A 72089-nucleotide genomic window follows, 5' to 3' on the forward strand; every position below is an offset into this window, starting at 1 on the left:
ATAATTCACTGTATGGAAACCACTTTAGCGGTGAAAGGACTGTTGCAAGATCCTTCAAGTAGGTTTGTTTTAGCCTTCACTCTTTAAGATGCCTTTGATCATTGTAGAAAATGTGACAAGTGCCAAAGGACTAGAAACATATCCAGGAGGCGCAAAATGCCTCTACAGAACATTATAAAGGTTGAATTATTTGATTGTTTGGGGATGGAATTCATTGGACCATTGCCAAAGTCTCATTCACACGAATATATATTAGTGGTTGTAGATTATGTATCTAAATGGGTGTAAGCATTTGTAGTGCAGAGTGCAAATGCAAGGATAGTGATCAAATTCCTCAAAAAGAACATATTTAGCATATTCAGTACTTGTAAAGTGTTGATCAATGAAGAAGGAAGCAACTTTTGCATCCTATAGCTTAAACGTGTATTAGAACACTATCATGTTAAGCACAAAGTTGCCACAACTTATCACCCTTAAACAAATGGCCAAATAAAGTATCCCACATAGAGATAAAAAGATTATGGAGAAAATAAGCTTTAACTTTAGAAGAGATTGGTCTTTAAAGTTGGATGATACCTTATGGGCTTATAGAACCACTTTTAAGACTTCCATAGGGCTAACTCCTTTCCAATTACTCTATGGAAAGGCCTATCATCTACGTATTAAATTAAAGCATAAGACCTAGTGGGCTCTCAAGACACTTGATTTAGACTCAAATGTTGTCAGAGAAAAGAGAAAGTTGCAATTACAAGAGCTTGAGGAGTTGAGAACACAAGCCTATGACTCCACCTGAATCTATAAGTCCAAAGTGAAGGCCTATCATGTTAAAAAGATCATGAAAAGGGAATTTAGGCCGAATAAACTTGTCCTACTTTACAAATCTAGGTTGAGATTATTCCTAGTCAAATTGAAGTCTAAATAGTCTGGACCATTTATAATCAAGATTGAGGCCATATTAAGCAATTGAAATTGAAGATCCAAAGACAAAGAGAATTTGGATGGTGAATGGATAAAGGTTGAAGGAATATCAAATACTTAGGATATACGAAACCTAAAATAACTTAGTTAAAATATCCAGATGCAACGCTATATGACTCCTAAGTCAAAGCGTCTATGAGAGTTATGCTAAACCCATAAGCTATACTACCCAAAAGTATTCAGTTGAACTCTAAAAGTGAAAAGGTGTCAAGACAATGTCTTTGGCTAAACCCTTTGAAAGCCTTAAATAAAGATCCAAAAACATGTAGAAGTTGAAACTTGCTAAGCGCTCTTGCTCTAAAAATTCAATATCCCAAAAAGTGTTTACAACATACTAGACGATACCATGATTTAAACCCCTTACTTTGTCCAATGATGATGTTCTTATCCAATGCTTGGTATCTTAGAGAAAAGCTTAAATGATGAACGCTACCTCAACAGTAGAAAATGAAAAAAACACTTTGTTTTTCTGAACAGGTATTAAATGTAATTAAATGTTCAACATTCAAAAACAACAAAAGTGATAAGAGATAAAACATATCTACTACATGCACAATTTTCTCTATTTTATGCAGATAAACTACTACACACATCCACCTACTTTATTTGAAATATTTCGGATGTAGATGTTAGAGCCAAAGAAAACATTCACGGAATGTTCTCTTCATGTGAAGTCGTGCCTTAAAGACAGTACAACCTACTTCTAACAAAGTACAAAAAAAGCAAGTCTGCTTTGACAAGTTCACTTTAACTAATGCCTACTTCACATGACAAGACAAAGAAGACACAAGATTCAAAGCTAAGAGGTCGGTCTAATAGATATCTTTTGAAGAGCCTTTAAATAGAATATGATTCAAAGAAAGAATCAAGAGGATAACTTACAACAAAAATATCACCCTTCGAAAAACGTTTAGAAATATATCAAAAGTGAACGTTAGAGACAAAGAAGACATTCAAGGAATGTTCTCTTCATCAAAAGTCGTTCCAGAAAAATAGTACCACCTACTTTAATCAAAGTACTGAAAAAGCAAGTTTGTTCTGACATTTTGATCTTAACCAACCGCTACTTCTGACAACAAGACAGAGAAGACACAACATTCAAGGTAAAAAAGCTAAGTCTAACAAATATCTTCTGAGAAGCCTTTAAATAGAAGATGATTCCAAGAAAGAATCAAGAGGATAGCTTACGAAAATAATATTATCCTAAGAAGAGAAGAAAAAAATCATTTAGAGAAAAGCACAAAGAAGCTCAAGCTCAAAGAGAATATCAGAGAAAAAACAAGTCAAGAAACACTTTCAAGCGTCATTGTATTATTTGCTTACGATTTATAAGTAGAGAGAAAAGAGAAAAGGGAAAAAACATTCATCGAGTCTGTAGAAGGTATTGTATTGAAAACATATCCTCTCTGTGGGAGTAATTGTCTAACGACTTGTAAGCAATTAATTTATTGCAAATTATGAAGAGAATTAAAACACTTGTTGTTTAAATTAGGCGAGTTAAGGATAACTAGACAGTGTATCGAGGGATACTAGGATTGTATAGTAGAAACCCGAAGTGGGTGAAACTCAACTAGTCTAGGATAGTAGGAGTTATTCGCTAACTCGAGATACCAAGAGTGGTAAAGAATATTGCACAACTAGGACTGAGTGAAAATCAGCTAAGCAGTGTAGCAGGAGATACCAAGAGTGCCTAGGGATACTAGGAATGATGAGAATACTTAGTTGTAATCTTGTTGAAGATTATAGTGGAAGCCTTTAAGGTTAGAGGAGACTAGACGTAGCTCAGTTGGAGTGAACCAGTAAAAAAAATATTTATGTATTTACAATGCTTCTCTTATAAAACTTGCAGTTGCATTTTAGTTTTAAATATAAAAGCTGCAGTTGCATTTTAGTTTTAAATATAAGAGCTTCCTATATTAAATGATTTTCATTAAAATGCAGTCTTTACAAATACTACAACGTATATTTTGAACAACACTTGAAAGAAATTTATTATTTGAAACTAATCGCAAGGTTGAGCGTTTATCAACTTACTTGAAAAAAATTGTACTCGATGAAAGTTCTATATCAGAAAGGTTGTGAAAGAGTTTTCCATTAACATTATTCAACCTCCCCCCCCCCCCCCCCCCTTTTAGTGTTTTTAGGTATTTTAGTTGGTATCAAAGCTAATCTCACAAGTATAGCTCTTAGCAAGACTCGAGGAAATGATCCTAAGGATTAGAAGGATATGTTGTCAACCATTCTCCTGAACAACATGACAGTAGGGACCATCAAACACTCCTCATGCAGAGCCAACTATTGATGCAAGAAGACATTCCATTTCATCATTCTTTGATTTAGACATGCCAACCATGTTTGGAGCTTATGCCCCTACTCCACCTTCGGCCCACGATGTTGGGGGACCTTATGATAACTCGTTTTATTTTGTCAAAAGCCACAACGAAATAGGTACTTCTTGCGGTGCATATGGAGGAGATGAAGGTGAAGACCATTATAGGGAATGATTAGTTAATTACTAGTTTTAACGTTCGATGTAGTCATATTGAGTAACTGCTTTTGGACTTTGTTATACAAGGTAGTTATGTTAAAATTAATAAAAATGGTTCATTCACTAATGTCAAGGAGTTCGTTCTTTATTAAAGTTAATTATTGTATCTTTATTTTTCAAACACTTAAATAATGATGTCGGTGTTGTTTTTGACTAACTTTTCAAACACCTAACATACTTTTAACCTTGCCCTAATCGATTCCACTGTGTTAAGAGCAAAAATTATATCAAATTACAAGAGTTATCATATCTTAATAACACTCTGAAGACCTAAATTAGCAACGCAAAATTGACAATCAATCTTAATTGAGACTCTTAAATAATGATGTCGGTGTTGTTTTTGACTAACTTTTTTAACACCTAACATACTTTTAACATTGTCCTAACTCATTCAATCGCACTAAAGGCAAAAATTACATCCAATTACAAGAGTTATTATATTCCAATTACAAGAGTTATTATATCTTAATAACACTCTAAAAACCTAAATTAACCGTGCAAAAGTGACAACCAACATTAATTGAGATACTTGAATAGTGATGTCGATATTGTTTTTAACTAACTTTCCCAACATTAATAATGCAAAAGTAACATGAAGAAAAGAACAAAAATGGAAAAGATAAGAAGAAGAACAAATGGGAAGGGGCACGACTAGTAAGACAAAGAAAAAAAGGAAAAAAAATGATGAGGACTTTTAAAGTAAAAAGTAAAAAAAAAAAATTTACCTACGTTAAAAGCCAATTTTATCCTTTGTAGAATTCGTGTCTCTATCAAACGAATTTCAACTTCTACTTTTATTAAAAACTTCTCAAATGAAATTTAGAATTCGATTTCCAAAAAAATCGAATTTCTATGTAAATATAACACAGTGCGTCATATATTAAATTAAAAACGCTTTGCGTCATGAAAAATTCCACACACCACTGCACCAATTTTCTGATTTTGGTTTGATATGTGATTTCGCAATTATGATGTTATAATTCAGTTCTTAGTACATGTTTGGGTTAGTTTTAACATTTAAAAGTTGTTCATTGTTTGCTTTGCATTTTCACCATTTGCATTTCATTGAGACATTTCGTCGAGTACATTCTACATTAGTATACATTCAGCTTTAATTGATCATCGGGTAGAGAACCAACACCCTAATATAGAAGGATCGACCTTGTTTCATATACATAACTACTATAGTGTAAGTTTAACTTCAAATGCAATCTCAGCTAGGCATTATCTCAATCCAAATAGGCCCAATATCAAACAACAATGAAATTGAACTCTCAGGCAATATGAGCCACTGAAAGGTATTATCTCAGTCTGATGTCTGCAACCAGGATTGCATTTCAAAACCCCTCAAGTGTTTAATCAACATTTACTTGTCAGCGGACTTGCTACTTTCTGTCTCCCATTTCCTTCCTCTTCCTTTTTCCTTTCTCCATTCTGGGTATAATTCAAATCAAGAGCATAAACATGACATGCATTTCAGCCGCTCAATCAACTTACATGAACGGCATGAGACCAATCTCAGGTTCGTGCTAAACCTTCTGATGACTTTCTAATGTTTGCGAACAATGAAGCTGGGATAACATCATAGCACAAAAATTGGTGACAACGTGGAAAACTCAAAAGCATCAGCTCATCTAGACTCTTGCATCCGTTCAGGTAACCTTATTAGTTGCACCCCTGTAAAAGAATGCCTGACAAGCTAGCATCATCTCCGCAGTGTATTTGGAGCGCCATCCTTTCAGGCTCATTTTTTGCCTTTTCGAGCAAGAAATCGTTCTCTAGCAGCTTGGATTCTGCTTTCACGATCATCAGCAGTACTGGGAACTTCAACATCCTTCTTAGGTAAATCTGGAAGATTTTTCACAGGTTCCTCCTCAACATGATGAATACCACCACTGCTTCAAATAAAGGAATTAGAGCCATCAATTATCACACGGTGCTCCCCTCCCCCAATAAAAAACATAAGAATGTTCCAAAAGTTTTACTACGGTGATAGTTTACCTTAATTTGTACACATCTAGGGTCTTGAGCTTGTTAATAATGGGTATAACCCATCTCATCTCAACAGCACATACATTTCTCATGTATGGACGTGGCGTTGCAATTAGTTCATGGTACACCACATAGTCTGGGAACTTTCCGTGGTCATCAAGACTCAACACAGATGATGGATGCACCTAGAAAAAGATTCAGGTAATTAATGTATCTATCAACCAGAATTCAGTTGCAGTTGAATACTAGCTAGTGTCTACAAAATTCACATTACATAAGACTTCGTTTTTCACTGCGACATTCTGTAAGTTCCATCATAAAAAAAATAGACTTCAAAAGTATAATATGAATTTAAGGAAAAACTCTATACTAAAAGAAAGTGAAGTAAAAGTGCTGCAAACGGTGGCATGCAATGGTGAATAAACTTGTCTTACCTGCACTACTTGACCTTGGAAACCCAGAGTTCGATAACCATTGTGATGCATCTTTCTTTCAGCCAGCTGATTTGCATAGCCCACACATAAAGCCTTCCTTAAATTTCGATAATCTTGTCTGAACTCTTCCCTTTTCCCATTAGCCTTTACATCCGGTGGTCCTATTGTGAGAATGAAAAAAAGCTATACGTAAAGTGGGGAGGAAACAACATACACAACATGATATATATTGTGGAATAGTTTTTCCCAACAAGAATAATGATATGGGAAATTGCTAACTATGCAACCATGTTTTACCGTGCAAGAACTTCCATGCATATGGCAATTCCTTTAGGTCTGCTCAATAAGTACAAGCTAAAACTCAATATATGACCAAAAAGAGCTTTAAATTCAGGGGACAATGTAAAAAAGCTATCTTGTCACCCAATTACAAAATGTCATATAACAATATAAATTTTATATTCATTATTTTAAGATTACGTTTCAACTGGTTACTACTAATAAATTAACATGTAATATATCAAAATTAAAATTAAAATAAATTGTAATAAAATGATTTAATGATATTACTACTATTTTTCTTGTATCACAAATAAGCGTCATCTGTTTAACTTCCACAAGTCTTAGTTTTTCAAATTGCTTGAGCCAAATAAGTTAACAAGAAGCAAAAGTCATTGTTTTGTACTTGCTCATGCACCAAGTCTTGCCACTACATTTTGCATCTTTGTTTTTTAATAAGATCAAGCTGTTATCCATAAGGACACAGTTTCCAAAGATAGATCTCCTGCCAATAGGTGAGTCTATCCAATTTGCATGAGTATCACATAACTTGAGCATGATTATTGTATCAATATAACAAATCGTTTTTTAGGGCCCCTTTAATGTATTTTAGAATGTAAATGACTACATTCTAATGTATTACACATGGAGGATTGAGGAATTGATTAACACATTGACTACAAAAGAAACATCAGAATGAGTAACAATGAGGTAGCTTGGTTTTCCAACCAAGCTCTTGTATCTCTCAGGATTTGAAAGTGACTTCCCCTTACTCAATAAAATTTTAGGAATGGGATCCATAGGTATGCAATGGGTTTGGAAATAACCAAAGCATACTTTGTCACCCTCCCTTTGTCATTATTTGATTTTCGTTGGCTGCACCTTCTTTGATTTTTCTCCCTACTTTGTGTCAATTCCCTTCCCTTCTAAGACTTCTTTAGCTTCCATTACCTCCCTTGTTGTCTTTGATCATATAGACATATCCTATGTAATGCTAGACCCACCACCTCAACCTCCTCTTCTGATGTATCATAGCAGGTAATATCCATTGTTTCTTGTTGGAACTATTACTGGCTGTACTCCAATGCCACTTCCTTCACCCACTATGGTTTTGCCTCTTGAGCAGGATCTTCCTATTGTACTTCGCAAAGGTACACACTTCACTCATAATCCTTCTTCTCATTATTTTACTTTTTGAGTTATCATACACTGCCCCACCCGTTAAACTTGTCTCACTTCCGTTTTTTTTTTGTCTATTCCTAAAACTACAAGTATGCCTTAGCTCACTGTGGTTGGAGAAAAGCCATGCTCGATAAATTATGTGCTCTTCAGAACAATGGTACTTGGGATGTTGTTATTGTTTGCTGGCAATTTAATTGTTGGTTGTCAGCAGGTCATCGCCGTCAAAGTTAGCCCTAATGGCACCATTGATCAGCTCAAAGCTCGTATGTTGGCCAAAGGTTATACTCGAATATTTGGTTATAGTGAAATGTTCTCTTCGATTTCCAAGATGGTCTCTATCAAATTATTCTTAGACACAGCTCTCTTCGACATTGATCCCTCTACCAATTGGATGAAAAAATGCCTTCCTATATGGTGATTTACTAGAAGAAATATATATGAAGCAACCAACTAGGTTTGTTGCTCAAGTGAAGTTTTCTGGCTAAGTATGTTGTCTCTAGAAATTTGTATATGGTCTTAAACAATCAAAGTGGATGGTTTGGTAAATTCAATATAGTAGTCCAATAGTTTGGTGATTTGAAGCAAAGCTAACCATTTTATGTTTTATCATTATTCAATTGTTGGGTGTAACTATCTAATAGTATATGTTGATGACATTATTCTAACAAGTAGCGACCACCATGGCATATGTTGATAACTATTATAACTATCTAATAGTATATGTTGATCACAAATAAAACAACCCCTTAATCATCATTTTCAAACAAAAGATCTTTGCAAACTCATGTACTTCTTGGGGACTAATGTACAAGAATCCAGCAATAGAATTATTATTTCTTAGAGGAAGTATGCACTAGATATTTTAGAGAAAATTGGGCTAATGCATTCCAAACCCATTGACACACCTATCGATCCCAATGCTATGCTTATACCTAATAAGAGGAAGACACTTTAAGATTTTTAGAGATACAAAAGACTGGATGGAAAAGTAAACTTATAATGATTCCCTCTAGAAATATATTTATCTGGTTTAATCTCAAGTTGGTATCAGAGCGGGTGATCGACCTGCTCTGGTTTGTCTCGTCTCATCCGCGAGCACTAGTCATTGTTGTCTAGTTCATCGTTGTTTGTTGTTGTCCGCCATTGTCTAACAGTGTTTTGTTGTAGTCCACCTCTATATGCAACTGTCCACTGCATTTTGAAACTATCCAACACTGCCAACCACTGTTCTCTGCCATTTCATCGCCGTTCACTGCCGTCCACTATCGTCCATCGCCTTTCGTCAACCATTTTTTTTCCAAACAAGCATGTGGTGATTACTTTAGGCCATAAAGATCGATACAATTTTCATAACATACCAGACTCCCACTAAGCAACAAACCCAAAAGGTTGCTCCATATAAACTTCTTCCTCAAGATCACTGGACAAAAAGACAGTTGGTTGTTGATGGGTGTATGCAATTAAAGTTTCCCCTAATGGTGAAATTGATTGGCTCAAAGCCCGGTTAGTTGCAAAAGGGTACACTCAGGTGTATGGCCTTGATTATTGTGACACTTTCTCTCCCATGGCCAAGATAACTACTATTTGTCTCTTCTTTGCAATGACAACAATTCGTCACTAGCCACTTCATCAATTGGATATCAAAAATGTCTTCCTGCATGGTGATCTTGTGGAAGAAGTTTATATGGAGCAACCTCTTGGGTTTGTTGCTTAGGGAGAGTCTGGCATGGTATGAAAATTGCATCAATCTCTATATGGCATTAAGCAATTACCACATGCTTGGTTTGGAAAATTCAACTCCATTATTAAAAAATTTGGGCTAAAACGTATTGAAGCAGATCATTCGGTTTTTTACTATCATACATCTCAGAGGAAATGTGTTTACTTAATAGTATATGTTGATGATATAGTGATAGGTTATGGAGAGTGTTAGGATCCTGAGTTGGAGACCTAACTAAGACAACCAAATCACACACACAAACAAGAATTAACACTGTAAAAGGAATGTGTTTCTGTATTGATATTGAAAGAAGGTACACAGGTAGCGCTAATGGAGACCTAATCCCCCTCTTAGCCCTAGCGGAGGCCTAATCCCCCTCAACAAGGTCCAAGACCTGTTTACAAATAGTAAAAATGATTCCCCCCTTACAGAATTACCCAAAAGGTTTATTTATACTCTCTCTCTCCCTCTAACAAACTTTCCCGCTCTTTTTTACTCCTCTACCTTCTATCCTAAACCCATTACCCATGATGGTTGCTTTGCTTTCTTGATGTCCTGAAGATGTTCCTCGGTTACTGCTGATCGACTTGGGCTACAACACTTGGCCTCAGATTGCTCGGCAACTCTCGATCGGTCTGGGTTATAGCTATTGGTCTCAGATCGTGTCACCTCACCTCTCGTTTGTCCCCCAGATGACTCATCTTTTCTATCCTGCTCCCTTTCCTTACCTTTTCGCCTCCCTGTACATACTCTTCCACCGTCCCCATCTGTTTTGATGCTGCCGAACGCTCAACAATGGTTCCAAACCTTATCACTAGGGCTTCCTTCAAGCCATCCCAGGAACTATTCTTGGCTTTCTCCTTCCATGCTCTGAACCAGTAGCTAGCGCTCCCCTCCATATTGATATCGGCTAGGCACACCTTTTCCTCCTCCAATACCCTTAGTAACTCGAACAATTTCTCTGCGCGATTGATCCAATTCAACGGATCGATCCCCTCGAAGACTAGTAGCGCCACCCATTTCCGCCAGCTGTTTTGCCCCTCAGTATGTTCGCCTTCCCTTCCTCCTTCGTCTTTCCGCCTCACCCTCCGATTCTCGTTGATGGACACTTGGACCCCATCTGCGTGTCCATCCTAGTTCCTGTTTCGTCCACCCAACCTTTGCATGATTTCTTGTAAGTCTTGACGCATCGAGGCCGTTTCTTGCCGTATTTCTTCCATATTTCTTATGTATTTTGCCATGCTCCTTTCATTGGTCCTCCTCTCCCAGGTATTGTCTCTTCCTTCCATCATGCTTATCCTCCCTTCGATTCTATTCTCCCAAGCGGTAGCTTGCCCACCATCTTGCTCCGCCTTTAATTGGATCTAGCAGGTCAAACCAATTTGTTAGGTTCCTGAGTTGGAGACCTAACTAAGACAACCCAATCACACACACAAACAAGAATTAACACTGTAAAAGGAATGGGTTTCTGTATTGATATTGAAAGAAGGTACAGAGGTAGCGCTAATGGAGGCCTAATCCCCCTCTTAGCCCTAGCGGATGCCTAATCCCCCTCAACAAGGTCCAAGACCTGTTTACAAATAGTAAATATGATTCCCCCCTTAGAGAATTACCCAAAAGGTTTATTTATACTCTCTCTCCCTCTAACAGCCTAACAAACTTTTCCGCTCTTTTTTACTCCTCTGCCTTCTGTCCTAAACCCATTACCCATAATGTCCTATCACCCTGTATCCTAACAGAGAGTCTATGAGAGAAAGTGAAGAGGGAATGAGGAGGTTAGAAGTGTTAATGAGGCATAACTATAATAATAGTTAGTGGGCGGGAAAAGAGCTCTTATAAAGAGCTGGTGTATTTTTGTATTGGTCAGTTTTTAGAAATTGATTCTTTGTATAGATAGGACATATTTATCCTGTGGAGGGGGAACTTGGCTCCCTTGGAGGTTTTGGGTTGTACATATTGAAGAGATTAATACAGAATTACTCTGTTTTGCTATCTTTCTTCTTGTTTGGTGTGTGTTAGTGTGGAGTTTAGATAGGTTTCCTACTCAGAAACCTATCATATAGTCATTACAAGAAATGATATTGTTGGAATATCTCAACTGAAGAAGTACTTGTGTAGACATTTTCAAACCAAGGATCTTAGAAGTCTTAAATACTTCTTAGGCATTGAAATAGCTTAGTCAAAAGATGAAGTTGTAATCTCTTAAAGGAAGTATGCTCTTGATATATTATGACAAATGGACATGATTGATTGTAGACTAGTAGACAGTCCTATGGACCCAAATCAGAAATTAACAGAAGATGAATTATCCTCCGATCCAGAAAGATAGGAGGCTGGTTGGAAAACTTATTTATGTCACTATTTCTAGATCAGATCTATCTTTTGTAGTTGGAGTGGTTAGTTAGTTCATGCAAGTTCCATTTGTTGGCCACTGGAATGCTATCATTCGCATTCTAAGGTACGTCAAAAAGGCTCTCAGGCAAGGGTTGTTATATGAAGATAAAGGAAGCATTCAAGTATCTGGGTACTGTGATGCAGATTGGGCAGGTTCACTTATTGATAGACGGTCTACTACTGGATACTGTGTTTACCTTGGAGGAAACATTATCTCATGAAAAAGTAAGAAACAAAATGTGGTGGCTCGATCAACAACTGAAGCTGATTAAGGGCAATGACATCACTAACATGTGAACTTATAAGGGTGAAACAGTTCTTTCAAGAGCTTAACTTTTGTGACATCCAGACTATGAAGATCTATTGCGAGAATCAAGCTACTCTCCACATTGCAGCAAATCTAATGTTTCACGAGAGAACTAAACATATAGAAATTGATTGTCATTTTGTTCGTGAAAAATTGTTGACAAAAGAAATATGTTGAGTTTGTTGGGTCAAATGACCAACTTGCAGATGTGTTGACCAAGTCATTAAGGGAACCTCGGATTGACTTTATTTGTTCAAAGCTTGGTACATACAATCTATATGCTCCAGCTTGATGGGAAGTGTTAAAATAATTATATCTATGTATCATCATTAAGCCTAAGTAGGGTGTAGTGTGCTAGATAAGTTATTAGTTGTACCTATTGTCGAACCTAGTTCTGCACCTAAGTATCTCGTGCAGTCCCTTAATCTTCCATGTACTCTTGTATCAGTTTTTCATCATAAATAGAAGATTGTGAAAGGGGTCTCTTAAGCCCTCTAGAAATATACTTATATGTTTTAATCTCATAATTAAAAGGGTTCATACTCTAGGTTTTTGAATATATCAAACATGTTAAAACTTTGTAATACATCTCGGTTAATAACAATTTAGTATTTCGTTTTCTTTTGTCTCTTTTCTTCCCTGAATATTTAAGGCTATTTTTTCAGCATTCTAAGAGTAACAATTATTGTTATACAAATTAGAAAGAAGCTCAAATAGACACAATAAGGATGAAGGGGAGGCAAAAGGAAAGGAGCAATTAAAAGAAGTAAAGAGGATATGAATGTGATAAATTTCAAATGTTGTTCATTTGCGAGTGACATTATCACTGTATTTGAAAGTATATTATTATTCACTTCAACAGGTAAATTCCTAAAAAATGTGCAACACTAACCCTTTGATAATTTCTGCATTATCTGGGATAACTGCTTACGGACATCTCTGACAAACAACATCCCTCGCACCTTCAATCAGTTAATTCCAGAATAATCACATATACTATGCATTAAAACAATAAAAAAGATCCGCATGTAGATATCACTTAATATTTTAGAATGGCTCTATTTTGAAGACTAGAAATTTTACATAACTATCAGAGAAAGAAAATTGCAAAGATGCAATATCATCAAGAAATAAGTTAATTCCAGAATCATTACATATATTAAGCATTTAACAAATACAAAAGATCACATGTAGCTGTCACTTTATATTTTAGAATGGCTCTCCAATTATGAATGGAAACTTTAGATAACTGTTACAGAAATAAATAAAAAGCATACCAGTATTATGCTCAAGAAAAAGCAGAAGATTCTATCTCAATGACTCATAAGCATGTTTTCTTTAAAGGATACAATATCTAAATCAAATTTGTGAAGAGTGAAGACAATTCCACAAGGATATTATTAGGCTTCTAACTAAACATTTTGACAACTAAAATGCAAAAGCCCAGTTTATGTTATTCTTGACATTACTAGAACGCATAAAGGTACCTGCAAGCCGTTATCTTTGCACCATCCAATGTCAAAATCACTTTGATCCCAGCATTGGTATATTTGTAGCAAATGAATGTGATCACCCAATCCAGAACCCTCGGCAAGGTTAGATATTGAGTGTTTTCTCTTTTTCTCAGTCTTTCTGCACATTAAAGGAATGTTATTACTGCTCAGCTACAATCCTTTTGATGTTTAAATGTATAAGTCTCGAGAAAACCAAGATAGAAATCATCCTATGTCCCTGATTTGTTTTCACTTGTTTTATAGACTGGTAGTAGTAGTATTGAAAAGTATGAAAATTTTAAAATATTTTGTAAGAATGTAGCTAATTGAAAAACTTTGTCCTTTTCGGTATGATTGAAAACGTCAGGATGCTAGGATCTTCCTCTATCTCTGCATGTGTGTGTGTATACACAAACACATATATAAACTTCAGAGTTCAGACTATTCCACCTCTGCACAGGTAGCAATGTAGTCTCAGCTGATAACATGGCAGCAACAGTCAAAGCCTCAGATAAGCAACCATGATCGCTTGCCTCCATTAAAGTTCTTGCTAAGGATGGTTCTAATGGAAGCTCTGCAAAGAATCAACAAACAACTCAGCAAATCAAGAGAAGTACTCTTCCATATACATCTGACTTGGAAAATAAATGGGTAAGAAGAATAAATTTTATGCTCAACACTATGCACAACTTTCATTGTCAAATCTAGCAGAAAGAATCTTCTATGAAAAAAAATAGACAAAAAATATGGAAAAGTAGTGAAGACCTTTAACAAAATCTTGATCAAGAAAACAATATAACATGCGTTATTTCTGCATATAGATTTAAAATTCAACAATAAAATGTTGAGAAAAAATCATGTACCAGCCATTTTCTGTCCAAAACTTGTAATTGCACCATTTTCATGTATAGCATCAATCAGAAATAACTGCTTCAAGGCATCTTGTAAGGACTCAACTGCAGAAAACCCAGTTACCCAATCACTAAGTAAACTTGAGTAAAACTCATTTACTTAATAGTTGCTAGCTAGTCAAGGATAAAAATATTTAAAGCTACAAGAAACTAATATAAGGACTGACCCCTGATCCCCGAATATATAAAGAAAAATGGAATTAATGTTTGGGATGACAAAAAAGGATTTCCAGGAGCATTATCAATGAGAACCAAGTTTAGTTACTCAATGCTGCAAGGAGACAAAGTGTGAGTAGATAGATAGTACGTTACATGATGGAGGATCCAGAAAGTCAAATTTTAGAATGTCAATATCTGGGAGGTCCAATGACTTCAAGTAAAGAACACTGCCAGCAAGGGAAGATCTCTGAATTTCTGGAACTGTAACATCCAAAAACTCATCATTGTAAACACGGGAGGGATATAGTCGATAGCATTTCCCAGGACATGTTCGTCCAGCTCGGCCAGCACGCTGGTTAGCTTGCACTCTGCATAGTCAAGAATTATTTGAAATCACGTTACAGCTTATAAATAGGATATTTAAGATTTATGAAGCCACAAAAAAGACACCAAACTACTAACTGCATACTTGCTAATTTGAACAACATCAAGAGAATACATGCCACTGGATGGATTGTATTGCCTTTGCTTTACATACCCAGAGTCAATAACATACCTAAAATTCATAAAATTTAAAATGGTGAGAAAGCAAGTTTATGTGCTTGATATAAAGGAGAAAATGACTGAAAAACACTCCAAATCACAGTAGGGGTGAATTCAAATGGCAAGGTTTGTTGCCTGATTTATCTCAATAGTTGCACCTCATAAAGTCTAAAGCAAATCATGTCATTGTCACCCCTGTCCCCCATTGGCTCTTTAGTCTATAAAATTTCTTGTGAAAACAGTTGCAATCAAAACAATATTATTTTTCAGAAATAGAATGCATCGCCAGCTGTGGCATACACTATATACTGAGCATTAAATATTGTTTTGCCATGAATGTTTTCATACTTTCTTGGGTGGAATATTATGCAATACTGACGACACTTTTACAGAAATAGTTTAATCATGAACTTCAGAACTTGTCAATAAACAGATTACAGGGAGTGTTGGTTTTCCAAAAACTTGTGATATCTTATCTGGTTAAGATTGAAATAAGTAGGTTACAGAATGAAAAGAAAAATTGTATTATAATATTAAGTAATAAAAACAATTAGCAACGACAAGGACAATACACAATAATTCATCTTTGTGATGATGCATAACTAGACACCCGGTATGCTAGAGTGAAGTTGCAATCCCAAAATAACAATATTTTATCAAGTACATTGTCCTTACACTACACCATCAACAGTCAAGGAAGTTTCAGCAATATTTGTTGCAACAATAATTCGTCTACAATTTGGAGGGGGAGGACTAAATACACGCACCTGTACAATCATAAAACACATGCATGAGTTTCAACAACAATAATAAAAATAGTCTTACACTAATAGGTGAAGTTGGCTATATGCATGATTGTCAAATGCACCAAAAAGAATTGCAATGCCTCAAACTTTATTTTTTGGGACAAAATATATTAAACACCAATTGTTGTATATTTAAGGTTTTCTGCAAAAAGAAAAGAAACAATTATGAGTGTTAATTGTAAGGGAAGAAATATAATTTGGCATTTCTTAAGAAGCAAACAAGGTAAGTAACAAGTTAAAAGAGGAAAAAACCAAGATAAATCTTACAATTTGTGTTAGAGGCTAACACAATCCCACAAAACTAGTAAGATGTGGGTTGTCCCCCATACATATACTATATTCTGGTCAGATCTCTCCAATCAATGTGGATCTCCAAAATAAATACTCTCAAGGAAGTTTCACACTTAAGCCAGCAGCATTTTTCAAATGCAAATCAGTCAAGTTGGAAATGAACAAAACTAAAATGATACCGTCAACTATGTATAGGAATGAAATTGTAATTCCTTTCCAAATATTCTCACAATTACTGCAGCTTTTATCTATAGTATCAGTCATGCCTCGTCTCAACCATTTATAGAAATTTGATTGAATTTGGAATTTAGACTGAGTAACTCATGCCCAGCAGATTTTACAAACAAAAATTACTTACCTGCAATTCAGGGGGCAAAGAACCATGTAGGGGAAGGATTATAGCATCCATGCAGGAACCTTCCTCAAGAGCACGAACCTTATCTTCTAACTTAGATACCAACTTCTCTATGTCATCCTACATGAAAATCATTGAAATATTTTCAATTATTGCATCATACCAGAAACTATGGGGTCTAGGATATTGGTTAATTCCAGAAAACAAATGCTTAAACACACACACAGATGCAATCTCCCAGAAAATTTTAAAAAAGAAAAAAGGGATTATTTCCCCTAAATAAGTTAAAAAAAAAAATTATCCAAAATATACACTACGATTTACATTCTGGAAAAAGAAAAGTATAGAGTAAATATCACATAACAAAAATGTTTACCTGTCCAGTCATGAATATTAAAATATCCCCTTCAGGTTGGCGAATATGTATATCTGCAAAACCAGAATTACAAAATTTCCTGAATTTCTACTTGCAAATTACAAGTCATTCAATCATAAAGGAACAGAAGAAAGTGCTTGTGATTATTATTTACATCAACATGAACAAAAATTTCACAATTGAGGTTTAAAATGCATCCCACTCTCCTTATCAGCTTATGTTCTTGCATGCAACGACCTTAACCAAGACCATTCTCTTTTAATAGCAAATAAAAGTTTCAAGAAATGTTACCTTAACGATGGCAAATATGCATGCTTCATACAAGGTTCTATCAATATACAATGAGCAAGGCAAACATGTAACACTTTGACAGAATTTTTTACTAACTACATGTGTTATGGCAAATTAATTCAAACGCACAAGCACACATTTGACTTGATATGCAGTCAATGTTAGAATTTCATGTCGCACCAAGAGCTGTCTTCAGCGAAGACTCGAGATAGCTGGAGGGACGCTCACTGCTATAAAGAACCTCAACTGGATACAACTTTCCCGGGATGTTCAATACCGGACAATCAGCAAAGAATTTGGATACTTTATCGCCATCAAGAGTCGCAGACGTAATCAAAACTTTGAGATCAGATGAACGAACTTTAACCAGGCGTTTCATCAGACCCATCAATATATCCCTGACAACAAGCACACCAATCACCAAATATTTCATACACAATAATTATAAACCTAACAAGGGAGAACAGCACACAGTATCCAATCTTACGTGTTTAAACTCCGTTCATGCGCCTCATCCAATATGATAACAGAATACTCACGCAACTCAGGATTTGCCAGACTTTCACGAAGCAGGACTCCATCAGTAAGATACCTTAATTATATCAAATCAATGGCAATCAGAAGCCAATTGAAAAAACAAAACCAAGTCTAGTCAATAGTGTAACACAAAACGAGAAAGCAGTTACTTTATGCGCGTGTTGTGAGAAGTCCTATCCTCGAATCGAATGGCGTAACCTACTTCCTCGCCGAGCTGAACGCCGAGCTCTTGTGCGACTCGTCTGCGCGGAAGTTAAACGACTACGATTTGGTGAGAAACGGAAACGCGGTGGAGAAGAGTCGATGCAATTAGTTGAAAATTGAAGTCGTGTTACCTGGCGACGGAGACGGCGGCAACTCGACGTGGCTGAGTGACGGCGATTTTGCCATAGCCGCGGCGGTGAAGCATCTGAGAGAGTTGAGTGCTCTTGCCTGACCCCGTCTCCCCGATGACAACCACAACGGGGTTCCGCTCAACGGTTTCGATAATTTTTTCTTCATATTGGACTATGGGAAGAGAAACCATCCTGTTCCTCGCGTGAAAGCTAGTAGAGCGCTTTGTTCACCCCTACAAGTTGAAGGCGCGTTCAAACGAAAAAGCCTCTTTGTCTAAATTTAAGTAATAATTCAATTCCACCCTTAAAATTTTACATTTTGTTATTATTTTTAATTATAAATCTATTTTTTTTATACCCTAATATTTTAGGATAAATAGTGCTTAAAATAATTCAAAATATATTATTATTGTCCGGTTCAAAATTGATCTAATAAGTATGAGATTTATATATGAAATATTAATATTTTTAAAATAAGGAGAAAGTTTACTTACGGTCTCTACGAACTCTTTAGTATATAACAAAATGAGGACATACAAAGTATGTTTAATATATTTTAGACCATATCAAATGAGCTTGGGTCTTTTAATAGATATTATGATATCTATGATCACATTGATAAGATCTAATGAATTTTGACAAGTATATAGAGATTGCAAGTACCAAGAAGATATCCAAGAGTCTAAACAACGTGTGCATTGAAGAATGCTAGATCAAAATTAAATAGACCCTTTGGTTTTAACTATGTTCTCAACAATAAAGTATGAAAAACGATTTTATAAGTATCATGTCTTGATTGACGCAAGCACTTGGTTTGGCTTAAGAAACACAAGCATTTTTACTCTATGCTTCCTTTAATGAGTTTTTTCTTGGAAAGATGCTAAGTATATATTGTCTAATAAGCTTTTGATTGGACAAATGCAAATGTGCTTACTTTGTCTAATAAGTTTTTTCTTGAATCCTGGGCGTGCTTAATTTGTTTGATAACCTTCTACTTGTACAAATTATAAGTACACATGGTTTGAAGCATTTCAGGATACACAACAAATGCTTATTTTATGCTTATGAAGAATGTTTGTCTCTTCATTTCTTTCAAGAGGATCTCATATTGAAATGTCTACCTCAAAATCTTTTAAAACGTGTGCATGTGTTGGAGCTATAGTGCATCTGATGAATCCAACACCTCTCACAAAGAACTTGAAAGTTGGAATTGATCATGAAAATCTAAAAGTGTTTCTAGATGTACTATGTTGATTAAGATTTGTTGTAACTTTCTCTTTCATGATTTGATTATAGAATTGCAATTAGAAATCTTGTCAAAATTAATTAGAGATTGTCTTGGTGACAAACAGATTTTTAATGGATTAAAAAATGTTTTTAATCTATTAGAATGTTCTTAGCTAGTTTATAATGATTAAAAAAAACATTTTAATTGATTATAGTCAACTAGAACTATGAGCATGAGATTTATGTTTTAATTTGTCTATATGATTTTTTATATAGAAATCACGTAAAATATATGAAGGCTTTAGATACTAGTGCAGAAAGAGCTTTAAACGTTCGTTCTTTTGGCTTTTTGACGTCCGACCTTCCCCCGACGTCTTTGTGAGTGACGTTACTCAGACGTCGGGGGGTCCACAACGGACGTGTGTATAAACGTCCGATGTGTCAGGCCCGACGCCTATGCAGACGTCCGGTATACACCCTCGGACGTCCATATAGACGTCCAATGTGCCCCGTCAGACGTCTATACAAACGTCCGTCGTCTCCTCCCTCGACGTCTATCCACACGTCCGAGGTGTGTCACCCGACGACCACATGCCTGAATTGTCTTGTGCTAGGGGTGGGGGTTGGACGTCAGTTTGTGCACTGCCAGACGTCTATAGACGTTCGACAGTGCACTAACCGACGTCTACTGGGCGTTGTTTTTAAAAAAATTAATTTATTTTTGCAATAAAACCACACCTGAAAAGCAGAAAATTGTCCTATAACAATTTTGCAATAATATGCATATGTGTTTCATATAAACAAAGTTCTACTTAATGTAAAATATAATCCACTACCAAAACTATCAATTTAAAACTAAAACTAAAACTAAGCAATGTTCAACAACAAATAAAACTATTCCTAACTCCATCTTTGCAGAAGATAAGCGGTCCACTCTTGCCTTATCTGTCTAATTGTGTCCTCAGGTATAGGCGATGTACTCTTGAAGCGCTGCAAAATTCAAGAAAGATTCATTATGGTTTCATATATGTTTGAAGATAAATTTGATTTGTAATGTATTCAAGGTATACGTCATTACCTCATTCCAGTCATCAACGTATTGCAAGAAATCCGAAACACCCTTATCATATTCTTCACTAATGCGACGTTCATTCATCCAGCTTCGATCCATACTATGTTCGTAAAATCATCAATATAAGTTTTTTAACTCTCACAAGGTTAGGCCCTACCCATTCAAAAAAATTAATTTTCATAATTTGCTAAGACAAGTGCAAAGAAGTCTACATAATTAATTTTCATAATTAACTCTCACAACGGACGTCTACAGTTTCACTTATTTACAGATATGCCACCGGTCAATTATTTACGTTAGGACTTTTGTGGACTAACGTCTATGTGGTAACGTTAAAGGTCAATTTTGCACTAGTGAGACTTTATTATTTTAATATATTAAATGATGAGTTAATTGATTACTTTCACAAGTAAGTGAAATTAACATATTATCTAATAAATTATAGAGATAAATCTTTATAACTCTCTCATTTAAAAATCATTTGACATAATATCAGAATCAAAGTTTCTAAAACAATTTCTACTACTAAGAAAGAGTGCAAACTATTTTAAAATTGTTCTTAAAGCTTTCTGTGTGAAAAAATTGAAATTAATATTGTGTTTAAGAAGAAATAAATTAACCTAGTTTATTCTTTTATGTTTTGTTGATCTTGTTTCATATGGTATTGTTTTCATTTTATATATTCACTTTTGGGTTTCTGTCTCGGATATGGTTTTCAAATACAACGTAGTAATGGAGTGTTACTAAGTGGGTAAACTAATATTTATGGAGTTCCAACATATGTTAATTGATTACTAGAGCCACATGATACCAACAAAGCATTTATGGAGTTCCAAATTTGTAGAAAGTGTTTCCTTTTAAGAACTTAATCATTGTCCTTGAATCAACTTTTTGGATTGCACTTTCTTCAACCCACTTTAAGACATAGTCTACTACTACTAAGCTATATCCATTTAAGTAGGACAATGGCAGAGGGCCAACCACGTGAATGACCCAATAGTCAAATACCTCTAATTCTATAACATTTTACAAGGAAACTCATTCATTCTTAAAATTCCTCCAATTGTTTGACATTTGTCACATCTTTAGCAATGCTCATAAGCATCTTTAGAAATAGAAACCAAATTGTAGGATCTTTACTACTATTCTTTCTCCATTGAAATCACCTATATAAGGTGAATTGTGATAATGTCATAACATATTCTTAATTTCCTCGCCTACAATGCACCTTTTTAGCAAGTTATCTACTCCTACTTTTAATAGAAGAGGATCATCTCAGATGGACTAATTTGCATCATAAATATATTATTTTTCTAGTTCTAATTGTATTTTTCCATAATGCATCCAACGACCTCGAAATTTGCCATATTGCATCATTAAATTCTTCAAGAATTTCCTCTTCTTTATTGGTTACCTTTATATTTGACAACCTTTATAGGTGGTTTGCCGCGTGATTTTCACAACAAATATTAATCTTGGTTTAGAATTAGATTTGGTCAAGAGGTAATTGATTGCAACATAGTTTGTATAAACTATGATTTGAGATCCAGTTAGATAAGAACAAAACTTTTCTAGGCATATACTATTGCAAGAAGCTTTTTCTAAGTGGTAGCATAATTCACTTGAGTTTCATTCAAAGCCTTGCTTGCATAATGTATGACATGAAAATTTTTGTTCTTTCTCTATCCCAAAATAGCTCCTACAATATAATCAGTTGCATCACACATTAATTCAAAATTATATTTCCAATCATGTGTAATGATTATAGGTTTTGAGCTCAATTTTTTCTTTAGAAGTGAAAAAGCATCAAGACAATCATCATTAAATGAGAATTTATAATCTTTATATGAGGTTTAACAGTTATAGAAAAGTCATGTATGAAGCCTCTATAGAATTTAGCATGTCCTAAGAAACTTCTAATGTCTTTGAATTTTGTTGGAGGATGAATTTTTGCTATGATGTCCACTTTTATTGGATCAACTTCAATGTCTTTTTTAGAGATTTGTGTCTAAGCATGATTTTTTCTTTCAACATGAAAATAAATTTTTTCCAATTAAGAATCAAAATTTTCTACACACCTTTTCAAAATTGTGTTGTGATTTTCTAGACATGAATCATATGATGATCAAAAAATAAAGAAGTTATACATGAAAATCTCAATGTTCTTCTAAACTAAATCTAAAAAAATTACTAGCTGATAACGGTTGTAAAACCGTTATTTTTATACTTAATTTTGACATCAAAAACACCCTTTATGACTTAGAAACTAGCTTGAATCATGTTTTTTCTTAAGTTGTGGAAATAAGAGAGTTGGATGGGTTTTATGCTTGTTTTTCCTTGTTTTGACAGGAATTAAGATGAATTGGATGAAGAAGTTGAAGGAGTAAGGAGTTGGACTCAGGAAAGGAAGGAAAATTGCACAACAGAAGAATCGCATCCACCGCTCAATGCCATTTCACCGCTGAGCGCCATGCTTGCTGTTGAAGTTCTCTGTCTGATGCTTAAGCGCCATCGCTGAGGGCTAATCCAAGTATCGTAGTCACCGCTGAGCGGCATTTCTACCGTTGAGCGCCAAAGTCTACTGTTAAGTGCACTGTTTCACGCCTATGCGCCATCGCTGAGCGTCACTCTGAGTGTCGCACTTACCGTTGAGCGCAATTCCTACCGCTAAGCGTTGTCAACTTGGGCCTGGGCCACTTTTCTATTATTTTTATAAACTATATAAGGGTTTAGTCGACCTAGGGTTGATATCTTTGGACAGAAAGAGGCGAAATTACACTCCTTTCACCCCTCGGAGGCGGATTTTGAATGCGGAAGCTCCGATTTTCAACTTTTAGGGTTCTATCTTTCATTCTTTTCATTATTTTCATCTAATTTCACCATGTCTATGGTGAACTAAACCTCCATTGTTGTTGGGGAAACGATGTAATCCTTTGAAACTCTCATGTATTGAATTGATTCTTGATTATATATGCTTTACTTCATTAATTGTTAGGGTTTTTCCTCTACGCTCTATGCATGCTTTGTTTAACTCATTCAATTGCATGATTATTGATTTTGTCACTATGGACACATATGAGAAAATCTAGAACTGGGGAAATTCTCTCGGAAGCAATATTACCTAGACATAGGAATAGGAGGATCGGTTGCCTTTAAGCTTCTGTGCGAATGTAATGCATGATTAATTGCTAGGGAGACAAGACATTGTGAACTAGAAATTAGGATTAGGCTTTCTTCACCGAGACATCGGGTTTAAGGTAAATTAGAAAGTGACATTAACATTAATGAAGAAAGATGAATTCATAAATACATGAGAGTGGATAGGATAAGTCGGAAACCCCAACAACATAATCATTCCATATTTTACATCAATCACTTTTGCATCTTTCAATCCAATTGATCAACACTTGCATTCATGTTTACTTTTCCGTAATATAAACACAATGATTTCGTTTACAAGTCTTATTTAATCAAGAAATCACATAACTGTTTAGGCCTTGAGTCTCTTGGAAAACGATACTTGGTCTTACCATTTATTATTACTTGATACGATTCGTTACACTTGCCGAAGTGTTAACACTAGCATACACCTCTAAAATGTGGTTAGAACATTACATAATCCAATTGGCATTTTTCTATAGACAAAAACACCAAATGGATATATGAAAATGATTTTGTCTTAATCCTTCTTCTCCAAAAAGAAAAAGAAAAAAAATTAAAATTTAGAAATTAAATTTTGGAACCAAAAGGAATCATGTCACAAGTGTGATTTGCCACGTAAGTAAACCACACCTTCTATGCTTGTAGGCACAAAGGAAGAGTAGTAACTCTAGCATACTCTCTAAGTTAGTGCTCCAAATTAAGGTTTAAACCATGTGTTTCCTCTTTTCAAACCCAACTCTTTCTAGATTCAAACTTCATTCTAAGTTTAAAGTTAATCAAGGTCTAAATATATTGTTCAAATAAAACCCTATACTATTATCACTATAACATTTTTTACTTTAGACTATACTAAACCTACCTACATGTTAAAAACTATAGACTATGCATAGAAAAGACCACAGTTTTATAAACGTGATTTAAGGATTGTTAAATGCCACAATTTTAAAACCATAAATATTTTATACCACATTTATTTAAATGTGACCTTTAAAAATATTGGCTTAAAATAAAAAAATGTAGCCTAAGACATCAAAATGTGACCTAAATTAAATTTAAAAAAACCTAAAAATTAAAAATATGTCTTAAAAATATAAAGCATAAACTAAACTGAGAAAAAATAAAAAAAATGTTGCGCTAAATTTTTCGTTCGTTCCCTCGAGAGTGAATGAAAAAAAGCTTCCCTCTCACAATGAAAAAAGATCCTGATATTTTAACAACTTTTTGACAACAGGACACTTGTCATCATTTTATTGGTTTGTTTGAATTTATTTTCAAAAACATATTTGAAACGGACCAATCACAAGTCACCACGTATACGTTGTCAAAATGTTGTTAAAAAAACTTTTTCCATGAAGAAAAGCTTCCTCCCATACGACACTCCCTCACTCCTGAAGATAACAACCCCATAGGCACGGACAAAAACTCTCCTAACACCACCGCCACCTTCGTCTACCTTCAATTCGTCTTCATCTTGTTTTATCTAATCACTACCAGCTACTCCTCACACTTGAAACTCCATACGGACAGTCCTCCTCATCTTCTTTCTCACCATCGGCTTCCTCCTCAACACATCAGACCACCGTCTTCCTCCTCAGCACACCACATTGTTGTCTTCGTCTTCAACACACCATACCAACGTCTTCATCTTTATTCTCACCACACCACACTACGCGAATCTTATATGGTGAGCAACTTAGGGTTTTGGTTAAGTTAATTTTTATGATTTTGTTACCTTTCGTTGCTTCATTAGTGAGCTTAGGCTTTTAGTAGGACTGAATTGTTTCAGTAGTTAGTAAAAATCTTAAAAGCCTCTAAGCATTTATTAGCATAATTAAAAATAGAAGAAGAGGAGGATGAGGGTGATAACGGTTGAATTTACCGTTATTTGATACTTAATGTTGATACTTAAAACACCCTTTTTGACTTAAAAACTAGCTTGAAATCATATTTTTGTGTGAATAAGAGAGTTGAAGGTGAATTTAATGATTTTATGCTAGATGTCCTTGTTTTCAACAGGAATTGGGATGATTTGGAAGAAGAGTTGAAGTAGTAAGGAGTTGGAACTCAAGAAGAGCTGGAAAAGCATAAGAAAGGAGGATCGCAGCAACACTGAGCGTCATTTTAGGGGCCCTTAGCGTCGGAGTACACTATCTCACGCTTGGCTGCCCATTTTCTGAAGCCCTCAACGCAGAAAGTCCCTAGCTTGCGCCTGGGCGCCCTTTTTGGGGGCATTGAGCGCCACTTCCTCGAGTCGCAACATGCCTGCTTGCCTTCTGAGTTGACCTTGAGCGTCATATGATTCGGCACGTCGCCCGGGTGCCCTAAGTGGGGCGCTGAGCTCTAGTTTCGTGGGCTAGGACACGTTTTCTGTTATTGTTATGTTCTATTTAAGGACTTGGACGTCCTAGGGATTGTATCTTTTGACAGAAGAGGCGCAAAAAACACTGTTTGACCCCTCGGAGGCGGACCCTTAGAGGTTTTGGCTTACAAACCAAATTGATGTTAGATGCCTCAGCTGAAGGTAATATCAAGTGCAAGACTCTAGAGGAAGCCTGTGAATTGATTGACAACATGGCTACCAATGACAATGAGATGCATAGTGAAAGAGGAGCTCCATCTTAGCAGAAGAGAGTCCTACAACTACAATCTCATGATGTTCTACTTGCACAGAATAAGATTATCACTCAACAATTGAAGAATTTGACGAAGAAACTCTCTTAATTGCCAAAGGAGTTGTAGAACGTTTCACAAGTTCAATAGAAACTCTGTGAATTATGTGGTGGTGATCATATCAATAGTCAATGTGCTTTGCCAGTAGAGGCCCAAGAAGAAGTCAACTATATAGGCAATCAAGTATGGACCAAGGTAAATTTGGGCAATCTGGGCAAGCAGGACAATTCAATAGACCACCGCAGCAATAATCACAATGGCAACAGATATCTGCGTTATCTGACAGAACTTCAAAGATTGAAGAAACCCTTCAACAGTTTATGTAGGTGACTATCTCCAACCATAAAAGCACTAAAGCTGCCATTAGAAATTTGGAGATACAGGTTGGCCAATTGGCTAAGAAGTTGGAGGAGATGCCTGACCGGAGTTTTGGGGCTAATACTGAAGTTAACCCTAAGGAGGAGTGCAATGCCATTATGACTAGAAGTGGCAAGATTTTAGATGATAGAAAAGATGAGAGAAAGGAGAAAGTTGAGTTGAGTAAAAAAAGAAGAGAATGAAGAGAGAAGATGTGAGGTTGAGAGAAAAGAAAAGGAGAAAGATGAAGGAGAGAAAAAGAAAGAAGAAGAGGAAGAGAGAAAAGAAAAGAAGAGAAAAGAAAAGGAGAGAGAAGAGAGAAAAAAAAATAGTTGAGAAGCCCCTTCCTTATCTGAAAAGCTTTTCAAAGGCTGAAAAAGAGAAGCAATATGGGCGTTTCATGGAGATCTTCAAGCAATTGGAGATTACTATGCCCTTGATCGAAGCATTGCAGCAAATCCCTGCTTATGCGAAGCACACGAAGCAATTCCTAAAAAAGAAGAAATATCTAGATGAGGAAAAAATTGAAGTGCAAGGTAATTGCAGTGCCATATTGCAGAAGACGCTACCTCCTAAATTCAAAGATCCGGGGAGTTTCACCATCCCTTGAACCATTGGGAATCATGATATCAGGAAGACTCTAGTTGACTTAGGAGCTAGTATCAATCTAATGCCCTTATTTATGCTTAAGAAGATTGGTGGTCTGGAGGTCAAACCTATAAAAGCAATCTTGCAAATGGTAGACAGGTCCATTAAGCATCCTTATGGTGTGGTAGAAGACGTGGTGGTGAAAATTGATAAACTCAAATTTCTAGTGGACTTTGTAGTGATGGAGATGGAGGAAAATGTAGAGATACCGCTCATCCTTGGAAGAAAATTCATGAGGACAGCTAAGGTTGTCATTCATGTGGATGATGGAGTTATAACGTTGAAAGACTAAGAGGAAGAGGTGACTTTCAATGTCTTTGAAGTTGGGCAACCAATACAAGTAACAAAGACTATAGTCCTAAAGCTAAAGACGAAGTTCTATCAGTGACTAGTCTACCTGATAAAGTTGCCAAGACGGTCAAGAGGAATCATAGTTGTTGCTTTCCAAGGCTAAAGGAAGATGATGGAGATAAGGAAGAAAAACTCGTTCACCATGACTCTATGATGGAAAATAATGAACCCTACCTTGGCAAACCAATGGAATTCAAGAACAAGTTATGTGTTATCAAGGATATAAAGGCAAATGGAGTTCTTGAGATTGAGGCTCCTTACTCTAGGAGAGTCAAGTTGGTGACAAGAAAGATGCTGAGATTATGTTGGTGTCATGAAAGGAAGAAGCAAATATACATTGAAAATCAAACTTGAGCTTTATTGGGTCAAACTAGTGACGTTAAAGAAGCGCTTACTGGGAGGCAACCCAACTTTCTAAACTTATCTTTTTAATTTATGTTCGTCTTTATGTTATTTAGAATAGGTTATGATGTACTTGGCTTAAAACTTATCTGTGATGCAATGGTTTGATGATTATATGTTGTGAGTATTGCTTTATGATGCTTATTATATTGATTGATGTTGAGATGATGCATAATGCTGATATACAAGTGGTTGCTCACAATATTGTGAAACAAATGCATGAGGTAAACTTGTGATTGTGATATTGAGCAAGATGCTTATCTAAATGTTGGACCTTAAATTAGCCCGTGTGAGGATTGAACTCTAGAGTTTTTGTGAATGATTGCTATTACTTTGAAAACATGAATGATTTTGCCCAGGTTTCTATGATTGAATCACTTGCTTGCTTGTGTCATATGATCAAGGTCATTTGTTGTTATCCCTTTTTAGCCAATGCATGATTTTAGCCCAATCAAAGAGAGCACAATGTGTTCTATCCTTTGAACCTTTAGCCTTAAACATGATATGAAAACCCTTTATGAAAATCTTTACCTTGAGTTAAGTTGAGAATATTTGTGTGGTATTGATAAAGGTTCAAGTTTGGGGTTGTTGGGAAATCTAAAAAGGGAAAATAAAAAGAATAAGCATTGAGCTAAGTATTGAGCAAATGAAAAGCAAAAGAAAAAGAAAAAAAAAGCTCAATGCAAGGGAAAGTTGGGAATAAGTGAGAATGGTTTCTTGAAAAAGAGAGATTGTGTTTAAATGATGAAATTATGAATGACTCTCTTAACTCAAGGATTTTATGATATGGAAAAACCAATGTTCTTCTTAGCCCAGCCACATTACAAGCCATAGAAAAGTCCTTGTGATGACAAATTGCTTGTGAGTTTTATTGATTGTGGTTAAATCAAAAACAAAGTTGTTTTATGTGACATTGTGATAGTAGAGTGAATGAGTCACCTCTATATACACCTGTGTGTTTGAGAGAAACACTTTTCCTTGGTGAGGAGTAGTTCCATGTATGCATGGTTACATCTTTGCTTGGTTGATTGATCATTCATGAGGATAACATCTGTTGAATATTTTGTGATTAGGTGAGCACCACAATGAGTTGATTGAATCAAGGCATTTATTCATCTTGAATGATATTCTTTATAATAAGCTGATATGAGCAATTACTTGTCTTGAAAGAAAAGGTTTTGAAATGTGTTGAAACCATTGTATTGATTGTTTGAAAGCTAAGTTACATTTTGTTTGTTTGAGGACAAGCAAAGTTCTAAGTTTGGGGTTGTGATAATGGTTGAATTTACCGTTATTTGATACTTAATTTTGATACTAAAAACACCCTTTTTGACTTAGAAACTAGCTTGAAATCATAGTTTTGTGTGAATAAAAGAGTTGAAGGTGAATTTAATGATTTCATGATAGATTTCCTTATTTTCAATAGGAATTGAGATGATTTGGAAGAAGAGTTGAAGTAGTAAGGAGTTGGAACTCAGGAAGAGTTGGAAAAGCATAAGAAAGGAGGATCGCAGCAACGCTGAGCGCAATTTTAGGGGCCCTCAGCGCCGAAGTACACTGTCTCATGCTTGGCTGCCCTTTTTCTAAAGCCCTCAGCATAGGAAGTCCCTGGCTCGCGCCTGGGCGCCCTTTTTGGGGCGTTGAGCGCCATTTCATTGAGTCGCAACACGCCTGCTTGCCTTCTAAGCTGACCTTGAGCGTCATATGATTCGGCATGCCGCCCGGGCGCCCTAAGTGGGGCATTGAGCGCCAGTTTCGTGGGCTTGGACTCGTTTTCTGTTAATTTTATGTTCAATTTAAAGACTTTGACGTCTTAGGGATTGTATCTTTTGACAGAAGAGGCGTAGAAACACACTTTTTGACCCCTCGAAGGCGGATTTGGATGTGGAAGCTCTTATCTTCAACTTCTAGGGTTTTATCTTTCATTCTTTTTCCATTATTCATCTAGTTTCACCATGTCAATGGTGAACTAAATTCAATTTGTTGTTGGGGAATGATGTAAACCTTTGTAAACTCTCATGTATTGAATTGATTCTTAATTATATATGCTTCTTTCATTTCTTGTTAGAGTAATTCTTCTTCACTCAATGCTTGCTTTGTTTAACTCATTCATTAGCATGATTTATGATTTGCATGAGTACCGGAAGGTATCTTACAATTTAGGTTCTGGAGAATTATTCCCAAAAGCAGTATTGCTCAGGAATGGGGGTATGAGTAGGGGTGGGCAAACTGCACTATTTGCACTGCACTATAAATCTATTACAATTAACTATAAAATAGTTTAAAAAAACTGAACTGAACTAAAAAATAGTTCAAAAAAACTGAACTAAACTATTTTTTAGTTCAGTTAACTACAAAACAGTTCAGTTAACTATAACACATTTTTCTTCTTTCATAAGATAAGTTTTTCATATTTTATTATTTAAGAGACACTTGAGAGAGTGGATCACTGACCCAATAGAACATATCCCAGATTTCAGAAATTGTTGAATTTCCTCTTACTTGTTCTTCGGTTCTAATTGTTTGATACTGAGAGAAATTAATCAGAGGCACAACAGAACAAGGGGATGCAACAACAGAACCTCATTCTTCCTTTGGCTTTCGGTAGGAAGGAAAGCAGAGATTGGATGGTTGAATAAAGAGAGATTATATTAAATCTGTTAGTTGATCATGCAAGGGTGACGACACAACAAATGCAGTTTATATATGTATGGTTCAGGTACTATAAGGAACAAAAGTTTAAGGTTAGGTGTACTTTGATTAATGCTTTGTTTATATTTCTGTCTAGAAAAATATAAATCAGTTAACCTCACCCAACTGCTAACTGCTATTTGATTGTTTTTCTATCAGTGTGTGTAAAACATATGATGCCCATTCTTAATATGCTATGTTTCAGTTCCTCTATCACTGGATACAATTATCGCAGAGGTGAAGACTGATACAGGACTGATTCAATTAATCTGGTGGCTAATCACCAATGTTAGTCAACTGCGTTTTAAATAGGATTTAACTTCTTCCAACTGAAGAAAAAAAACATGGTGGGCAACGCCGCATCCAGCCAGGGCAGGGTCCCAATTTCAGAAATAATTGGAAAGGAGAGAGGGATAGAAAAGCAGGCAAAGTCACAGTTTCAGAAATAATTGGAAAAGAGAGAGGGATACAGTTCTAGTTCTCCTACAGTTAACTGAACTAAAATTGTAAACAGTTCAGTTTTAAAAATTAAACTATAAAACAGTATATTTAAGTTTTTAGTAAAAATGGATTAGTATTTTTTAGTATTATATAGTACAGTTAACTATAGTTAAGTATGGATTAGTTTATTTTTCCCAACCCTAGGTATGAGTTCTGGTTGTCTTAAGCTATTAATCGTAATGCAAAATTAATTGTTAGGGATGCGAGGAATTGTGACCTAGTAATTAAGGATAGGCTTTCTTCGCTGAGGAATCGGGTTTTAAGTACTTTAGATAGTGACATTGACATTAATGAAGAATTAGAACTCGTATATACATGAGAGCAAACTAGGTGAAATCTAACCCCAACAACATATTCATCCCATAATGTCAAATTCATCCGTTCATCTGTGCACTTCTGTCCAATTGATCAAGTTGCATGCATATTTACTTTTTTGTATTTGCATTTTAAACCAAAACATTTTGTTCTCAAGTCTTATTTAATCAAGATATCACATAATTGTTTAGGCCGTGAGTCTCTTGGGAAACAATACTTTGTGTTACCATGTTTATTAATTGATACGATTCGATACACGTGCCGAAGTCTTAACAGAGGAATGTTTTTATATTTTTGGGGGAGAAAAGTATATTATGGGAAGGGAGAGACCAAACTCTCGACATCTTGGATGTAAACCTATGTACTCAATCAAATGTTTGAGTGGCCTGTATCATTTGTACATAACCACCTTATTTGGTTTTTAATTCTCAAAGGGGTTATAGATTGATTGAAGTTATACCAAATATGTTATGTACTACTTTTACCATTTTGTTTGTTCATGAATGTGGTTTGTTATATGGCTGGGATACATGCTATTAAAGGGGTCTCAATTGAATTATTGTTGTGCTTGTTGAATTCACGGTTGAAGTCTTAGTGGAAGAGGCCGAGAAGGTCATGGTCGAGGTGACCATGAAGATAGTAAAGAATAAACCGGTCTCCAAAACTAGCATGACCGAGGACAAGGTAAAGACCAGGGAGGTCAGTTAAGTAGCTCAGGACTTGAGTGCTTTAAAAATCACGACTACTATGCAAATGATTGTAGATGGGTCAAATGTTACTATTGTGAAAAGGCTAGAAAATTTTCAAAAGAGTGTTTGGAACGTAGCTCAAAAGTCGAAATTGTTGTTGATGGCACGTAGCTCAAAAGTCGAGCAGAAGAGAATAGAGAATTTGGAAAGTGTTTTGAACAACAAGAAGAGAGTTAGGCAAGAATGTCGAGTGGAAAGGAGAGCTTGATAAGTTTGTAGAATGGAAAGAAGAAATCGACAAGGTTGTCGAGCAACAAAGAGAACTCAACCAAACAGCCGAGCGGTGTTATGAACTCGACAAGACAACCGAGTAGAATGGATAGGACAACAAGACTCCCTAATAGATCAGTGGTTCATTTGAATAGGTTGGCATTGTGATTGGAGAGCTCAAAGAAGTATATGAAAAGTTCGAAGAGCAACTCGACAAGATTGTCGAGTAGGGCGGTGAAGTCGGCAAAATAACCGAGTAGTGTGATGAACTCTGAAAAATAGTTGAGTAGCAAGGGGAACTTGGCAAGGAAGCCGAGTATCATGGATAGGTAGGCCATACAACTATGTAGTTTAGAGAGGTTCAATGAAAGATCGAAAGAAGTTATGGAAAACTCAGATAACCCGTGGAGGTGCCTTGCAAGCTTGATGGAGAGTTTTTTGGAGAACTCATAGGAGAGCTCGAAAGATTGTGTAGAGAGCTCGGTGGAGAGATCGGTAGAGAGTGCGAAGGAGAGTTTGCTGGAAAGCTTAGTGGAGAGCTCGGAAGAACGTGTAAAGAGCTTGGTTGGAGCTTAGAGAAATTAATGGAGAGCCCAAATTGCCCTATAGAACATATCAATAGCTCAAACATCTCAATGTGGAAGAAAAAGAAGTAAGAACATTACTCTCATCTCCATCCCTATCATTTTCTAGGAGATAGTGTAACCCCCCAATTTTAGGGTGTCACGAGTTATTACAGAAACTGTATACGTTAAAACTTATTATAGTGCGAAAATGTGTTTAAAGAAACTCTTTATTCAATGTGCATGATTAATTCAAAACGTAATGGTTCCAAAAGTCTTGTCCAATTACATTATTAAAAAATAATGAAAATAACGAAGAAAATAAAGTAACTTAAATTACATAGTCTCAGAAATCCAAAATCAAAATAACTTTAAAAGAAAATCTCAAGTATGTCTCCTATCATCTCTCGCATTTATCATGTATCTAGAACATCTGTAAAATCATCCAAAACCCATCATCATGCAAATTTCAACCTAGACAAACCCAACACACTGCATATGATCATCATATCATTCTTTACTATTGATAGGGGGAGCTATATGAAAGCTAAACCCAAACCCTTGTGTGTTTTTGATGATGACAACAACATAAATGTTTTAATAGTTTCTTGCACACATTGAGCAAAGCTATGCTTATATGGTTGTTTGTACTTGAACTATTTGTTTTGCATACTTATTGTTATACATGAGTTTATATCTGTGGTATGCATATTCATGGTTTTGAATGATAAAACTCTTTGCACAATGCATTATCTGTATGAATTAATCGATTACAGTGTTTATGTAATCAGTTAGATTCATCATATATCAGTATATGCTTAATTGTGACAAACTGCAAGTTTTAACCGATTACATTATATGTATAATCGATTAAAACTCGTGTCTTCGCTTATATTTATTTGCTGAGTGTAGTAATGAGTTTTGAAGTGAAAAAGTTTTCAAATTTGCTTAAGTGTTATACTTAACCGATTACACAATTTTCTTAATCGGTTAAATCTTGTGTATTTTGAAAACTTGTTTTCTTGATAAGTCTTAACAACCATAACAGTCATATTTTTAATTATTTTGACTTGCATTAATTGGACAATCGATTACATTAAATGTGTAATTTGTTAAATGTGTTTTATTGTAATTCTGTTATAGCAGTGTTAATTGCTTAACCGATTACATTAATAATATAATCGATTAAGATGCGTCAAACTTGAGAAAACTATAAATTGACGCACAATTCTTGCATTAAACAACTTTTGAATATTATCTTTCATATATGACAAAGTTAGTTGAGATCTTAAATTACAGGAGCGTTCATTCTCCAAGAATCAAGAAACATTTTGTTTGGAATATTCAAAGGATTCTTGAAGGAATTGTTGTGTGCTTACATTTGTTAATCACCATCTGCACTCTTAGGTGTTTTGAATCAGATTAGTGTTGATTTGCAACCTGTGGATTGTGGTTTCTCTGTTGTCGGTGGCCAGGAAGAGAACGTGGAGTTCTGGTTACTTTGAGGGGTGTCTCAAAGGGTTTATGCAGAAAGATGATTGTTCTTTTTGTGTTGTTTTTCTATATTAGATTTGGAATTGGACAGGAGATTGCATTAAGAGGGTATCTCTGTAATTCTTGCTGTATAACTCAATCTATATAGTGAAGTGTCTTTCAATCTCAGGTTGATTGAAAGAGGATTGGATGTAGGCATTGAGGCTGAACTAGTATAAATCTTGGTGTTTGTCTTTCTATCCTTTATCTCTTTTTCATTTCATTACATTCTTTATTTGCTTGTATTTCAAGAAAGGGTTAAACATTTTCCAAAGTTTTTGAAAAGAAAATGTGTATTAAACAAAACCAATTCACCTCCCCTCTTGGTTGGGAAATAAGGCCTATCTTTTTCCACATTTACAACATATACTTGGATGGTAAAACCTCCAAACAACATACCTCTAACCCCCTTTTGGCATCAATACATATTATCTTGGAAAAACACAACAAAAGTCATACATACTTTCTCATAGGAAAAGCCCAACAAAAACATGATATAAACCCTATCATCATGCAAAACATATTCTCACACATACACAAGTATAAAAACAAGCATTTCCTTTCAAGATAATTAAGAACATACATTATACAACAAACAAGGTAAGCTTCCCTACACCCCTCAAGAAAATCAAGATTATACCCATCAGTCTGAGAAACAGAAACACCAATCAAGATCTCATGCCCATACAATAAAGCACAAAAGGTAAGCTTCTCTATACCTTTGCTAATCCTAAAGCTTTATCTATACCCCAAACAGTACAAATCTTCCTTAGCACTAATGTTTTCTACAATTGGGTCCTTTTCTACAAACAAACCAACATACATGATTAATATTAACACACAAATCGTCACTACTCAAACAAACCTACCAAATATATGTTGTACTTTATTATATTAAAATCAAGAAAAGAACATAACAAATATAATTTAACCAAGATGTAAAAACAAAAAACCAAAATTTCACGACTATTTTATTTCTTAGTATATTTTTCACGGGTATTTGAATCAAGGTAATTGATCACGAAGTCTTTTTAGTATTATTCTTCTCAATAGAGCCTAGCTCAATTTTTCTTTAATAGACTAATCTTTTGATAGCATTTTACCACTTACAATAGATAAACTAAAGGTGTAAATGTTTTTACACAATCATTCAATGGGAAACCATTTTTTAAGTTTATACAAGTTAGTAAACTTTTAATTGATTGTAAGGATGTAACAGTATAAATTATCAGGACAATAATCAAAATATATGTAATTAAAAATTAGTAAACACATGTGTAGGTTATACAAATACAAGTTTATTCTTTATATATATATATATATATATATATATATATATATATATATATATATATATATATATATATATATATATATATATTTACTTAATGCTCCGCTGTCAATCCCTTGAGATAAACATTATAAACATGTTATATTTTATCATTATTATTATTGTCTATTATTTAATTTGTCGTCTTTTAAATTTATCTAAAATGGTTATAGACAAAAGTACAAAACTGTTAAAAGTAACGGTGTTTCTTTCTCTAATTGTAGGTGCCCGAGACATTTTCTATAAGACAAGTTCATTTTTTCGACACATACCAACCACTAGATCTATAAATTCTCTCAAGGGACAAAGTTACCAGCAGATTCCTGGACTCTTAATTCTATCATCCTTGTTAACATGGATATGCCACACCCCGATTTCCTCTGTCATGTGAGTTTGCAAATTCTGCTCAAGTTTCTTTCATCATTTTCTTTAATTTATGTAAATTAGTTTTCTTTTTTATCACGAAATTAATGATGTTTAATTATCCGCATGCATCAATACCATTATTAGTTTGACATTAATTGTCCTTTAACATGCCAAAATCGTCATTCTTGTTCACAATTCTATTCATAACGTATATGTCTGATTGCATTGAGATCTGCTGCATGGATATGTAAAGAAATTAAAACTTTGAAGTCTTATGATAATACTATAATTTAATTTTTTATGTTGTCTTTTATACATGTCAATTTTCAGAAACCTGAAGCTAAGGAAACCGGAAGAATGAATAGTTCAAGGCACCGTCCGTTACACACTTGTGGACTTTCCATCTTAGTCATTGTTGATATTATCATAGGAAAAACCCAACATATGAATGGACCATTAGGTTCAACGTTGAAAAGGGTAACGAAGTTAGCCAAATTCGCCGTGCCCCTTATCTACGCCATGCAAATCTATTGGCTTACAATTCTCTCCTTCATCGATGATGCCATTCTAGCAATTGAAAAAGTTATAGAGAAACTGTTTCCCCATTCAACACGTGTGTTCGACAAAGTTGATGAAATTGTGGTAATGATAGTGTCCTTTCCCGAGAAATTTGAAGGTGCAATGAACAAGTTTCCTACAATAATCCGTGAGTTCCCCTTTCTGAATCGGGCACTGACCCTTATGATCTCAAGGTGGAACACGAGAACAACAGGTGTTGATAGGAGTTGCAATGAAGGGTACATGGATTTGGAAAACTTTCCTCCTATAATATCAGAGTGTGAATATAAAGGGATTCATGACATTGCATTGCAGAGTCTCGTAAAAGGGTCATACAAGGAAGCTTTGGAGAGAGGGAAAGAAGATGACCCACAAGAGAAAATGGAGATAGGGTGTGAGGTTGAGAAGAAGGTAGATAAAGGTGATTATTGTGAATGCAAAGAAGGAAGAGAGAAGAATCATATGAATAATAAAGAGTGTGATGATGCTATTGTGAAATGTCTTGTTGGAGAAAGTGTGAAAGATGGTAGTTAATTTACCAAATTTATCACTTGACAATTATGATTATAATCCATCTATATTGGATTGTTTCTTTTAATATTTTCATATTTTTGTATCTTATGAAGATTGATTAGAACTATAGAAATGTGTAGTTCCAGACTACACAAATTTGTACCTTATTTGAACCAAAAAAATGAAACTAGAATGTTTTTCCTATATTGCCTCATATTTATCATACTAACATTCTTGGCTTCCATGGCTAACTATTAATATATATATATATATATATATATATATATATATATATATATATATATATATATATATATATATAGATATAGATATAGATATAGATATAGAGTTTGTTCTTTTAATTGTTATTTGAAATCTTGTAAGATGTTTTTTTATTAGTAAACGTTAATTGTTAGTTTTTTTTTAAAGAAAATTTGAACTCAACCTTTTTCACTTTCTTTTTTAGTTTTTATCATTAGATCGTCCTTATATCTTCTACTTGTTGAAAAGTAATTGTTAATTAAATCCTTTTTAGCGTAGGTAAATCAATATCTTTGCGCTTGACCATTGATTAGATGTTAGATAATACTCTTTTGTTTAATCAAATAATGTTATTACTGCCTTAACCGAACGGAATAATTTACTTATCATTATTATTCACCGCATCAGCAATGGTTCATGAGGCATTAAAATGTAGCTTGTTCTTACTTTTGAAAGAAGAACAGCTGTTAATATATCGATGTCATCTGTTAGAATTCAGAAAAAAAAATGTTTTTTTAACACTTATACGTTAATCTAGATTAGAGAAAGAAACAAAGAAAGAACTGATAAATATAATCGTAATTATATATAATGGGATAAGAAGGAAAAATTCTCAATGAGTTGTCTATAATGTTTAGTTTGGTGTCCAAAAACAAGTATATGAATAGTATATTCATAAATGTAATCACATAATGTTTTTAAGAAATACTTCTAAATAGAAAAACACGAAGATAATATCATTTTCCCTAAAAATTAAAATAGACTGACTTTTTTAATAATATGATTAGCTTTCTACATATATACAATTAATTTCTTCTCTTGTTCTTTTAGATACAAACTTAAACACTTTTAAAAGGTGACTCAAGATTAAGTTTGAACATTAATTTTAATGTGTGGAGTTATCAATCAATCTAACAAAAGTGAATTTGAACTTAATTTTCCATAAAAAAAAATTACTACTAACATTTAGATAAATGAATAATGACTAAAAGAATCGCATACTTAAAAAATGACTCTAAATAAGAATGTAGATACAACTTCTAGTAAATTAATGTAATCAATAACAAATATTGTCAAAACAACATACAAGAAACTAAAACATAACAATATCCTTCTTTTTGTAAAAAAAAAAAAAACTAAATTTAATGAATCATCTATGGACAGGTAAACCCGCTGAAAATCATACTACCACTAGAATTAGAAAGAAAGAAAAAAAAACTAGGAATCAAGAACTAGTTACGATTTTAGAACTGATTTTCAAATTTGTGATGAATTTCTAGAAACAACCAAATCAAGCTATGTTTCACATTCAAGTCATTCTTTATACAAACTTGTATTTTAACCTTGTTTTGTTTTGAAGACCAAATGACAAGGATCTTAATGAGATCTAGCTTGAAAAGATTATGGTTATTAAATTTTATTTTAATTTCTTGTATATGAAAGACAAAACAATAAAGATTTTAGGAAGGGGATTATATAAATGTGAAGGTTTGCTTTAAGAGAAAAACAAAATAAGATGAACAACACATGAAGGAGATAATGTAAAGAAAGAAAGTAAAAACAAATAAAAAAGTGTAGGAATAAACTTAAATCGATAACAGTGTTTAAACGTTGCAAAAGAACAGAGTCAGGGATATGTTATGTTTTTATTATTTAAGGTCATTATTATTGTAATAATTGATAATATTATGGCTTGAAAATGAAAGGCCAATTGTTTGTCTTTAAATTGTAGAAGTTGAAGAAACTAGATCTCAAACTGCATCCATGTTGTGAAACGTCGAAAAGATGGGGTAGCAAGCTCAGACCGAGCTGTATGATGACAAGAAGATTGTAAGTCGAACTTGGTCTGAGTTGTTCAAACAACTCGACAAGACAATCAAGTAGCATAGACAGGTTGACATTTTGCAAGGAGAGCTTGGCCAAGCAGCCAACTATCGTGGGGAGGTCAGCCAAATACCTGAATAGTCCACAAAAGGGAAAAGAAAGCTTGGACATCTTGGTGGAGATCTCGTGGGAGAATTTTGTAGAGCGCTCACTGGATAGCTTCACAGAAAGCTCGGAAGAACATATAGAGAGCTCAAACAACTAATTGGAGAGACCAATTAGCTTGGTGGTGCTTTTGAATAGCTCTGTTGATCACGAGATAAAGGTGAAAAAGTTATTGGAGAGCCCGAATTGGCGACTACATAGCTTAGTGGAAAGCTTGACGGAGTTTATGGAGAGCCCGAACAGCCCGAAAAGGTGCTTGGAGAGCTCGCAGAACTCAGTGCAAAGCTCGTCCGAGAACTCGGTGGAGAAATTGCAAAGCTCAACAGTGTATGTTGATAGCGGTTGGCTTGGAGACCAAGTAGCTTGGTAGATGGTGAGGAGAGCCCAGTCAACTTCATAGAGATTTAAGATAGGCTTAGCGTGAACGATTATGGAGCGGCGAAGTCTACTAGGGTTTTGTTCGGGAGGTTGCTCAACCCGACGCAAAGCCAATTTAGCGGAGAGGAGCCATATCTTCGAATTTTGGAATTGCATCTTGAAACATCGGTGACAGTGTTGAAGAAAAAGAAGGATCACTTGATGGAAGCAAAGAGAACAATATTCACTACAAGAAAAATTCCATTTATATACAAATTATTATATACGAATTTTGATTCAGATAAGAGCTTTGTTACATATGAATTTTATATACGGATAAATTACATACTTCGAATGTAATGAAGAAAAGATTTATATACGGATTTTTCGTATATAAAATCTATATATAATGATGTCACCTTTTGGCGGGAGCTTTGCCAAGAAAAAATATGTACATAAAGTTTGTATGTGAGTTCTCCTTTATATACACATATTAGATACGGATTTTACAATCAATGATCCTCTCTTTTTTCTATTCACTCGTTTTATTTATTTTATTTATTTTTCACACTATTTTTTTTACTTAGTTTTTATTTGTTTTATTATTTTTATAAAATTTTCATTTTTTATTTACTTTTTGATTGTTTTTTTAAAACTTTTATCTCACTTTTTTTAAAGAAATTTTGTTGAGTGTTGACAATGCTTTAACCTAATTTAATCTATTATTAATCGATCATTTACACTATAAAAATATAAAATTTTAGTATGGGTTATTTTTAACATTAGTGAGAGGTTTAACTCTCGAAAAATACAATTTTCGTGATTGCAAAAACCCCGCCGAAATTAGCAGGAGTTTTCAAAAAACCGTTGGGAATGACAGAGATTTTGCAAAAAATACTGAGAATGGTAGGGATTTTGCAAAAACCGTAAAAAATGACAGGATTTTTTAGAAAACCACCGGAAATGGCATGGATTTTTCAAAAGCCGCCGGAAATGACATGGATTTTTCCAGAAATGCATGTCAAATTGTTTTTTATATTATTTAGTTTATTATGATAAAAGAAATCTATAATAAAGAAAAACACATAATAAAATAATTTGAAACAAAAATTAAATATTAGATAAAATGAACTATAAAATGTTTTGATACAAGTAATTGTTCAATATAAATAGTAAGATTTTTCAAATATACATTAAAGAGAAACATGTTCACTAAATGGAAAATGTTCATCTTCGTTTGGAAGCTTATGCACTTCTTCCATGTTCTTTAGTATCTCTCTTAAAATAAGGCGACTGGTTTCTGTATTGAACGTAAACTGGTGTTAGCATCAAGCTATCATATCAAGCTTTTCTTTATCCGATAATAATACGACTGTAAGTAAGAAACTAATAAAGAAATCATGAAATGAGACCAAATGAAGTTTTACACAATTTAATAAAACTCAAATATAATGCATGTCACCAATGGCTAACAAAAAAAATTAATAGTTAATAAATCAAATATATAACGTATTTGGATTAGCTATGAAAAAGATTACTTATAATCAGTTATTGTTACAATCCATTATAAAAAAAAAATTGCTTGGATATGTTATGTGACAACATATTATAAAATAGTCTATTTCAATAAACAAAATGTCTAATAAATCACATTTTTCATAATTAAGTTAAAAATTAAAAAGGTTTCAAATTATTTGTCATAATTTGTTTCGTATTGTAAATCATAAATAATTTAAGGTTAGAAATAAAATAGAAAAACAATAAGGAATTTGATTTATAACTGAGAGAGGAGAAAATGGCTTATGGCTTGTACTTTGCACTTTACATTAGATGATCACTTGGGATCAGCATTCAACAAAAACTGAACAAACAAACCGCACATAATCCCTTCAAAGAAACTCCAAGTAAACTAACTCCATTACTACCTACCAAGTTCAAAACAACGTTTGAGAAAATTACCTTCTGAATAACTTTCTAAGTAGCTTTCCTAAGTCAGAGATTTTTCCTGAGTAAGAGAGCACCGAAGTAGTCAAATAGCTAAAAACAAAAACTCAAAGGGCACGGTGACTAACATTGATTATAGAAATATAAATTATAAATTTAATATCATTTAACCTAATAAATCAAAACTAAAATGAACAAATGATATATAAGATAATCGATGTTATATGTACTACGTAAGTGTATGAACCAGCAACTACAATTGGAAGTCGAGTTCCAAACAAGGATTGAAGAAATGTGCTTATTCCAGAAACAAACAAGTGTCTGAAACACTCGTGTCTTCTAAGCCTACATTGATCAAAGCATGAAAGTATTACTCTTGACTGAAAGTATTCCAGAAACAAACAAGTGTCTTCCCTGCCATGATCACTCTTGATTGACTTGATCTTGAGATTGTTTTCATTTTGTACCATAGCTACAAACTTCTTGAATAACATGAAAGTATTACTTTTTACAGCAAGAAAAAAAGTCCAGGTATATATAGAGAAATCATCTACAATTACCAAACCATAAAGATTTCCACCAAGGTTTTTGATTCTTGAGGGACCAAAAAAATCCATATGAAGAAGCTCAAGAGGTCTAGTGGTAAACATTTCTCTCTTAGTTTTAAAAGAAGTTTTTTTTTTGCTTTCCCTCTTGACAAGCGTGACAAAGCCTATCAGAAACATATTTTATGTTTGGTAGACCACCAAAAAAATTCCTAGATACAAGTTTATTTAATTGTGCCATATGAATATGAGTCAGCCTCTTATGACACAACCAAGCATCAACATCTTTAGACAACAAGCATATAACAGATTTAAAGGATGTTTTCCTAAAGTCAATCATATAGATATTGTTACACCTTTTTCCAATTAGCAAAAGCTCATTTGTTGAGTCATTGTAGATAAAACAGTGGTTAGGTTCAAAGGTAATTTTTAGTCCTTTATCACATATTTGACTTATATTAAGAAGATTATGTTTTAGTCCTTCAATAAGCAAAACATTTTCAATTACATATGAAGATGGTGTTTGATTTTTACCGATTCCAACAATTTTACCCTTATTGTTGTCTCCATATGTAACGTGGCCACTTGTCTTATGAGAGAGACTGATGAATCTGGTTGGATTACCTGCCATATGTCTAGAGCACCCACTGTCCAGATACCACATTGATTGTTTTTCTCCTTGTTCTGCAGATGCTTCAGCAGTGTTTGATTTTACCATCATGCTTAGGTCAGTTCGCTGTAGTTTTTGGTCCTTACACAGCTCCCGAACATCCTTGGGATTGATATCAGTTTTCTTTGTATTAAAAATATGGTGAACTTTTCTGCCAACAGGTTTGATTCTTTTTCTTCAGATTTCAAATTGTTGGTGCTACTCTCATTGGTACCATAGTTAATTGGTAAGTAATGTTTAATTCTGTTTGAGCTAAATCTTTGAATTGCAAAAACCCTAATCCTCTTTTTTTTTTCTGTTGGGCACAAAGTTGGTGTGCGAGGTGATTCGCATATATGGGAGCCTTGCCATTTTCTTGGTGAAGCTTCTCGGTAGAAGACCTAAGAAGCGTTACAAATGGGAGCCTTTGAAGGAGGACGTTGAGTTGGGAAACTCTACCTATCCCATGGTTCTAGTTCAAGTCCCAATGTACAACGAAAGAGAGGTAGCACAGCAGATTATCTTTCTCCATCTATTTTCACTCACTCGTCTTCAACGTGCTTTTTTTCACATTTCTAAATGTAGTAGGTTTATCAGCTCTCAATCGATGCCGCTTGTGGGCTTTCTTTATGGTATTTATTCTTAACCTCTACAGGTTAATGCTGTTGAAGTTTTTATAAGGGATGTTAAAACAAGTGATGAGGCTTGTTCTTTAGCACTCAAGGTATCCAAATCCAAGATGCATCGTGAATTTTGGGGTTTTTTAGAAAAATATGGCTATCGCTATGAGGGTGATCATACTCGAGCCTTACTTCCTTGTAAGGTGCGATTCTAGTTTTGTTGCCCTTGTAAAAATAGGATCTGCATCTTTAGGAACTGAGCATCTTAAGGCAATGTGTCCATATGACTTTTATAATTAACTTCATCTGTTGTTTTGAATTTGAAGGTTGGATCCCATTACCCAAAGGTAGGATCTGATAAATAGTAATGACAGGATTCCTTTTACAATAGCTTGTTTGAGGAGGAACTTACACAAGTACAGGATTACAACATTGGCCACCCTGGTAGTTCACTTCTTGGTTATTTATGACATTCTGTTCATATTAAAGTATAATGGAATGTTCTATGGCCTTGTCTCTTTTATTAACTTGCATTTTTTTTAACTTTTGAGAATGAGGCAAAACATTTGTTCATTTTCATGTTTTTGTTATTCTAAATTAGTTATGAACTCATTAACTAAAGCTACATGTTCACTAGTGTAGAATTGGCTTTTAACGTCAGTCCGTAGATGTCGGGCCACAAAATAACCAACATAAATTATTGACCGGTGGCATTTTCGTAAATAAGTTAGGCATATAGATGTCGGTTAGGGAGGTCACCGACGTCTATAATATTATAGACTTCGGTGCCCCTCTTAACAGACGTTTATATGTCTGACAGGTAGATGAAAAGTTCTTTTTTTCCGCCATATAGACGTCTGATCCCGCCACCCCGACGTCTATATACGATTATCGACGTCGCCCCATGTCACAGACGTCTATATGCCTGAGAGGTAGGTGAGAAGTTGTTCTTTCTGCTATATAGACGTCTGATCCCGCTATCTGACGTCTAAATGGCCTGACAGGGTAGGTGAAAAGTTATTTTGGACGTCGGCTCCCCTTACGTCCGATGTCTATATACACCGCGAATATTAATTTTTAAATCAAACGGACGTCATATTAGTTAGGTCCCCGACGTCTAGTCGAGATTAGACGTCGGGCACTGGGGGCACCGACGTCTTGATTCCTGTTAAATTAGAAATCCCGAACCCGCGGTTACGCGCACTTCATCGTCTTCCTCCTCTCCTTTTCTCTCTGCGGCATTGCATTTTCAGGTGCGTTTTATCTCTTTTTAACTGTTTAATCTTACTTTTACTCAATTTAAATTAGTCTTTGATGGATTATCTTCCATTTGAACCGATTAAAATGAAGTTTTCGTTGTGTTCTGGTGCAGTTTTTCTCGTGTCTTTGGGTAGCGTAGTAGCACGTTCTCCCTTTGCTAGTTTCCTCGTAAGGAAAGCTTGCGTCTTTTGGATGTCTTATAGCATTTCAACCCAAAACCGAACTTGGGTCCTTGCCTAGTTCTCATGTCACCGTATTCGTTTTCATTGCCGGTTGGAATGGAACTAGGCAAGAACCCAGATTCGGTTTTCGGTTGAAATGCCATAAGAGATCCAAAAGACGCAAGCTTTTCTTATGACGAAACTAGCAAAGGAAGAAGGTGTTACTATGCTACCCAAAGACACGAGCTACAATAGACGTCGGTTAATGCCATGTCCGACATCTATAGAGCCCTTAGACGTCGGTTTTGGTGTAATCCGACGTCTATAAAGACGTCAAACTCTATAGAGTCTGACGTCCTATTAACGTCACCCATAAAGACGTCGGATCGGGCTCTGATGTTAAAAGGTCAAAATAATAGACATCTAAAGCCCTTTTTACACTAGTGGTTAGTGAATTAAAACATTAGTTAATGATAATGCACTGACAATGTAAAATAGTTTTCTAGTCTTTTGATTCATTGCAGAGTGAAGGAGAAAACATGCAGGCCGTGTGGAGCCCTGATGCCAAATTAATTTTTATTCTTGTAAGTTTGCTAGTCTTTTGATACATATATAAGATATATTCTATGAATGACCAACTTTACATTATAAGTAGAAATCTTCAAGTCATATTCATCTTCCTTATACATCTATATTTTCCGTTTGCAGACATCTACCTTCTTTCTTCATAGTTTCAAAGTCCATTTCTCAGATAAAAGAATACACACTGGTGGTAGACAACCCTATGCTTTCTGCCTAGCTATAATTTATCTTCTGCTTACAGAGCAAGTTCCTTTTGTAGTAAAGGATTTGTATGTGTGAGTTTCCTGCTCGTTTTAATTTTATAATTTTCTTCATCTATATGAGATGAATCAATTTGATTGAATAAAACTATAAAACTATTAAACTACTACTGGTATGGATTGTGGAATGTGAATTGAATAGGATTTTTTCTTAGTAATTAAAATTATATATCGTCCATTTTATGAAACCAGCAAAGGTATGTTAATTAGTTTGTGATAGTTCAAATAGACTATAATGTCTCACTATGATAGTTCAAAGGTATGTCCATTTTTTCTTTTAATATTTCATTAAAAACTGATAGATTTTTGACATGTGATTGATAGAGTTTATAAATAAAACCTGGTCACAAAACTCTTTGTGAGTGAACAAATATTACTCATAGATATAGTTTGACATGTTAGTGATGCCTCTTTCTCCTTGAAATCCTTCATTCCTAATCACGGAATACATATATGTTAGCTTCCATATATTAAGGCCATGGCTTAGCCACTGCTTTGTTTGACCCTTACACTATCATAATGTCAGGTTCCATAGTCTAATAACCACATTCTTTGATAGAATTGAATTCTATCTTATTTAAAATAATTTACTTGGAACATATTTGAGGTAATCCTTGCTAATAATTAAATGCAAGATTGATGGCCACGGCAGCGTAATGGAAGATTGACTTCCCTGTAAAGTCCTCTTCTTCTTTCCTTTTTCAAATGTTTTAGGAAATACTTTTACTTTTAAAATTTAAGAAAACATTCATTCTTGTATTTTTTTTTTATAATTTTGTAATCTTTAAGTCCACGTTATGTGCTTGTTTGGCCTCTAAATGTGGTGTCTATTTTTGTAGATTGTATTGACTAGTTTTGTTTCCAATGACTAGCAATCCAAGTCTACTATAGTTACGTCATTTCTTATCCCCTCCCTTTGTTTTCAGATTACATCAAGCTTGAAGAAGGTCTTCCACCCAATAATTTTTTGTGCAGCATTTGCAGAGCTAGCACCAATTATTTCAGAGTTTCTTTCTAAGTAGAGCTTGATTCTATTTTAGGTGTAAATTATAGTTTAGTTAATATTCAACTCTATACTGTACAAGGGCCGGTATATTTTGAAATCTATTTATAGAGTCTTTCAATAAAAATTTTATGTTTTAATTATTTGTTTTAAGCATAATTATATATTATAAATTCTTTACAAAGTTGAAACTAATAGCAATAACCTTATATAATATTGTATTTGTAGGTTTCTTTGTTTGTTTTAAAGCTTTCTGTTTTTCACAAATAATTTTTTTTTCTATTGTATGTTACATACGGATTTATCCGTATGTAAAAAAATTATTTTTTTATATATTATATACAGATATTATATACGGATATATCCGTATATAACTTATATATACAGATAAATCCGTATATAACTTAATTACGACAGTTTTATATACGAATTTTTGCCCGTATGTAAGTTGTATATAACCATGTGTTATATACGGATTTTGAGTCTTATATACAGATTTTGACTATATGTAATTCAATTTTTTCTTGTAGTGGACCTATTTCTCTTACCAAGAGAGGCAGGGGGGGGGGAAGAGGGAATTGGTTTTTGATGAAAATACTTTCTTTTACTATCTTTTTGAAAATCTTTAGAATGATCTTTAACACGCAAGACAATGAAAACAATAATGTAGTAAAAGAGTTTAAGGAATAGAAAAATTGATGAGTCAATATTTTCTCGACTTCACTAGGCTTATTGTACTATATTTAATTAGGGAATTGTGTTTGAATGTCCATTATTTCCTCAGTTTTGCTAATTGTGCTTAATTTGACCAGAAATTGTTATTTTAATTAATTTGAATTATCTAAAGCTAATTATTGTCATTATTAATTGCAGGGAAAATTTTGGATTATTATTTTGGGACATTAAAGGGCTGCCACATCATTCTCCAGTTGCCACATCAAAATTTTAATTTAATTTAAGTTGTAATTTCATTTTTAGTGTATCTTTGGACAGATTTGACATTTTGGACCGTTTTTGGGTCATTTTTGGAGAGGCCCATTAGTGGGTTGACCTAGGGTTATGTGAAAAAGGGGGGCAGACCCCAAAACACTCCTCAACTCTCCCACATTCTGCATATTCATGTTTTCTTTCTTCTTGGAGAGCTCCTTTCTAGGTTTTTCGTTTTTCCCTCTTCTTTTCTTAGCTTAATCTTGATATGAACTTGTTTGAGATTAATTGAATTTGTTTCTACACTTTAGCTTGTCCTACCATTCTCTTTTCTTTTTTTTATTTCTTATTGTAGCTCTAGCTTCATTCCCAACTTCGTTTTTCCATTTGAATTGTGTTTTTGTTCCGTTTATTGTGGTTAATTTGCATTTTGCAACACTATTTCAATCCCAATTGCATTTTCTATTTTCGTTTAGGTTCTAGAGTTTCGTTTTCTACATTGGGTGTTCGTTTTTGTGCATTGAATTTGTGTTTTTCTCCATTAGGTTTGCGTTTTTTGCATTGGAATTTCGTTTCTACATTGATGTTTCAATTCTGTATTGATTATTTAGAACTCGTTTCCATGAAAGGGTAAATCTGTTGTGTTGGTAATTGGTGGAACTTCATTGTCTCCATGAGGTTAATTTGTTGTCATTGTGCTTTTGACCTTGCATAATATTAATCTGTTATGGGCTTTTCAAATTAGGTATACGCTTAGTTGCCTAATTTGTGTGTGCAGAATTGATTAATCATGTGCAATTGCGTTTGCTTAATTTGTGATTTGAAAACCCAATTAATCTTCACTTAGTTGGTTGATTGATGTTGGATTAGGGAGAGAGCGATTAATTATCAGTAATCAGGGATTTGAGTCATTACAGGGAAACCAATAACCAACCTGTCTATAATTAGTGTTTTAATCAGTGTTTTAATTAGTGAATTTAGTTAGTAAAACTGTTCACACAACCCCTCCCCCCACTACGTGTTCGACCTAATTCCTGAACCACATTTGGTCCTTGAGAGACGACCTAGGGGTCATTCTCCTAGTCATACTACATTTTAATTGAACATTAAATTTGATTCGGGTACGACCTCGATCAAAAACCAACACAGATTTTTATACTGGTTCGGCCAAGCCTACATCCAGTCTTTTTCAGCAACCTTAGTTGAAGGATACCACTATAATGATTGAGTTTACAAGCAAGAATACAGAGACTACCTCTCAAGGCACTCTCCTTTAATTACAGCAAACAAGACGTGAACACCCTCACACTCTCACAACCCAAAAAGCAATTCAAACTTCATGTAACATTAGAGTAATCCCAACTCTAAGAAAAACCTTGAGAGCAATCTCAACTCTCAATGAGAACACACACAATTCTCTCCTCTAGCACAAACACACAGAAACTCAATCTACAAATTGAAAAAGATAAACCTGATCTTCATAGTAGACACTCTAGTAGTGCAGATATGATCAGAACCCTTTGGGCACACATCTTGACATAATCTTGATGTCTCAACCCAAATTTAATTCTTGATTTTTCAAGATGATTCTTGGGCACTTTCTGCAATTCAAAACTCAATCAAATGTTAGTTATAAAACTGTACATTCAGTGTGTTGTTTTGACACAACGCGCAAGACATCTATTTATAAGATTTTCACAATACTGACGCATTTTAATCGATTACGAAATTAATGTAATCGGTTATGCTTTTAACAGTGTTATGCCAAATTTACATTAAAATAGATTTAACTAATTAAGCAAATAATGTAATCAATTGCACATATATTATAAGTCAAAACATTTGAAAATATGACCGTTATGGCGGTTAAGACTTATTATCAGAACAATTTTCAATGTATACTAGATTTAACCGATTAAGGAAACTGTGTAATCGGTTAAGTATTACACTTAAGAAATTTTGAAAACTTTTTCTCCTCAAAACACATCACAACACTCAGCAAATAGATGTTGGCAAAGGCACGAGTTTTAATTGATTATGCATATAATGTAATTGGTTAAAGCTTGCAGTTTGCTACAGTTAAGCATTTTGCTTATATTTGATGAGACTAATTGATTACATAAACATTGTAATCGATTACTTCATACAAATATGCTTTGTGCAAGTGGTTTTGTCATTTAAAAACATGAGTATGCATACTATAGATGTAAACACATGTATGACCATAGTAAGTATGCAAACCAATCAGTTTAAGCACACACAAATATGTAAATGCAGATATGCATATCAAAAACATTTTAGTGTTGTGCAAGAAACATATAGAAACATTTCTGTTGTTGTCATAATAAAAAACAAAACACACAAGGGATTGGGTTTACATTGCTCCCCCAATCAACACTCATCATCTGTTGCAACTCTTTCTTCACCCAGATTTTGATTCCCCATTAGCTTTTAGAGTGCATTAATTTCTTGATCTAGTTTCGCAAGCCTGAAGGTGTAGGTAGACTGATGGTTAACCAATGTTTGCATTTGCTTGACTATATGTCTTTCAAAGTCATTCTTTTGTCTATAGGGAGTTTTTGCAATAGACATTTCCACATTTAATGGGTTAGCATCTTCTCCTTCAGTTGACTGGTGTTCGTCTCTGCCTTCATCTTCTTTTTCCACTCTTTGCTTTAATTTAAGTGAAGGACTTTTGAGTTTGGTGTCTCCTCCTCTTTCACATACAATACTGGAAGAAGCAGCATATTCATCTTGATTTCTAGAGTGCTCTTTATTCCCTCCAAAATTCAAGTTAATTTTTCTTTTGCATAACAAAAAATTAGAGAACATTTCTGCCACTAAATCAGTCTCTCCATCTTCTAGGTTCTTTGCAAGTCTCTGGATGTTGGTGACTCTTTCCTCCTCTTGAGATGATGTCCATGGTGTTCCTATCTTAATAAACTCATAGGATATGTTAATCACAAACCTCCATATATCTTTTCCTATTGCATTCAAGAAATCATCATCAATCTCACTCATGCTCATGATCAGAGACATATTAGCCATTAGGATCGATTTAACATATTAATCAGATAGCCTAATAGATTAAAATTCTAGTAACTTTCAAAAAATCAGCTCTAGTGCCAATTGTAGAAAAAGTTAGGCCAATTGTCTCAACCAAGAGGGGGGTGAATTGGTTTTTCCCTTTAAGAAATTGTTCTTTAAAAAGCTTTTCAAAATCTTTTAAGTTTTCTTGGAATGCAATCAAACAAGAATATGAACAATGTAAAAGAGAAGGGATAAAAAGATTAACATAGTTGTTTATACTAGTTCGACCCACTGCCTATGTCCAGTCTTCCTTCAATCAATCTGAGATGAAGGGATCCACTATATTGATAGAGTTTTATAAGCAAGACATACAGAGAACAACTCTCTCAAATGTACTCTCCTTTCCTAACTCAATATCAACTATAGTACAAGTTGTGAACACCTCATAAACTTACCAAACCAGAGAGCAATCCCAAATCTCTGAACACCTTTAGAGCAATCCCAACTCTCAATGAGAGCAATCACAGTTCTATCCCCCTGGCACAACCTCACATGAATTCAATCCACTTATTGGAAATGATCAACCTGATCTTCACAGCAAGCACTCTAGTAGTGCATATATGATCAACAACCTTTAAGCAAAATTCTTAATAGAATCTTGATGTATAAACCCAAATTTGATCCTTGATTCTTCAAGATGGTTCTTGGACGCTCCTATAATCAAAACTCAATCAAAATGTTAGTTATGAAATTGAATGTATAAAATATTAGTTTGAAGCAACGCGCAAGACAATTATTAATAGAATTTTTGAATCCTTATGCAATTTAATCGATTATGCAATTTATCTAATCTGTTATGTTTTTCCTTCTAGTTTAACAGATTTTGACAGCATTTCAAATTCAACTTTTAACAGATTATATGGTGCATGCAATCGATTAAACAATTTTCAACAACCAACAATAAATGCAATATGACCATTATAATTATATTGACATGAAAGAAATTGAATTCATCATAAGAAAGTGACTTAACCGATTATACAGCTTATATAATCGGTTATGTCCAACACTTAAGCAAATTTTCAATTTCAAACATCATTCAAATCATATATTTACTCTTTTGAAAACATGTATTGGCTAGCTTTCTCACTTAATCGGTTATACACATTGTATAACAGATTATTTTAGAACAGTTTGCCTCCAATAAAGCAAACAAGAGTTCTAAAACAACTTAACAGATTAAACAAATTGTTTAACAGATTAAAGCACATTTTCAATTTGTTTAAACATGTAAACCTTTTTCCAATCAATAATATCAAACATTTGTTATGCCATTTTGTGCAAGATAACTATAAAATAGATCCTTAATGTCCATCATACAATGTTCATCATCATGTACATCATCAAAAACAAGATATTCAAAGGAGTCAAGGCTCCCCTATCAACATAATCCAATCTCATCCTCTCCTTGGTTGTGACATTTTGTATCTCAAAGAACTTCTCAGCCTTGAATATTCATCCTATTGGGTCTACTCCTTCAAAAGTAGGTAATTTTACCCTCTACATCCAACCATTTTATATTCCCCCTTTTCTTCCTTCATCTCCTCTTCCAAATCCTCCTTCCTTCCCAATCTATCTCTATTAACCGACCCCTAACTTCTTTTAGAACTTATATCCAGGTTTCTGGATTTTTGCCCAAGAGCATTAGTCAATTCTTTGAGTTCTTGATGAATTTCCCCGGTTTCCTCCCTTAGATCCTTCATTGCTCTTTCTAAAGTGTTGACTCTTCCTTCCATTTCTTTCTCCCTTTAATGATCCGGCAGGTCGGACCAACTTATCGGTTTCTTGGAACAAGAAAAACAGAACTCTCACCAAAAGACACCTTACACACACTTTCTAACACAGAGAAACACTGAACAATCTGTATTATTATTCTTGGTGACAAAGAATACAGTTCGTAAACTTCCAAGGGAGCCTTCTCCCTTCACACATGATGCATTGGTCATGTCCCAAAGATACAACAAAACAACATGTTTATCCCTAACCACTCCATCTCCCTTATAAAGCTAACCCCTACCAAAAACATACAACATCCAACCTCCTAACGGCTCCTAACTACCCCCATAGCCCCCATAACATCTATGTCTTATTTTTAATTCCTTTCCTCCTTTCATAAACTCTGAAAGTCTTATCAACACCATGTGGTCTTTTATTTGACCTCATAATGGATATCAAATGTTCTTATAAAGGTCGAGATGGCCTCCACAAGACTTTTAATATCTATCTTCTTGATTGATGTGTCATCTTCTTCTTTCTTGTTATTAAGAAATATTTTAACACTCATTGTTTTCATTAAGTGCTTAAATTCAAAAAAGCATAAAACATGGATTATGAATTGTTTGTAAGACGGATGTTTTGTTCAACAAAAGATAATGAAAGATGCAAGTGTTTAATGTATCCAAGTATTATCCTAACTATGGCTCAAATATTTGTCCTATATGGTGTGCACTTATACCATAGATTGGTGCAAAAGGTTTTTCTACTAAGAGAAGAGAAATGTCATCTATGGGTAATTAAAGATGCATGAAGTACATAGTCTAATGTCAAGCTCGTCAAAAGAAAAAGAACATTAAAGTGAGTTGAGATTTCACAATGGTAAAAATTGCCTTTGTAGAGGCTACCTTCTTTCAACATCTATATTAAGCTACTTATATAAAAGAAGAAAATGAGCAAGGTTGTTGCATTTGGTTGAAATGCTTCTTAGATTTTAATGTCTTAAAAGCTTCATAGAAAACACCATGATTGTTAGTTTAGCAAACTAGGAAAGAGTTCTCAAACCTTGTAATCGTTGAAAGATAGTATCCCTACCTAATAAGCAAAACCAAATGACATGCTAATCATATCATACAATTTTTTTCATCTTAGTTAGGAATGACTATTTGACAAAGAATACTCATTTATTAGCTAGAAGTGTTGTTGTTCAAAGAATACTCATGCTTAAACTAGAAATGACTTGATAAAAGAATGAGAGTTGAAGAGGGTTACTCCCTACACCACCCCACATTGCTCCTTGCACCACCACATTTTTTTTTTAAATTACAAAACTATTTTTATATTTTAAAATATCCTACACCCCACCTTTTTTCTTAAACGGATGTCGACATCTGTTGAAGAAAAAATTATTCAACAGATGTGCGACATCCGTTAACGAATGTGCCACATCCGTTGAGTTTTTTTTTTTAGTTTTTAGTATTTTAATTTATTGTATTTTAAATTAATATATAAATATTATTTAATTTTTTTAAAATTATTAAATAATTATTTATAAATTAATTTAATTTAATTTAATAAAATAATTATTATTAATTTAATTTTTGTATTATTATCCTTTGCATTTTTTTTTTAATTTTTTGTTTTCTAATTTATTATATTTTAAATTAATATATAAATATTATTTATTTTTTTTAAAATTATTACTTAATTATTTATAATTAATTTTATTTTATTTAATAAAATAATTATTATTAATTTAATTTATGTATTATTATTTAAATAATGATCAAAATATTTTTAAAAAATTTATTAAAACGGATGTGCACATCCGTTATAGTTTTTTTTTTAGTTTTTTGTTTTTTAATTTGTTATATTTTAAATTAATATATAAATATTATTTAATTTTTTTAAAATTATTAATTAATTATTTATAAATTAATTTTATTTTATTTAATAAAATAATAATTATTAATTTAATTTATGTATTATTATTTAAATAATAATCAAAATATCTTTAAAAAATTTATTAAAACGGATGTGCCACATCCGTTAACGGATGTGACCACATCCGTTGAAGATTTTTTTCTTTTTTAAACAAAAACAATAAACTAAAATATAAAATATGTAAACGGATGTCAACATCCGTTGAAGGTGAAACGGATGTTGATATCCGTTTTAGAGCAAGAGCAAAATAAGTATGGGATGGTGCAGGGAACATTCGGTGGTGGTGGAAGGAACAACTGTCAGAATTGAAAGAATACTCATATTGAGCAAAATGTGACTTTGGAAAGAATACTTGATTGAAGAAAGAGTTTTAGGAAAGAATATTTAATTAAGCTAAAAGTGACTTGTTAAAAAATACTCAAGAGATTAATTAAAAATGACTACGAGCCCAATATGAAAGACAATTTTACAGGCACAATATATATTAATAAGCCAACATCAAATTACTTGCCAATGAAACTATCTTCGGAACAGTTATCAGATGATATTTATGAAAATTGTGAAGAGAACTTTTAAGATATAATTGCACTATTCATTATTGTGTTTTACTTGTTTTCCATACTTTTAATGCTGAAATATTTCATGGTAACAATTTATAAGTGATTGTATGTGCAAAAACACTCTTAACATTCAAGTCAAATAAAAAATAAATGAAACAACAGTGTAGTTATGAATTGTTCATACTTTAAAATGGAAAATGATACTCGAACAACCAAATTTGACAACATTTTGACACAGCACACGTGTCAGCGTTTGAGAGGGCCACGTTTTAAATGAAAAAAGCTGCTGCAATCTGAGGAAATCTGATCAAACCTGCTTCAAATGTGACGTGGCGAGGACGGGCACGGGCAGTTTAAAACCCTTTTGAAGAAAAACCAACTCCTCACTGCTTTCTAGGAGTTCCCGACACTGAAACACATTCCCTGATCTGTTTTGTCTTCTCTTCTTTTCCTTCTTTTTTTTTCGACAACTTTCCAGGAATTCGGAGACATATTCCTGATTCCAGATTTTTTTTTGTTTTTTTATTTATTTTTTTTATTATTTCTATTTTTATATATTTTTATTATTTTTATTATTATATATTTTTTATTAAAACAAATAAAGTGTAACGAAATAAAAGACGCACGCCCCACTGTTGGACGAACGCCTCGAAAACACCAAACGCCTATGACGAGTACTAGAAAACATCTAGAACGGCCGTTCACTATGGACACGAAAAAACGTAACAAGACCGAACGTTCAATGGAGAATAAACTCATCAAGACCGAACGTTCAACTAACATAAGAAAATGACCGAACGCTATTTGCTGAACACCACAATAGGCCGAACGTTCAAAACCGAACGCTGGAGAAAATAAGCACAAATAGTACGAACGCTGAAGACAAATATCATGGAGACCGAACGTTCATCAAAACACTATGACCGAACGGTAAAGCTGCGGGGACGAACGGTCAAACGTTTGAACTGAGAATAGCCGAACGTCCTAGCGGTTGAATGGACGAACGGTCGAATAAGGCAAAGGACGAACGGCTGAAGAGAAGGACGAGCGGTAGATGAGGAGGAACGAACAGGACGAGCGGAACGATCGTAATCAAAACTTACTGTTTGGCCGATCGTTCAAAACCGAACGCCGGACGAGCGGTAGATGAGGAGGAGCGTCCTCAGACCATTTTAAAACATAGCACCGCCTATGTCGAACGGTAACACTATGAGACCAAACGTTCAGTTTGAGGACGCACGGTCGAACGCTTGGCTGGCAGAACGGTATCCGGCTAGGACTCGTTCTCTCTCTCTCGCTTGTGCACCCTTTTCTCCAACTCTCTCGTCTTCGCGCCGCTTCTCTCTCTGTCGCTCGTGCACCCTTTTCTCCAAACGTTTTGGTTGTTCGCGCCGCTTCTCTCTCTACGAAGTGATAAAATAAAATTCAAATTTGAAACGCACACCCTAAACTGCCCGTGCCCGTCCTCGCCACGTCACATTTGAAGCAGGTTTGATCAGATTCCCTCAGATTGCAGCAGCTTTTTTCATTTAAAACGTGGCCCTCTCAAACGCTGACACGTGTGCTGTGTCGAAATGTTGTCAAATTTGGTTGTTCGAGTATCATTTTCCCTTTAAAATTGTCATATTTTTATATGGAAAAGGTTTCTTCGACAACAGATTTTTGACAATAATTTGACAACGATACGTGTCACATTATCATTGGTTGTTTTTATTAAATTTTTTTAAAAGTTTCATTTTGTCTTCCAGGGCATCTTTGGAAAGAATGTTCAGAAACATTTTGGTACCTTTCACTTTTTGAAACAATATTCAGAAGAAAAACCTATTCCTTTCTTCGAAACTCTCTCACCGCCTTCAACATTCCTCATTCGAATCTCTGCCACCGAAGTGCTGTGTTTATCCATTGTTGTTCGTTCGTTGCTTGGGTCCACCGTTGTCTCCGGAGGAAGTCGTCTCTCTCTGTCCGCCATTGAAGTGTTGTCTTTGTATCGATTGGGTCCACCGTTGGCGTCATTTCTCCAAAGCTTTCGTTTTATCGCTCGTGCTATTGTTCCTTCGTCGGTTGGAATAAAGTTTCTCTTAACATGGCCTTTTCTTGGGGTAAGTTGTTGTCTATTGGCTTCTTGGTTAGGGTATTGAAATTATCAAATGTGTTAGTAATCTTTATATCTGTTAGTTGTTTCTGCTTTTGGAAAATTATATTATTTTTTTAATTATTTCTCTATATTTACATATTTGGAATTTTTGCAGCCCAATTTTTTGGTTCTTGATTTGAGATATTTGTTTCGCCAGAGCAAGGTAAAGTATGTAATCTTTTTTATAGACTTTTGTAATAACTAATTTATTAGGAGCCTTGGTGATTGAGAACATTAGGTATTATGCTCATCAAACATATGATTTGTTGATGTTTGATAATAGATGTTTCAAATATAATTTGTTGATGTGATTAACTAGTAGGTATTATATACTTTTTTTTGTTTTTTTGCATTTCCCAGGCACAAAACCTTGAGTTATTTTTTGGTATGTTGTTAAAAAATTGAACTGTGGGAAGATGTTCTCAATTACAATGAGAAAAGTATGCTTGATTACAACAATGTAAGTATCAGTAACTTTGTTAAAAGACTAGATGATTTTGGTATTGTGTTAATTTTTTAAAGTGACTTGTGTTGATTTCAGGAGCAGTTGCAAGTATTTAGACAAAAATATATATGGACTGGATTCTAGACAATGACAACGTGTGAAGAGAACAAGTGCTGCAACACTTAGGATTTTATAGGTTTTCAATTATATGTTGATTAGTTGCCTAGATATTTACATTGTATGAGCCTTGTACATTTTTTTGTAAATAAAAGATTATGATTATAAATGTTGGGTAATATGTACTGATAATATATTATATAAATAAAAATTCAATTTTGATAGAGTACCATATGTTTTCTTCCAGTGTTGTTTGACCATATATATTGAAACCTTTTTTTGGGGAGCAGTGTTCATCTAGCTGGGGAGTACCGTTGAAGTTTCTGTACAAATTACCCTTTTTCCTCTGTACAGAAACTTCAACGGTACTCCCTAGCTAGATGAACACTGCACCCCAACTCTGTTTTTCTGACCTTTGCTACTTGTTTTGTTCTTAAGTTTCTCCACCAAACTCCAAATGACTTGATTCTTGTTTTGTTGGAATCTAGACTCAAAGAGCTTTCCAACAAAACAAGAATCAACTCATTTGGAGTTGGTTGGAGAAAGTTATGAGCAAAACAATTAGCAAAGATGAGAGGTGGTAGAAATATATAAAACGTTAACTTTAAGGAATTAACTGCACCTGCTCAGATGTCCAAAAATTATAAATTAGTAGTCATTGGAAAGATATTTGAGTCTACTTTCTAATAAAAAAAGAATCACATCATTTGGAGGTCTGTGAAAAAAGTTATGATTAAAATAGTCACCAAAGGTCAAAGTTGACAGCATGGGTTATGCACCTCACCTCAATTGGAGAAAACCACCTAAATGGACATTTTTACTTTGAAGAAATCAATGACCTAACCTCATTATTGGTGCAGGGAGCACACCGAATAATATTGAACTCACTCACCCATCTCAAAAAAGGAAAAATTCAACAAAAATAGAGAATGGGGACGAGCGTCCTCTTCTCTGGCCTGGACGAGCGTCCTAAATCTTGGACGAGCGTCCTCTTACCCCTTTGGACGAGCGTCCTCTTAACTCTCTCTGGACGAGCGTCCTCTCTGACGATCGTCCTCTTCTGCCTTGCCGAACGAGCGTCCTCTGCCTGGCTGGACGAGCGTCCACTTCTGCCTGGCTGGACGAGCGTCCACTGCGTGTCTCGCTGGACGTCTTCTCTGGACGAGCGTCCTCTTAACTCTCTGGACGAACGTCCTCTATGAGCTCCTGGACGAGCGTCCTATTTTCTCTTTTTCTGGACGAGGACGAGCGTTCTCTCTAGCGACGAGCGTCCTCTTGCTGGCGACGAGCGTTTCTGCATGTGCTTGCTTTGGTTTGCTCTATACATTGTTGGAGACTCTTCCAAGCTCATTTTTAGCTACAAAATAAGGGATTATTGATGAAAGTACATTAAAGTAGCCAAAAACACAATTATTTAGAAAACAAGACAAAAGAAGAGGATTTAACAAGTTATAAGTTAGAAAGGAGTTGATTTTGTTACTAAAATGATGCTTAAAATATGGTAAAATTTAGCATTATCACTCACCCATCTCAAAAAAGGAAAAATTCAACAAAATTAGAGAATGGGGAGCAGTGTTCATCTAGCTGGGGAGTACAGTTGAAGTTTCTGTACAAATTACCCTTTTTCCTCTGGTAATCGATTATAGGGGTCTTGTAATCGACTACCAGTGGAAAAAGGGTAATTTTTACACAAACTTCAACTGTACTCCCCAGGTAGATGAACACTGCTCCCCAACTCTGTTTTTCTGACCTTTGCTACTTGTTTTGTTTTTAACTTTCTTCACCAAACTCCAAATGACTTGATTCTTTTTTTGTTTGAATCTACACTCAAAGAGCTTTCCAACAAAACAAGAATCAACTCATTTGGAGTTCGGTGGAGAAATTTATGAGCAAAACAACCAGCAAAGATCAGAGGTGGTAGAAATATATAAAACGTTAACTTTAAGGAATTAACTGCACCTACTCAGGTGTCCAAAAATTATAAATTAGTAGTCATTGGAAAGATTTTTGAGTCTACTTTCTAATAAAAAAAGAATCACATCATTTGGAGGTTTGTGAAAAAAGTTATGATTAAAATAGTCACCAAAGGTCAAAGTTGACAGCATGGGTTATGCACCTCACCTCAATTGGAGAAAACCACCTAAATGGACATTTTTACTTTGAAGAAATCAATGACCTAACCTCATTATTGGTGCAGGGAGCACACCGAATAATATTGAACTCACTCACCCATCTCAAAAAAGGAAAAATTCAACAAAAATAGAGAATGGGGAGCAGTGTTCATCTAGCTGGGAAGTACAGTTGAAGTTTCTGTACAAATTACCTTTTTTCCTCTGGTAATCGATTACAGGGGTCTTGTAATCGATTACCAAAGAAAAAAGGGTAATTTGTACAGAAACTTCAACTGTACTCCCCAGGTAGATGAACATTGCTCTCCAAAGTCGTTTTTGTGTCCCTATAAGTGATCTTTTCTATTTTTTTTGCATGGATGACTCACCTTACTCATCATTATTTCGTTTATATTTGTTTAATATTGAAGTATTCCAACTTGAAGTGTTCCATTAATGATCCATCCATAAAACCTTCAAAAGATAGTCATAACGAATCCAAAATATTCCTGGGGAGTGCTTAAGCCACGTCTGGGTAGCACTCTTCAACTTTCGGTACAAAAGGAGATTTTCTACTGGTAAGCGATTACCAGCTCCCTGTAATCGATTACAACAACATCAGTTCTTTGTCAATGGTGCAGGAACTCACTTCTCAACCCAGAAACACCTTAACTTGGTCTTTCAATGATGACGAACAAACAACTGCATAAATGGAGGAGGGAGAACACTGCTATGAAGAGAGAAGTTGAAATGAAATTCAAATCCCTAAAATGGAGAGAGAAGACAGTGATAAGGAGAGAAGATAGAGTTCGAAAACGAAGAGGGCACTTTCGGAATTCAAACTTTAACCCATTCCAAATCAGATTTTAAATTTAGAAAAACATTCAAATTCAACCAATTAAAACTTGACATGTGGCGTTGTCAAATTTTTGTCAAATTGGCGTTGTTAGAATATCGCGATCCTTTTTATATTAATTTTCATGAGTTTTTACTTATGGAGGTATATATGATGGCCTTAACGTTAACCAGGTCTCGACATTAAAGACACAATAATGATCCATTACGCGTCTGAGTTGCAATTAGGAAGTGATTAAATCATTTAAGGTTTCGATATTTAGTCAATTAAATATTTACACAGGGATCACACAGAACTTGATTAGTTTATATCTCCTCCAAAATTAGTTGAATATAATTAAAATATACGTTGAAATTAATTTTTGCAATTAATTCTAACTTTAAATATTGTACAAATTCACAAAGTATGGAATTAATTTTAAGCGTGTAAACAGATATTAAATGGCAGGAAATAGCGAACTTAGACCACTCACTTCTTTCCTGTTTCAATGAGGTAATAAATAGTAGATAGGTGGACATAATAATTTCGCCCAAACAAGGCCGTCAATATGTGAAAGACAACTTATGTTTTTAGTTATTCATTTGGTTCCAGCAATACCGTGATTTTCTAACAAGTATAAGAAAAAAGGTATATTTTCGTTTTCTTTTGTGAATAAAGTATAGTTTAACTATAATAGTTATCAACCGTTGCCGCCATGCCGTAATGGTCTTTTCTTTTCCTCCTAAAAGATGGATTAAATTTTGTGGGTCACAAAACAAAGTACAAATCGAGGGCATTGCGGTGCGGTAAAGCAACCAAAAAACACGGACCAAAGATGACGCATGACCAGTTTAAAGCTGAAATTGATGGCTAAAGCGACATCCGCTGCCTTCTAACAAAACTTGCACTTTCTTAACTACTAGTCGTAACCTGCTTTATTTTCTGTAGGGACTACACAGATTTTTGTGTAGATTTTGTGCAACGAGGAAACACCTAAACACATAATTCACAGTTAATTTCAAGTTTGTAAGCCTAAGAACACCCCACCCTAAAAAAATAAGGAAACTAACACTTAGAAACATTGATGTTACAAAGAGGAAAGCGAAAGAAGAAAACAAAATCCATAAATTACACAGGTCTGTACATCTCTTCTTCGCTTTGAACCAAAAATCAAGCAGCACCCATGGGAACAGGAAGTAGAGGACGATAAAGGCACCACAAAAGAGTAAAGATGCAAACACAGATTTACAACAACCAAAGGAACTCAGCACTGGTAGACAGAATAGCTCTTGCTTTTCCAGAAAAAGCTAAAAGTTCTCCCAGACTTTCTTCTTGAAATTGACTTGCATAGCGGTTTCATTTCAGCTGGAGGCATAGACAAATCAGCAGTTTCAGGTGGGCACTGATGTGTCTTAACTGGTGAATGGTCCCGCCGCTGCTCTCGGAACAGCATCAACAGTTTCTGAGCTTTTTCTCTGCCTCTTGGGGTCCCATTCACTGATATTGAAACCAATGCTGGTATAACCCCTTCTTGCAAGACCATGTCACAACACTCCTCACTTCTATTGCACAAAATTAGGAGACAAGTGACTGCTTGCTCCTGTTCCAAGAGCTCATCAGTGTCCAGTATAGAAGCCAGTGCACTAATGAGTCCAGGAGTTGATACAATTTCCTCCCTTCCAACATCAGAAGCAGCTAAATTTATCAAAACAGCTATGCATCTCTCTGTCCACAAGCAATCAGTGTCGCCTTCAAGAAGGAACTGTAAGCCACTAATGATGCCAGATGAAAGGAGGTGTTGAATATTGGAGGCCATAGTAGAAAGATTATAGAGAGAATGGAGAGCATCTTGCTTGCATTGAACATCAGAGTCCGATTGGAGAAGCTGGATTAGGAACTGGATAGCCTGACTCATGCCAATCATTGGCTTGGCTTCTTCAAGGCAAGAGAGATTCAAATAAAGAGCGGTAATACAACCATAAGAACTAGTTTTTGAAATCATCTCTTCCAACAACGATAATACTCCAGCTGATAACATAATTTCCTTATTTCTGTTGAAAAATAAGGATCAACTTCAAGTTAATAGAGTGCAGTGAGCCAATAAAGAATCAGTCTAATCACTGAAGAAGTTATGTATGTTATCGAGTTGTGGAAATGAATTCAATCTGGGCAGTGATCAATTTTTCACATCTATTCGCAGTATGCAAATCATAGTATTCAGTTTTGATCATCAATGATGAATCTCAAATACAAATAGCTGTTTTTGATTTTGTAATATGAAAAGCAGTTTTAATTGATGACTACAAACTCGAAATATAAAGCAGACCTGTTATTATTCACAGCCAGGTTGAAGAGAGCCATTGTTCCACTTTCCACAGCCATCAAACTACCTTCATGCACAGCTGATTGCAAGAAGTGCAGAAGTGCTTCGACAAACCCATTAGCCCCCAACAAAATCCGGGCTTCCTCGTCATCCCTCAGCAGCAACCTTAAATGTTCTACCACTTCACATTGCTTACTCCAATTATTCCCCTCAGTCAAAACTTTCAGAAAGCTAAAACACTGCTCTATGTCTTCCTCTTGTGCAGACACAATTTCAGTTCCCTTTTCCACAGATTCCTCTGAGATACCACTCTCTTCCAAAGGAACCGCTTCAACACCCTTCAACTTGCAAGAGCTGACACTATTTACAGCTTTTGAACTTGAAGATTCAGACTCTGATAATAACTGCCAGTAATTAAGGTCAAGAGATTCAGGAGGACCTTCAGGAATAGGAACTCCATTTTGTTCACACCAACTAGTAACAAGGCCCTTAACACAGTAATTAGGAGTTAAACAAAGATGTGAAAGTTCCTGCTGCGTCTTTGGGCAGTTGTTGTGCCCATCACTGAACCATTTCTCTATGCAAACTCTTTCATATGTTTGCCCAGAAGCAATGATAACAGGATCATACATAAGTTGCAGAGATATAGGACACCTTAACTCTTCAGGTGGAAGTGGCATCTGCCCTGATTTCCTACCACTATTTGGTTTAAAATTAAAGCAACTGAATTTTGAAAGCTGCCTGTCAAAGGCTTGACAATGACTACCAGGAACACTGTCCTCAATAGATCCCTGAACAGTGGGAGAACAAGGTGCAGAACCCTGAGAATCATTGTCATCTGAGAACTCACTTCTAAATAATTTGGAGTATTTCCTCATAAGATGCAAGAGATATGCAATAATTGATTCCTTCCGCTTGTCTTCCTCTGATCGAGCCCTTTCTAGGAGTTTCTTGAGAGCTCTTCTTTCGGCAAGAGCTGCTCTTGAAGATGTAATTCCGAGTCTAGCAGCAGCCTGGTGGAAACATTCAAGCTCATTGCTGTCACTAGAATCATTAAACTTTCTCCCCTGTTGGAGCAATGCAATCAAATCATTGCCAACTTGCTTTTCTGATGGGTCAAGTGCAAATTCTATTGTCACAAACTCGTGCACAATCTCCTGAACCTGAACAGGTAATTAATCAGCCAAACCTCAGATCAGCCTAAACATTGACAATATAACAAGAAAGAGTATAATTTGCAAAAAAAGATATACAAAGGCCAGTGCTACAGAAAGCAAAACTCATATGAAAACAAGGTGTATTCAATTATTTTGGAATAACAAAATCAAACATAAAAAATAGGGGGTTACTCTCATTCATGTGATCACAACAGAAATCAGTAAGCATAAGAGGCTCCACATAATAATAATGGAATCACGAACCTAAACTAACTAACCCTAACCTGCAAAAAAAGTACACAGTATCAGCCCTATTACCTGACACCCAATAGATAGAGGAACAATTTCTTCCACTCGTCTAAGACTATCTTCAAGAGCAGATTTAGCCTTCTCAAATTTTAGGAGGACGGAATCAGCAGTTATAGCCTGCATCATAATTGATGCAATTCGTAAGATATTTTACAAAAGTGCGTTTCAAATAATTTCACACTCCATCATCAGGAGATAAGTGCTTCATGAGATAAGGTAAAATAAAAACTATCTACCCAGAAACATAATCAGCAAATAAAACTAAGAAATAAGTCGTACCAAGTAAAGTTTACTACACTCTGCGCAGTGCTGAAGAACATTCTTGACTTTCTCCAAGGCTACATGCAATGAACATAATGCCTGAATACCAGATTTACTCCTAGGCCTGGCAGCTTCTAAAGAAGGAAATACAGACAGTACTTTGCAATATATTATAGAAAGAGTCTTGCACATTTGTCCATGTAACTGCATAAGAAACCAGATAGATAACGGTCAGACTGCAATACAGAAAATAAAATAAAAACTGCAACACATCGGAAATATAGCTAGAGCAAGGAAAGAAGTATTTAAACAGTCCGCCACTGTTTTCTTTCCATTTGTGTAGAAATGAAAAAAAAAAAATTCATATACAATAACCAGGTACAAAAAATATTCATGCCTTTGAAGGTAGATTCAACTGTTTTGCTTAATTCAATACATAAAAATAACTTGGAAAATAACAATAGAAAAACGGGCTTCGGTTTCCTACCTAATTTAATAAGAGAGCATAAAGAAACTAATACAAAATAGTTTTGAGTATTTAATTACACCTCAGCACAGAGACTGTATACACTGTAAAAGCAATTGTCAATTTACTACACAAAGAGCATTAAAATTCCCAAATAGAATTTGAAATAATCAAAGATGGAATAATACCTTAGCATCGGTTGCAGCCACTAGATTTTCTTCAACCTCAGCAACATTCATCGTTCACAGTATTGTCCGCCTTAGCTTAGGTACCAAATTATCTCAACTATTTTAGCTGCAAAACCAAAAAGGATTAGGCAAAAAAGAAAATTAATCAAACAAAAACAGATGCTAATAATCAAAGTTCAGAAAACTTTGAACGAATCAGGAAGCAGCAAACAACAAATTCCATCTCGCTAACTTCAAAGTATAAAATAGAAAATATCATGATATTTCAGGCATGATTATTCCACTTTATGCAGCGATAAAAAAACAAACCACGGCTACCAAGCCAGCAAACCAAGAAAAACAAGCCAAGTAGACATAGCCTTGCGCTTGCCATATCCTTGATTTTCCCAAAATAAAATAAAAAATTCGCAACACTTCTCTCCTAAACTGATAACACACCACGAGAATAAACAACAGATTGCACACGTCGCTAAATTTTCAAAACAGCCTTCGAAACAACACAAGCATCACCGAATTCGCATACTGGTAATAACCCACAGAAGCGGAACAGTGATTCAAACTATAAAGTAGTTTCACCAACTCAGAACATTCACCAAAACAGATTACTAAAAGTAAAGCAAAATCTGCAGATAAGGAATAAGTCTAGGGTTTTGGAACCAACCCGAAACATACCGAGCTGAAACACAACAAGTAAAAATCACAAGGAGGCTTCACTAAAAAAGAGGAAGAAAGGATTTGAAAATTTTGGAATTAGGGTATTAGGGTGGAATGAGAGGGTGAATGTGGGACAGCACTGAGAAAGAGAACTCCCCTTTGGTTGTGAGTGTAGTGGGAATTAAAACTGAACTGTCTATTTTCTATTTTTGTTTTTTTATTTTTAGATTTGAAGATGAACAAATGAACAATTATTGTTAATTAATTCGTTTCTAGAGATTAGTTTTGGTTTGTTCATGCGTTGTTTTGAAATGAGTTTTGTTTTGTTTTGAAAGGGGGAAGTTAGATTTTGCGCCGCTTTTATCTCCCGGTTCAGCACCCGGCCCACAGTTGCCGACAGACCTCGTCGTTTTGTCGCGTAGCGGAATTGTCACAACTTTTTGCAATTACCATTTTACCACAGCCCCCGTTTTTCTTCTCTTATTTTCTTAAGTTTGAATAATCAACGGATTCGTTTTAACTTGTATGTTCAAATTCAAATATATTGTGGACATGATTACTTCTAACATCTAGTTTTATAAGAATGCTTTTGGTTTGTGTTTCGGTGTACATTTTCCTGTGTGTCTCTGTTGCTCCTGGATGTCTGGGATGCGTGTTCTACTGTCTGGGATGTTTGCATTTCTTCCATTGTTGTTCTTCAAACTCGCCAAAAGGAGAGGGAGGTACCTGCAAAGATACTCCGACGCTCAAGTCAGATATGAGTTATAGAGCTGAAGCTCTGAAGAGAGTAATTGGATACTGCTCTGAAATATTATTCAGGATCTCTAGAGCATAAAGAGAACGTACCTGGACTTTGGTCCTGTCACTGTATTTATAAGTAAACTAAGAATAACCACCTTACCTAAAAATGTGGTTAGTGGCTTTGACCAATATTTTAACTGTCTAAAATATCTAAGATATTTATGTTATTACATAAATATCCTTACTACATAACAGTTTGATTGGATCAGTCTCTTGCAGGATTATTTTAATATTATTTTTCTTTTTGCTCAACAGCTTAATTAAAACCTTTGTTATTTAAATTATTATCATATAAATATATCTGTGTACAATTTAAGTTTTCTCATTAATAAACTTCTGTTTATGAAAAAAAAATAGGAAAATGATACTTAGACAACAAATTTTGACAACATTTCGACACAGCACACGTGTCAGCGTTTGAGAGGGCCACGTTTTGAGGGAAAAAAGCTGCTGCGTTCTGAGCATTTCTGATCAAGCCTGCTTCAAATTTGACGTGAGGACGGGCACGGGCAGTGTTAGGTGTGCGTTTCAGAAATTAAAATGAAAATGAAATATCACTTGGAAAGGGAGCGGTCAGGGGTATTTGTTTGGCGTTTGAAATTTGAATTTCATTTTTGAACAATTTTAGAGAGAAGTGAAGGTTGAGAGAGAGAGTCTAACCTAGAGAGAGCCCGAGAGAGTTGGAGAAAGGGAGTTCGAGAGAGAGAGGTCCGACGGAGTGCTTGCCGGAATGCCGCCGGACAACGTTGAAGGCCGTGTCGGAGCTATTCAACCCCTCCAGCCGGTTCCGATTCACGGTCGCCGCAGCTCCGACGTTGGCCAACGAAACGAAGGCGGCATCGTCTTCCCTCCAACCCAGCGAACTAGGGGCGCGTTCTGAGTCTCGATTCGTCCCACCTGCTTCCCTCCCTGTGCCGGACCTTTGCATTCACCGCCGGAGCATCGCCGGAGTGTCGACTGTTCGGTGGACGAAAAAGAGGGGTTTAGGTTTAGGTTTCTTTCCCATTTGGGGAGGTTTAGGGTTTGGTTTCTTTCCCATTTTCATGTATTGAACTGAGTCTCTTTGAAATTTTCTAGTTGAATCTGTTTCTCCACTCAAGTTTCTTATTCATTTTACGCTTTAACTGTTCATTGTGCTGCAAGTTTTACTGTTCATCATCTCTTTCACGCTGCCATGGTAGGATTTTATTGTTCATGCTTGCTTTCAGTGGCTGGTTCCATTCAAGTTTGTGTTTCTGGGTTTGCGTTTTATGCTTAAGTTTAATTTGTGCATGAACGTAAGGTCATACTACGCGTTTTATGGTTCCATTCCAATTTTGATGTTTCAGCCTAAGCGTTTGGTTTTGCTGTTTTAGACTGAGCGTTCGGTTTTGATGTTTTAGACTGAGCGTTCGCTACCGAAAACGAACGACCGTTTTCACATTACACGACCGAACGCGGTTAGTGTTAGACACCACTACTTTTTGGACGCTCGGGCAATACGGGAAACGCTACGAAAACGAACGACCGTTCACATTACACGACCGAACGCTCTAACACTCACTAACACACAGACCGAACGTTCAAAAGGTACACTCCGATCCAGGTCGAACGCAAACAATCACTAATACATGCCAAGATCGAACGCTAACGCTCGTTACCTGAGAACACAAAACCGGACCCTTAAAATTCAAACGCTCACAAGCATTAAAACAAAACCAAGATCGAAAGTTAAAGCTCTGACATAACTAGGACGAACGTTTAGAGTCTTGGTCGAACACATAGCGTTCTTCACGATCGTCTAGAATCATGGTCGAATGGTCAAAACTTAACACATGACCGACCAAGTATTTTGATGATTTTATTTTGGTTTATGCAGTTGAGTGTTCGTCACTCTTTTTCGACAAAGTATATATGTACTTTGAACGAACGCTTGACATCGGTCATTGATTGCGTGCCTTAGAGGAACAAGAATTTCTAATTGAAGAACTTAAAAGGAGGGTTAGAAGTTTGGAGGCACAATTGGCTGAAGAGAAGGCAAGAAGGCAAAATAAAGATGACGTTCGACAAAGTGTGCCTCGTACAGAACCACCTCCGCTCTCTGGACGAGCGTCCACTTACTGGACGAGCGTCCACTTACTGGACGAGCGTCCACTTGCTGGACGAGCGTCCTCTTCTCGATGCTGACAGCCAAATGATGCGCTCCTAACGTCCTAACGGCTCACAGTTGAGGACGAACGGTCACAGCAACAGTCAAAAGCCGAACGTCCTTTCTTCCTTCTTTTTTTTATTAATTTTTTTTTTATTTTTTTTATTTTATTTTATTTTATTTATTTTATTTTATTTATTTTTATTTTATTTTTTCTTTATGATGAAAGTAAATTTATGAATCAACCTGGACGAAATTGAGTGTTGACAATGCCCAAGGAACCATTCTTTGTACTGTGTGATTGAACGTTCGGTCTCTTTAAGGACGAACGCCCCGATCACTAAACCAAAACGAACGAACGCTCGAAATTGCATTTGCTTTTAACGCTCGCTCTTGGTTCTGTGTTACTGATTGTGAGCGTTCGGTATGATTCAGACTGTGAGCGTTCGGTATGAAACGGAATCTCCAGCAAGGTCACCTGGGCATATTCAAACCGAACTCCACCACCAACATCATTATCCATTTTCACGGCATAATCCTTCAATCACCACCTCTGACCCCCGCCAAATACCGTGACCACTTCACTCATCAGCCACCAGGTTGCACCTCCACGGGACCACCAGGAACCCATCTTTGAGTCACAGCCGTCATCATCCCAAGCCCCCTCAGCCACCATTGCCATCCTCAATACTACCGTCTAGCACCTTCATCACCATTGCACCACTGTAACTCTCCACCGTGACCAGTCCAACACCGTCATCATCTTCCTCGGAAACCTTCCACCCAAACCGCCAAGTTGCTGCCACCGTGCTCAGTCTAAAACACCAAAACCGAACGCTTAGGCTGAAACATCAAAGTTCGAATGGAACCATAAAACGCGTAGTATGACCTTACGTTCATGCACAAATTAAACTTAAGCATAAAACGCAAACCCAGAAACACAAACTTCAATGGAACCAGCCACTGAAAGCAAGCATGAACAATAAAATCCTACCATGGCAGCGTGAAAGAGATGATGAACAGTAAAACTTGCAGTACAATGAACAGTTAAAGCGTAAAATGAATAAGAAACTTGAGTGGAGAAACAGATTCAACTAGAAAATTTCAAAGAGACTCAGTTCAATACATGAAAATGGGAAAGAAACCAAACCCTAAACCTCCCTAAATGGGAAAGAAACCTAAACCTAAACCCCTCTTTTTCGTCCACCGAACAGTCGACACTCCGGCGATGCTCCGGCGGTGAATGCAAAGGTTCGGCACAGGGAGGGAAGCAGGTGGGACGAATCGAGACTCAGAACGCGCCCCTAGTTCGCTGGGTTGGAGGGAAGACGATGCCGCCTTCGTTTCGTTGGCCAACGTCGGAGCTGCGGCGACCGTGAATCGGAACCGGCTGGAGGGGTTGAATAGCTCCGACACGGCCTTCAACGTTGTCCGGCGGCATTCCGGCAAGCACTCCGTCGGACCTCTCTCTCTCGAACTCCCTTTCTCCAACTCTCTCGGGCTCTCTCTAGGTTAGACTCTCTCTCTCAACCTTCACTTCTCTCTAAAATTGTTCAAAAATGAAATTCAAATTTCAAACGCCAAACAAATACCCCTGACCGCTCCCTTTCCAAGTGATATTTCATTTTCATTTTAATTTCTGAAACGCACACCTAACACTGCCCGTGCCCGTCCTCACGTCAAATTTGAAGCAGGCTTGATCAGAAATGCTCAGAACGCAGCAGCTTTTTTCCCTCAAAACGTGGCCCTCTCAAACGCTGACACGTGTGCTGTGTCGAAATGTTGTCAAAATTTGTTGTCTAAGTATCATTTTCCAAAAAAATAGTTTCTATAACAATACAGAAATAATATTAAATCGCTTTCAAGCAAGTTACAAATTGCTTTCATTAATTATCAAGAAAAAACTTATAATTCAATCAACGGATAGATTACATATTATAATTTTCTAAAAAATTATATACAAATACTTGTGTAATAGTTGGTGAACACTTCAGTTTAAAATCTTATGAAGTCTTTAACCCACTTTTATATATATATATATATATATATATATATATATATATATATATATCAAAGGTTAATTTAGTATTAACTTTATATTTTTATTTTAACATAAAAAAATAGTAAAGAAAAAAAAATGTTATCTGCTCGTTACCTTCTTTATCAAATTATTTTAAGGATAACTTTTTATTTATGAGTCTAGTTATATTTTATAATTTGTTGCGAAATCAAACTCTTAGCTTATATTATGTGAAGATTTCAATAAAAACTCCAAACATTTCAAGTTTTTAAGTAGTATTTGTCTTTTTAAGAGTAATTATCTTCTCTTAGTTTGGATATGTAAAAGATATTTTGATGGTCAAATCAGCTAATTGAGGAGAAGGTCATTAGTGGTATAATAATGAATGTAATTAATGTACTTAATAGAATGTGTTATTTATAATCCCTTACGTGGATGTACTTGAGTCATATGGTTTAATTATCCATTAGTCTTGGATTTATTATGTCCTCCTTGACTTAATTAAGAATTATCCCTATGGTTTAGTTTACATGATTTCATCCTTGTCGAATAGGTGTGGGTCAAATACATGTCGACTTAACAAACCGACATGCATTTGGTCAGGAACAGATCTTATACTATCGTGTCCAAGTAAATCCTATACTATCATATTCGAGCAGATCCTATATTATCATGTCGGATGGATACTTGAACATATATAATATATATTAAATTTTAGATGACATCTAAATGACAATTATTCTTAAAAATACCTCTACTTACATAGAACAGTAAGTTCATATTTATTGTTTTAAACGCTAAATTGATAGAAATGGAGATAACAAGTTTGAAGGGGTAAAAGATATCTTTTAGATGTATTTCTTGGTAGGACGACCACATTTTGGTTACCAAGATACATTTGATTATGTTGAGATTTTTTCAAGGCAAGTTCACAAACTTCACAAAAGAGAGAATCTTTTAAATCAATTTCTAGTATATATCTTGAGAGTGTTGCATGATTAGTTCATTTATAGAGAAACAAGCTAAAATAATATTAATCTTATGGCTTTAAGATAATGTAAAGATAAAATATTTATATATATGATTTTAAGATAATCTAAAGATAAAATATTTAAATAATTGATTTTAA

The 72089-nt window shown here is 35.0% G+C and overlaps 3 protein-coding genes across 4 annotated transcripts; 1 reads left to right on the forward strand and 2 right to left on the reverse strand.

Moving 5' to 3' along the window:
- Nucleotides 1–4599: 4599 nt before the first annotated feature.
- Nucleotides 4600–18182, reverse strand: LOC124833242 (RNA helicase family protein). The gene is made up of 16 exons (XM_047307661.2): nt 17932–18182; nt 17746–17838; nt 17547–17651; nt 17240–17457; nt 16769–16821; nt 16396–16512; nt 15616–15707; nt 14867–14953; nt 14551–14765; nt 14191–14283; nt 13778–13901; nt 13322–13466; nt 12727–12796; nt 5953–6113; nt 5528–5703; nt 4600–5421 (listed from the first exon to the last, which is right to left on the reverse strand). The coding sequence occupies exons 1-16, from the start codon at nt 18120–18122 to the stop codon at nt 5271–5273; spliced, it is 2091 nt and encodes a 696-aa protein (XP_047163617.1). The 5' UTR covers nt 18123–18182; the 3' UTR covers nt 4600–5270.
- An 18232-nt stretch (nt 18183–36414) lies between these two features.
- LOC124833245 (uncharacterized) lies at nt 36415–37170 on the forward strand. The gene has a single exon (XM_047307666.2). The coding sequence runs from the start codon at nt 36436–36438 to the stop codon at nt 37168–37170; it is 735 nt and encodes a 244-aa protein (XP_047163622.2). The 5' UTR covers nt 36415–36435.
- A 24391-nt stretch (nt 37171–61561) lies between these two features.
- LOC124833243 (U-box domain-containing protein 6-like) lies at nt 61562–66326 on the reverse strand. 2 transcript variants are annotated; one of them, XM_047307664.2, is made up of 6 exons: nt 66030–66326; nt 65358–65463; nt 64722–64907; nt 64452–64559; nt 62980–64139; nt 61562–62704 (listed from the first exon to the last, which is right to left on the reverse strand). In XM_047307664.2, the coding sequence occupies exons 2-6, from the start codon at nt 65406–65408 to the stop codon at nt 61918–61920; spliced, it is 2292 nt and encodes a 763-aa protein (XP_047163620.1). In that variant the 5' UTR covers nt 65409–65463; nt 66030–66326; the 3' UTR covers nt 61562–61917. The 2 variants fall into 2 exon arrangements, with proteins under 2 accessions (XP_047163620.1, XP_047163619.1); XM_047307663.2 differs by having other exon boundaries at nt 66019–66326.
- Nucleotides 66327–72089: the final 5763 nt, after the last annotated feature.

The sequence above is a fragment of the Vigna umbellata genome, chromosome 1 (assembly GCF_029865625.1).
Source record: "Vigna umbellata cultivar VRB3 chromosome 1, Vumbellata_1.0, whole genome shotgun sequence".
Lineage (NCBI taxonomy): Eukaryota > Viridiplantae > Streptophyta > Magnoliopsida > Fabales > Fabaceae > Vigna > Vigna umbellata.

What these genes read in the sequence shown, in the direction of transcription:
- LOC124833242 (XM_047307661.2), bottom strand. Translation starts at nt 18,122, where the DNA reads ATGGTTTCTCTTCCCATAGTCCAATATGAAGAAAAAATTATCGAAACC. An exon ending in CATGAACGGAGTTTAAACAC is followed by an intron (nt 17,458 to 17,546) that starts GTAAGATTGGAT and finishes GCTTGTTGTCAG; the next exon opens with GGATATATTGATGGGTCTGA. An exon ending in TTCGCTGAAGACAGCTCTTG is followed by an intron (nt 16,822 to 17,239) that starts GTGCGACATGAA and finishes CTGGTTTTGCAG; the next exon opens with ATATACATATTCGCCAACCT.
- LOC124833245 (XM_047307666.2), top strand. Translation starts at nt 36,436, where the DNA reads ATGAATAGTTCAAGGCACCGTCCGTTACACACTTGTGGACTTTCCATC.
- LOC124833243 (XM_047307664.2), bottom strand. Translation starts at nt 65,408, where the DNA reads ATGAATGTTGCTGAGGTTGAAGAAAATCTAGTGGCTGCAACCGATGCT. An exon ending in AGTGTAGTAAACTTTACTTG is followed by an intron (nt 64,560 to 64,721) that starts GTACGACTTATT and finishes ATTATGATGCAG; the next exon opens with GCTATAACTGCTGATTCCGT. An exon ending in CTCTATCTATTGGGTGTCAG is followed by an intron (nt 64,140 to 64,451) that starts GTAATAGGGCTG and finishes TTACCTGTTCAG; the next exon opens with GTTCAGGAGATTGTGCACGA.